At 48.2% G+C, this 72,089-nt stretch overlaps 2 protein-coding genes across 2 annotated transcripts; one reads left to right on the top strand and one right to left on the bottom strand.

The window, feature by feature from the left end:
- Positions 1–6,550: 6,550 nt before the first annotated feature.
- On the bottom strand, positions 6,551–10,016 carry LOC119459282 (uncharacterized protein K02A2.6-like). Its single transcript, XM_037721093.2, has one exon. The coding sequence runs from the start codon at positions 9,641–9,643 to the stop codon at positions 6,551–6,553; it is 3,093 nt and encodes a 1,030-aa protein (XP_037577021.1). The 5' UTR covers positions 9,644–10,016.
- Positions 10,017–34,457: 24,441 nt separating this feature from the next.
- LOC119458593 (uncharacterized) lies at positions 34,458–57,552 on the top strand. The gene is made up of 4 exons (XM_037720434.2): positions 34,458–34,585; positions 34,726–34,956; positions 36,284–36,379; positions 57,130–57,552. Exons 1-4 carry the CDS (start codon positions 34,478–34,480, stop codon positions 57,250–57,252), a joined length of 558 nt encoding a protein of 185 aa, XP_037576362.2. The 5' UTR covers positions 34,458–34,477; the 3' UTR covers positions 57,253–57,552.
- The last annotated feature ends 14,537 nt before the right edge of the window (positions 57,553–72,089 follow it).

Here is a 72,089-nt window from a genome sequence, read left to right as displayed (position 1 = left end):
CAATATTCGGCTGAGAGCTTCGCTGGTACCTTTGACGTATGGGATGGACTCTCGTTTCTGTGGTCGAGGGGGAGTCAACGGTTGGAGGTCTCGTAGTTGGTTTTTTTTCTTTTTTGTTTTCGGGTTGTTTTTCGAATGAATTCCGTTGTATAGCAGTTTCTTTTGAGTTCGTTAAGAACCGTTCTCCTTTCTTTCTTTTGATCTGATCCCAATGTGCAATGAGTTTCGACTCTTTTCAATAAAGAATTTACGACCGATGCCTTGTGGTTTGCCAGATGGTTGGATGCGAAGTGTAGGTAGCGGCCTGTGTGGGTTGGTTTTCGGTAGACTGAGAATTTTAGATTGCCGTTGGTTCGTGCAACTTTTACATCTAGGAATGGTAACGATCCGTTTTGTTCGCGCTCCGACGTGAACTGTATATCCGGGTCTATGGAATTTAAATGGCTCTGCAGGTTTTCGACTTGCGACTCCTTCACGATACAGAAGCAATCATCCATGTACCTGAGGAAAACTTTTGGGTTCGGAGAAAAAGTACTCAGAGCTCTGTCTTCGATATTTTCCATAGTTTGGTTAGCCATGGTGAGGGAAATGGAGGCCCCCCATGGGAGTTCCTTTCACCTGCTTGTAGTAGCTGCCTCGGAAGGTGAAGTAGGTATTTGACAGGCATAGCTCGAGAAGGCGGCAGATCTCGTCTACACTCAAGGGGGTTCTCTCGTCGAGTGTGTCGTCGCGTTCCAGGGCATCCCTTGTTGCGGATATAGCTGACTGAATGGGAACTCTGGTGAACAAAGAGATCACATCAAAAGAGACCAGGAATTCATCATCTTCGAGGCGTACATTTGATATGAGCTTGATGAAGTTTTCGGGGTTGCGCACGTGGGATGCTGTCCTTCCGGTGAGTGGTGATATAATCTGGTGCAAGTATGTGGATAGTGATCGAAGTGGGGAGCAAGAAAAGTCTACGATTAGCCGTAAAGGGATTCCGGGTTTATGCAGTTTTGCCAAGCCGTAAAAGGCTGGTGCGGACCCGTTCCTGCGCATTAATTTTAGATAAAGATTTCAAGAATTGGGGTGGTTTCGGAAAATTTAGACCAGCGTCTTATTTAGTACTGATTGGGTCCTTGTGGTGGGGTCCTTTTTTGATTTTTCGTAGTCATGGCTGTTAAGGAGGGTGGACGCCTTTTCCTCGTAGTCCTGCATGTTCAACACGACGGTTGAGTTGCCCTTGTCCGCTGGTAGAATTGCAATGTCCTTATCTTCTTTCAGTAATCGCAGTAGCCCGTCGCCATGCAGGCAGTGCCGAAGTTTCTTAGTCTGTGTGCCTACTATAGGCGCTTTGTGAAGGTCTCCCACAATGCCACACCTCTGACTCTTGTGACAGAATCTGACGTCCAATTTAAGTGGGAAACATGCCAAGTCAAGGCATTTGAGAAATTAAAGTGACGCCTGCCAGTACACCACCAGTACACGTACACTTCTATAAAATTGCCGGTGCCGAATTTCACACTTACACCAGTTGACAGTTGACAAGAATTTTATGGAAAGGTGCTGAGGAAAAAGATTGGGGGAGCCGAAAGCACCCCAATCAAGTTGGTGGCTCCGCCCATGACGGAACCGGGAGCTGGTGGCTCTCGGCGACGTCGAGGGCCCTCTGGACGGCCTGTCGTTGATGCGTGAAGTCCGCGCTTTGCAGTAGGGCGTCCCACTTGGACTTGTCGTGAACATCAGAGCCCGCGTTGAACGGGCACTACCAGAGCATATGGTCGAAAGAACAGTACTCGTGCCCACATTTGGAGCACGATTGCGGGAAGTTGGAATCTGTCCGATTGAGCGCTCTGGGGGTGAGGTACGATCTCGTCTGTAAGAGCCTGAACGTGACAGACGTGACAAACCATGGAACGGATGGTTTTGATGCGCCTAGAATGGTTTTTGAAGAAGCGTAATATATATCCAGACGCGATGACAGGTTTTCGAAAGGGTAGGGCGTCAATCGACAGCGTTATTGATCTAGTAACGACTGTTGAACATCAGAAACGTCGCCGTCGATTGACGGCTGCTGTCTTTCTGGATATCAAGGGTGCATTTGACAATATTCTACATGATGCAATTTTAAATGCCCTTGAAGAATATGGCATTGGTGGCCGTATGCATCAGTGGATAGCCAGCTATCTTCGAGAGAGAACGATATTTATGACAACTCTAGACGGTCATACAAGGAACCATCCTGTCTACCGTGGGGTGCCTCACGGAGGTGTACTGAGCCCAACCTTATTTAATGTTGTTCTCGTTGGACTCGTCAAAGAACTCATAGGCGGAGTCTCGGTCTCTGTTTACGCAGATGACATCTGTATATGGACCACGAGCTTAACGCGCTTACAAGTACAAACGAAGCTACAGCGTGCAGTGTCAATAACGTCGCAATACCTAAATAGTCAGCTCTCAGCTCTCACCGACTAAGAGGGCAGCCATGGCATTTACGCGGAAGTCAATGGCCTGCTACCCCGTCATGATTGATGGCAAGATTATACCTTCGATAACCCACTATAAGTTTCTCGGAGTCACCATCGACCGTGACTTATCTTGGTCGAAACACATCTCTTCATTGAGAAAAAAGATGGACAGCTTTGCACAAATCATTCGACATTTGTCTGGAAAATCGTGGGGGCCATCCCAATCATCTCTTCTGCAGCTCTACCAGGCACTTTTTGTTGGATACCTCCGCTACAGCGCACCTGTACTTTCTCGGATTAGTTCATCTGCCCTCCGCACACTTGAAGGAACTCAGGCTCGCGCACTAAGAATTTGCCTAGGGGTACCACGACGTACTTCCGCATGGGGCACTATTGCAGAGGCACGCGCATGCCCAGCTTGAGTGTATCTGCAACATGAGCCAATGCGAGTGCATTTAAGGCTATTGACGAGGCATAGGAATCATCCACTGACAAATGTCACAAGTATACGGCCTGACGCCGCCTACTCAGGAGCCGTATTGTCGCAACGGGATCTACTGCCGTCGGACTTCGCACCGCATGGCATACCGGAAGCTCCACTCTGGACGATGGCAAAGCCGACGGTGAAAATCTGAATCCCCGGAATAACGAAAAAGTCGAAAATGCCGCTTGCGGGTCTCAAACATTTCGCGTTATCCTACATTGCTTACAAGTACGGATATACCGAACATGTTTTTGCAGACGGTTCTGTTACACAGACCTCTTCCGCGGCAGCTTACACGGTACCTGCAATGGGGATTACGCAGCGGTTCAAGATAGGACATAAAACATCGTCTACAGCAGCTGAGTTGACCGGCATTCGAGAAGCAGTCCGCTGCATAGTAGAACAAAACCTCGCTAACTAGACTGTGTTCTGCGACTCAAAACCAGCGCTGCAACTCATAAGCAATTATATGAATCCCAGAAGCGCATATAGACCTCTAATCTACGACATCATGGCTCTGCTTACTGAGGCGTCTCAATCCGGACATACCATTGCACTGCCGTGGATTCCCGGCCACTGTGGAATAGCCGGAAATGAGCAGGTTGACGCGGAAGCAAAAATGGCGCACACTGACGGGAAGATTATAAAACTTCCCTTTTGCCGTTATGACATCAACGCCTTGCTACACAACTCCATCAAAACGTCTATGGAGCCACAATGGGACAACCCCGAACATCGACAAGAGCGCCTCTATAGACTTGACGGCGGTTTGCGATTCCGACTTCCACTTAGGATGCTGAGAGGCCAGGAAACACTAATCCATCGATTACGGCTTGGTGTGGCGTACACTCGCAAATACCTTCACAAGATTGGACGAGAACGGGACCCTGATTGTAGCGTCTGTCACATTCCCGAGACAATAGAACGCATACTTTGCGTGTGCCCTCAATATGTGACCGAGCGAAGGACACTAAAACGTTGTGTTGACTGTTTGGACTCCCGCTCCTTTTCGGAAGCCAAGGTTTTAGGCGCATGGAGAAGCGTTGATCATGCCCAGCGCACCATAAGTTCACTTTTGAACTTTATGTGTGAGACGGGCTTAGATGGTCGTCTCTAGGACCTGTGAAGTGTGCAGTGCGCGAAAGGCGTTTGTGCGATGACGTTCCGTGCGGACAACACTACTCCTGCGTGTAGCGTGTGAAAAGTGCACAAGCGCGTATTGGACAACGTGTCTAAATAGTAGCTCATTGTACGATATCATAATCACCTGTCACCTACCTCTTTCTGTATCACCCACTTCCCCTTACCCCAGTGAGGAGTACCAGGCTAGAGACACGCTCTCCTGGCCGGCCTCTCCTCCCTTCTCTTCATTAAAATCTACTCTCTCTCTGCTCTAGTTCGGCCAGAGATCCCCCCGGAGACCAGATTGTAATGTCGTCCGCATAAATTTCAAGGCCCACTTTTGGGTGTTCGGCTAGCCTGTTAGAAAGTTTATGCATGGCGATGTTAAAGAGTAACGGGGGTAGGACCGAGCCCTGAGGAGTTCCGCAGTTGCCCAGTTCATAAGGACCGCCCGAAATCGTACCCAATCGAAGGAGCGCCTTTCTTTTCGACAGGAAAGAAAAAGTGAAGTTAAAGAATCTTCGCCCTAGATAAAGGGAGGAAATCTCTTTCAGGATGTGCTCATGCGCCACCTTGTCGAAAGCATTGGCGAGGTCGAGTGCAAGGATGCCTTTAAAGTCACGCGGTGCGTTGTCGAATATGGTTCTTTTTAGAAGGATCATTGTGTCCTGTGTTCAAAGTCCTCTTCTAAATCCGATTTAATTGTGTCTGAAGAGTTCGTTGTTCTCTATGTGTTCTGTGATTCGATTATACATAGCATGATCAGCCACTTTGCAAATGCATGATGTTAGAGAGATGGGACGCAGGTTATCCATATGCGGGGGTTTCCCCGGTTTGGGGATAAGCACCATCTTGGCTGTACGCCATTCCAGAGGGACCTGCCCCGAACTCCATACTTCGTTTGTCTCTGTCGTTATGATTTCTATAGCCTTGTCGTCTAGGTTTCGGAGGAGTTTGTTGGTAACTCCTTCTGGTCCAGGGGCGGACCTTCCGTTTAGGTTGAAGAGAACGTGTCTTATTTCTGATACAGTGAACGGTTCGTCTAGGTCTGGCCTGTCTAGCCCCGTGTATCCTGCTCCCACCTTTCCGCCTTGCGAATCTGCTTATTTAATGGGGAGATAGGTGCGAGCCAGTATGTTGACAGTTTCTGCTTCCGTGAGGCCCATGGTGATCTGCTTATGAATGAGTATATCGACAGCAAGATTGAGAGTGCTCTTGGAGTGTTTATCGTTGAGGAGGCTTTTAAGTAAGTTCCACTCACTGCCCCTTCTCATGCGACCGTCCATTTCATTGCTCGCCTCGTCCCACTGCTGTCGGGCCAGCTGCCTGGAGTACGACTCTATTTCCTGGTTGACTGACGTCAGCTTAGCAAGAAGTCGGCGATTTAGCTTCTGCGTTTTCCACCTCTCCGCGAGGGCGTGTTTAGCCTCCAGGAGGTGCGCTAACCGCGAGTCCATTTTGGGGACTTCGAGCTGCGTTGTGAGTTCGTTTAAAGATTCACTTGAAGGGGCCGTTTCGCCTTGAATTTCTCTGAAAAGATCCCACTCAACGTATTCGTATCTGACTGGTGGTTTGGGTTTGACCTGCACCGCGATTTCGAGAATGTAGTGGTTGCTACCCAAGCCCTCCTGGAGATTATCCCACGTACCTTCGATACCGCGGAGGAACGCGAGGTCTGGTGTGGTGTCGCGACTGTTTCAATTACCCCTTCTGGTGGGAAACCTAGGATCTGTGATGAATGTGAGGCTAGAACCGGCTGCACAACCGGCTAAGTTTGTGCCTTTCTTACTGTTAAAGCCGTATCCCCACTCTGTGTTTGAGGCATTGAAGTCACCCGCAATCAGAAGGGGCGCGTTTCTGGCTATCCTGATTGCGATGCTGAATAAGGTGTTAAAATCTCTTTTCCAGGCCGCCGGAGAACTGTAAATGTTAAGAATGAAGGCATTTGCTTTGCTCGTTTTACTGGGCACGATCTCGACCAGCTGGGCTTCGAGTACGACCTTATATTTCGGGACGTCATGCTCCACGAAGGAGACGCTCTTCCTAATTAGCATGGCTATACCTGTTCCCTTTTCGCTTCTGTAGGTGATAGTGCGGTATCCCGATATAGAGATATCTTTCTCTCCGAGTGTTTCTTGTAATAGAATGACTTGTGGCTTCTCCGCCACCGATCTGACGAGTTGACCTAATGGATCCTTGCGCCTCTGGAAACTGGCGCAGTTCCACTGCCAAATTTTGACGTTGCTGCTAGTTGTATTCGCCATCTTGCTTACTGTAGATTTTTTAGAATCCTTTAGTGCCTCAGTCGGGGTTTGGAGTACCTAATGAAGGTTCTGTTCGCACTACTTCTCTACTTTTTGTTGTAGCAGGTGACAGAGTGACGGAGACGGCCCAAGTGCAAACACACGACAACCTTTATTTCAGAGAACGAAATATATATATATATATATATATATATAGGCTACTTGCCTATGACGTAACATAAAAGAACGAATCATGTTTGACACGTGTTAGCCGAGCACTTCATATCACTTCTCCCTCTCTTAAAACTGCAGCCTTTGCACGGGTCTTCGTTGTCGGGTAGACCTCCGTAAGACCGGTGGACTTGGGGAACAGGGAGCCTGCTGGGCTGGAAGGGATGTTGGAGGTGTTGTCGAAGAACAGGCACGGCGCCAGTTGGTTCTGGAGTAGCCGGACTGGACCGGCCTTCTCGCGTTGACGTCGGCCGATTCTTGTTGTCCGGGCTGGGTTGAAGTGTGTCGGGAGCCTCCGCTTTTGGGGCCACGGGCGACACAGGCGCCCGACGGAAAATTTGGTCCAAATGACGCCTGGCTAGACCATCTGGAGTGTCGACCGTTACCAGCCGTGAACCCTCAGTGCTTTTGACGATGCCTGGCCGCCAACGTCTCCCTTGGCCAAAGTTGCGCACCCAGACCTGGTCCCCGGGCTGGAATCTGGGAGGCTGCGAGTAACTTGGAGGTAGAGAAGGGACACAAGCATCCAAGCGTGAACGAATTTGGTAGTTCAGTAGCATTTCTGATGGAGACTTGCCGCACGGTAGTGGGGTACGTCGATAGCCTAGCAGCACTCGTGCTAGTTTTGTTTCGAGATCGTTCACCATAGAGTGCTTGAGAAGGCCATCCTTTATTGTGCGGACCGCGCGCTCTGCGAGACCATTAGATTGTGGGTGGTACGGCGCACTGTGTAGATGAGTTATGTTGTTGGCAGTCATGAACTGGGAAAACTGCTGGCTTGCAAACTGAGGCCCGTTATCTGATACAACTGTTTGCGGCAAGCCAAAACGAGCGAACAATTCGCGAAGCCGCGCGATTGTGACTTCTGTGGTCGCCGACCTGACGGAAGGTACCTCGATCCACTTGGTATGGGAGTCGACGACCATCAACAGCATGCGCCCCTCTATTGGTCCGGCATAGTCAATGTGAAGCCGTGCCCACTTGGTCCCCGTTTCTGGCCAACAGATAGGAGCCTGGCGATGAGGCATTGGCTGCGCTTGTACACAAGAGATGCACGAACGTGCAAGGCTTTCAATCTCACCATCCAACCCAGGCCACCAGAATAGCGTACGAGCCAGTCTTTTCATCGCACATGCACCCTGGTGGGACCGATGTAGCTCAGCGAGCATGGAGACTCGAGCTTTGCGGGGTACGACGATGCGATGACCCCAGTAGAGCAGGCCTTCTGCGCTTGACAGCTCCAGTCTTCTGCAAAAATAAGGTTGAAGGTGATTGCGACACGGTGACATGCGTTTAGGCCATCCATTAAGTACAAAGTGCTGCACAACGCTGAGGTCTTCATCTGCGTTCGTCAGCGCCCGTATGGCACCCGCTGGCACGCACGAGCTGTCAAGGTTCTCTGAAGACAGCACATATTCTGGTAAGGTGCCCGATTTGCAAGCATCTGGTATCGGCACAGGCAAACGGCTGAGTGCGTCCGTGTTGGCATTTTCCTTGCCGGCCCTGTACTCGATGCGGTACTGATATTGGCTTAGAAACAGAGCCCATCTCTGAATACGTGCCGACGCCATTGGGGGCACAGGTCGATCTTCTCGTAGAAGTCCCACTAGTGGTTGGTGGTCCGTGACCAATACAAATTCGCGGCCCAACAGGTAGTCTCGAAACTTTGTTACTCCGAACACCAGTGCGAGAGCTTCCTTCTCGAGCTGAGAATAATTCTTTTCGGCGTGTGTTAGCGTGCGTGAACGGAAGGCAATGGGCTTATCCAGTTTACCAATTCGGTGCGAAATTACGGCACCTAGACCCGAAGATGACGCATCACATTCCAAGCGCACAGGTTGGTTGGGATCGAAATACGTCAGAACTGGCGAACTCAGGAGTGTTTGTTTAGCCTTGAGATATGAATTTTCCTGGGACGTTCCCCACTGCCATTTATGCTCTTTTTCAAGCAGAAGATACAGCGGGGCCAACATCGTTGACATCTGTGGCAAGAACCGATGATAATAAGTCAACAGACCCAAAAACGAGCGCAGTTCGCTCACATTCGTAGGCCGTGGCGAGTCGCGTATTGCTGCTAGGTTCTTCTCAAGCGGATGCAAGCCGTCTTTGTCGATGCGATGGCCCAGGTAGACGATGGAGTCTTTGCAAAAATGGCATTTTTCGGCTTTCAGCTTGATACCATTCTCTTGAAGCCTGCGCAAAACGTCCCGGAGCACTGAGCCATTACCATCTTCACGTTCCGCTATCAAGACATCGTCCAAATACACTTGCACGGCTGGAAGGCCGGCCAGAACCGTTTCCATGCGCCGCTGAAAAATCGCGGGAGCCGAAGCAACTCCAAACGGAAGACGGTTATAACAGAACAAACCCTTGTGAGTGTTTATCACTGCCAACTTTCTCGCCTCCTCATCCAAAGGAAGTTGGTTATATGCATCCTTAAGGTCCAGTGTTGTGAAAGACGATCCCCCACGTAGTGACGCAAAAATGTCTTCAATGTTCGGTAAAGGGTACTGCTCAGTTATGCAGGCAGCATTGATTGTGGTTTTGAAATCGCCGCAGATGCGAAGGGACCCGTCTTTCTTCAGAACTGGTACGATTGGTGCCACCCACTCAGAATGTGCTATGGGCGATAATATGCCTTGTTCCACTAAACGGTCCAGCTCCGTTTCCACTTTTTCACGAAGAGCATAAGGGATTGACCGCGCCTTATGGAACTTCGGTTGGGCGTCTTCTCTAATGTGGAATTTCACAGGTGGCCCCTGAATGTTTCCAAGCCCTGGCTCAAAAAGGGCAGAAAACTCGGTCCTGAGGCTGTCGGGATCTGCTGACGTCGACTGAACCGTAGCGAGAAAACCGGACGACAGAAGCGAAAACGCTTGAATTAAGTCCCTTCCGCAAAGGCTGGGGCCCGAACAACCTACAACAATCAGTGTGGCAGGTACAGCCTTCCCCGCAAAATGGGCTTGAAGGTGCAGTTCACCGACAATGGGTAGCTTGCCCAAGTAACAGCTGAGCGTGTGTTTGCATTTCGATAAGCGTGGCCAACTCAGACGGTGCTTTAGATACAGCTCCTGCGGAATGATAGAAAACGGTGATCCCGTGTCAATAATCATGTTCAAGGGCACTCCACCCCAGCGGATAACTCTGCGGAACGCCTGGAGCGAACATTTCTTTTCTCGTGATTCCTGCAATGTGAAGACTGTTGAAATATCGCTTTCCTCAGTTTCGGATACCGCGCTCTCATAATGAACTGCGGCGTTAGCGCTGCCATCGCGCCTACGACCAGCCCGGAGCCCCGATTGGGAGCGGCATTTCCTTGCGAAATGACCAGTTTTCCGACAGCGAAAACACTGCTCTCTTTTATGCGGACAGTCGCTTGCTTCGTGATCGTAGTTTCCGCAGCGTGCGCAATCAGTATGGATTTGCTTATCTTTGGTGAAAGATTGATATCGGCGTGATTTTCTCGCTACACTGCACACCGCTGCCTCATTATCAGGTATGGTCATGGCGCTTACTTCGAGTGCGGCTGTCTCTGCCGCTGTGGCAATCATTTCGGCTTGGGCAAGTGTGAGCACAGTTCTTTCAAGCAGCGTCTGTTTCACCGCACGATTTCTGATGCCACAAACAATGCGGTCCCGTAACATGCGGTCAAGGCTGGTGCCGAAGTTACACTTATCTGCAAGCTTGCGTAGCTCAACAACACAGTCCCGGACAGATTCGTTTGCGGCCTGGTCTCTTGCAAAGAACTTGTAACTTGCGGCAACCTCATTACACTTCGGCGCATAATGGTCATTTAGGAAGGTAAGTGCTTCCTTGTAACTCAGGTCATTTACTTTCCAGGGGGCGCTGTGTCCAGCCAGAATGCCTACAGTCTTCGTTGACAGTGTCGAAACCAAGTGCGCCTTTTTCTTATCATCTGTCTTAATATCATTCGCTTCAAAGAATGCTTCCAATCGAGTCAAGTAAATATCTCACTTATCTTGATTTTCGTCGAAAGTTGGGTTACCGAGGTTCGTAGCCAGGGCCATGACCGCCGACGCTCTGTAGACTCGATTACTTCAAGTAACCAGCAGGACTCCCAGCGCTTCCGAGACGCCTCTGTTGGTGGCGGGGGCTCCGCGGGGTGGTCACGCTCGTCGCCACTGTTGTAGCGGGTGACAGAGTGACGGAGACGGCCCAAGTGCAAACGCACGACAACCTTTATTTCAGAGAACAAAATATATATATATATAGGCTACTTGCCTATGACGTAACATAAAGGAACCAATCATGTTTGACACGTGTTAGCCGAGCACTTCATATCACTTTTAGGCTGAGCACTAGCTCTTTCTAGTAACGTTACCCTCGACTCTATGGCGGAAAGCATTTCCATCATCCTATCCAGGGTCTTTTCCCATTTACCCTCATTTTTGGCGGGGGGGGGGGGGGGCCAAGGCGGTGGATGGGGTCTCACAATCCTCCGTCATCTCGTCCTCCTCCTCTGTGTCGCTTAACGGATCTGGGTTGGGTGCCTTACGTTTTGGCTGCCCGGCTAATGGCCCAGGGTTGTTGGTGCTAGCCTCGTCGCGGTTTGTGACTTGTCCTCTAATGCTATTTAAAGCTTCTTCAAGTTCTGCGAGCTTGCGTATAAGCTGCCTGTTTTCTGCCTCGAGCGATTGGATACGGGGATCGACCCTATGTTCTGGCTGTGCCTCACCTTTTGTTCCTTTGTTTGATGTGTTTTTCTGACACCACTGACACCAGCAGCGTAGGCCTCGGCGCTGTCCTAGTCCAGCGGAACCAAGGACTAGAAGAAGTCATATCTTATGCTAGCTGGTCGCTGTCGAAAGCGGAATCTACTTATTCAACAACGGAGAAGGAATGTGTTGCCTTATTTAGGCTGCTACGAAATTTCACCCTTATGCATATGGCAGGCAGTTCGAAGTTCTAAGCGACCATCACGCAACCTCTTAGTTAACCAATTAAAAGGACGCTTCAGGACGCCTAGCTCGATGGACCTTCCGACTGCAATAATTCCAAATCCCCGTAATACAAGTCCGGATGAAGACACTCTTATGCCAACTGCGTCTTCCGCGTGAGACGACCAGGATGACGACTATTTCCTAGGGGCAATATGTGCTGTCCGCTTCGCCAAACAGCAGCGAGCAGACCTTGAGCTAAAAATTCCTGTGTTCTGGGAAGGAAAGACTGACTTTGTCCCAAGGGTATTTAAGCGCCATTTGCGTTCGTTTTCGTTACAAGGGGTCATCATCGTAAAGAAAAAAAAATTCTCGCAGTTGCACCCGAAAGGCGACGCAACAATTGCGATATCAAATTAGTAGAGAGCTATTAAGAGTAAGGGTAGTAGTTTCATCAGCTGCATAAACTTGGACATGCAGCAGCACCAGCAACGCGCAGAACTGTTGTCGACGCCGTCGGCGTTTCGCCCGCGTTCGCACCGAACGCGCGCGGCGTTGGTGACTATTTCCGGTGCATCTGGGGGCGGCTCGGAGGTTTTCGACGAGATCAGAATGGGACAGGGACACTCGTTGAGCTGCGTCGGAAATCTTTTCCACATTCTCGCCTTGCAACGTTTTATATAAATGATGATAAGTGGTTCTTGAGGGAAAGGGAAAGGTTGGCGCTATCTTCTGCAGCCCTTGAGGGAGCACGGCTCAGCGCCAGTAATAAATACGCATTTGGTGCCGCAGCCCTCCCTCTCTCCCTCCCGTCCCCCCGCGGCCTGTCGCGCGACGGAAAAAGTCGCGTTTGCTCTCTATATGTGGCGATTGTAAAGGAGGAAGGAGACTCTTAATTCTGCAGCCCTTCAGGGAGCACAGCGCAGAACGCGCGTTTGCTCTCCGACGTGCGTTCGCTCGTCGTGAAAGCGCGCGTCCCTCGTGCCCTTTCACTCGTACATACAGCGTCCGGAGCGCGGCGACGACTTCATCGCCGTTGACGTCTTACGGAACCTCATGGCGACGGCGACGGCAAAAATCCGCTTTGGGGTGTCATATAATTGCTATCCCAATAAACCGTCTTGCTAGTAGGCGCCAACTACCTATAGTATTGACACGTATACATGTTTGTCTTTCACCGGTGGCCACTTTCCACCGACTAACAAATGTTAAACTTTATCGCTCGGCGCAGGACGCGCCTGTATCGGAAGTTTCTAGAACGTTATCAATGATTCTTTCCATTGCCTGTTTTCACCGACGCTTCTGTTATCTGATTGCATGACTGACGCGAATTGTCTAGAACTTTCTGGAAGACACGCGGGCATCAGGAATTAATCTAGAACCTTCGATGACTCAGGTATAAAAGCCGACGCGTTTCGCCGCTGATGAGATTTTCGACGATCGCCGACTGTGTTCGCCGCTATCGTTGTGCTTTGAGTGTACCTTGCGTTTGTGGGCACAGGTTCGCCCAATAAACAACCAGTTTCGCCGTACACAGTTTTACGACTGTTTTCTTCAGCGTCACTACTACGTGACATCTGGTGGAGGTGCTAGTGCGTTCCTGCAGCGAACGCCCCCGCAAAGCCGCGATCCAAGCCCGAAACCGGAGGACAACGCCAACGTCACCAAGGACCAGCGAGCTAGCCGTAGGCAGCAAGGACTTCTGCCGGAGTACGGACTTCTTCCCGAGAAGACCACAGCGATCAAGGCCAAGTCAACGACCTCAATGGCAGCCCCAGCGTCCCCCATCCTGCTGCAACAACCTCGGGAGCCCCCGACCTTCCGTGGATCATCGGCTGAAGACCCTGAAACCTGGCTGGAGACACGAGCGGACCGCGACGTTCAACAAATGGAGCGACGACGACAAGCTACGCCATGTCTATTTTTCGTTGGATGACGCTGCTCGGACCTGGTTTGAGAACAGAGAGACCACCCTGGCTACGTGGGACCTCTTTCGTGAAAACTTCGTGAGGACCTTCACGAGTGTCGTACGAAAGGAGAGGGCAGAGGTTCTCTTAGAAACCAGAGTGCAATTGCCGAACGAGAACATCGCGATCTTCACGGAGGAGATGACTCGTCTCTTCCGCCACGCCGACCCCGACATGTCTGAAGAAAAGAAAGTTCGGTTCTTGATGCGGGGTGTCAAAGACCAACTATTCGCCGGATTGATGCGCAACCCGCCCAAGACTGTCGCCGAATTTCTTTCCGAGGCTACAACGATCGAGAAGACGCTTGAAATGCGCGTCAGGCAATACAACCGCCGTGCCCTGACCAACTACGCCGACGCTCAAGCGCTAGGCGCCGACGACCTGCGCGAGACCATCAGAGCGGTCGTTCGCGAGGAGCTGCATAAGCTCTTTCCCAGGTCGCAGCCTCACGTGGCATCTATCGCCGACGTCGTCAAAGACGAAGTTCAGCGCTCACTTGGAGTTCCCGATGTGCAGCCACAATCGCCGCAACCCCAGCCGGAAGCGCTGACCTACGCCGCCGTCGCCCGTCGTCAAGGCCCCCCTCCGCGCTCGCACCAGGGCCCCGTAACGCCGCAGTTCCGTCGTCCACCGCCGCCGCCGCCAGCACGCCCGCCCGTCGCCCAGCGCAGCTACCAGAGGAAGACGGACATTTGGCGCGCCCCAGACCCCCGCCCGCTCTGCTATCACTGCGGGGAAGCCGGCCATGTCTACCGCCGATGCCCATACCGCGAGATGGGCCTACGAGGGTTCCCCGTCAACGCGCCGCGTCCCGATCGAGGTGAACTACCGCGCGACATCGCCGACTACCTCGCTGGAGCCCAGTGGCAACCACGACGATCCTCACGCTCGCCGTCACCAGGCCGCTACATCTCGCCGCATCGCCGTCAGTACAACGGTCCCACCCGGGGCCGATCTCCCAGCCCTTACCCGGGAAACTAAAGGCAGCAACCGATGGAGGTGCGGTTGCTGTACGACGCAATGCCGAAGATCCTCCGATGCCGCCGACGACGACGATTCACGATTCATCACGACGAGATATCAGCACGCCGCCTAGCAACAGCCTTGACAACACTTCGCCGCCGAAAGAAGACCTTCCGACGCGACGTAGCAGCAGCAGAGCAAGCCGACGCAGCCGTGATCCGACGCCACGAATTAACCGCAACGCCAGACGCCGGTCTACCGATCTAGACGTGCTCATCGATGGCCATAACGTCACCGCTCTCGTCGACACTGGAGCCGACTATTCCGTCTTCAGTGGCCCGTTCGCCGCCAAGTTGAAGAAGGTGAAAACAGCCTGGCAAGGACCCGATATCCGTACAGCGGGAGGCCACCTAATAACGCCGACCGGAATCTGCACAGCGCGAGTCACGGTAAACAACCGCACTTACCCGGCGAGCTTCGTAATCCTGCAGCACTGCTCCAGGGATGTCATCCTAGGCATGGACTTTCTAAATCAACACGGTGCAGTCATCGACTTAAGGTCCAGGTCGATAACGCTTTCAACGCACAACGCGATACCACCGGATACAAGCATAAGTTACCATGCCTTGAATGTGCTTGAAGAACAAGTCACCGTTCCGCCTCGCTCCAGCGTAATGATTTCCGTCGGTACCGTAGTGCCTGCAGACATGGAGGGCGTCATCGAGGGCGATCATCACTTACTGCTCGACCGTGAAATTTGCGTCGCTAGAGGCATAGCTGAGCTACGTGCAGGGAAAGCAAGGGTGATGCTCACGAACTTCAGCCCCGAATACAAGCACATTAACAAAGGCACCACGGTCGCCTACATCGACGAAATAGTACAAGCCAGCAGTGCGGTCGCCTTCACGGATTCCAGTGCACCTGCAACGACGACTATAGTACCTGAACCAACATTCGACGTCAATAAGAACCTTCCCAGGCACAAGAAAGAACAACTAAAGGCTCTGCTCCTGCAATACGAGGACTGCTTCTCGTCGTCGTCAAAAGTTCGACAAACCCCTGTCGTCACGCACCGCATCATAACCGACGAAAATGTCCGGCCACTCCGTCAGAGCCCGTACCGAGTTTCGGCGCGCGAACGCGGGGCCATAAGGCAACAAGTGGACGAAATGCTACGCGACGACATCATCCAGCCGTCCAAGAGTCCGTGGGCGTCCCCCGTGGTGATAGTGAAGAAGAAGGATGGAACCCTACGTTTCTGCGTCGATTATCGTCGCCTCAACAAAATCACGAAGAAGGACGTATACCCCCTCCCACGGATTGACGACGCCTTGGATCGACTCTACAACGGAAATTATTTTTCGTCGATGGACCTCAAAACCGGCTACTGGCAAATCGAAGTCGACGAGAGGGACCGGGAGAAGACTGCGTTTATAACACCAGACGGACTGTTCGAGTTCAAGGTCATGCCGTTTGGTCTTTGCTCGGCACCTCCCACTTTCCAACGTGTCATGGATACAGTACTGGCAGGCTTGAAGTGGCAGACTTGCCTCGTCTATTTGGACGACGTCGTTGTGTTTGCCTCAAGCTTCGAGGAACACCTCCGGCACCTTGAAACAGTTCTTCAAGCAATAAAGAACTCCGGACTCACGTTGAAGCCAGAAAAGTGCCGCTTCGCATATGAGGAGCTCTTGTTTTTGGGCCACGTCATCAACAAGTCTGGAGTGCGCCCCGACCCTCAGAAAACTGCGGCCATCTCCAACTTTCCTCCACCCGCTGACAAGAAGGCAGTGCGTAGATTTCTTGGACTGTGCGCCTATTACAGGCGCTTCGCCAAGAATTTTTCACGGATCGCTGAGCCACTGACGTATCTCACGAAGGCCGACGTCGAGTTCAAGTGGGAGACGCCGCAAGTCGAAGCATTTGAAGAACTGAAGCGACGCCTGCAATCGCCGCCAATACTTGCGCATTTCGACGAAAATGCCGATACCGAAGTCCACACCGACGCAAGCAGCGTAGGACTCGGCGCCGTGCTTGTGCAGAGGACTGACGGACTAGAAAGGGTTGTAAGTTACGCTAGCCGGTCGCTATCGAAGGCGGAAGCAAATTATTCCACAACAGAAAAGGAGTGCCTCGCCATCATCTGGGCAACATCAAAGTTTCGCCCCTACCTCTATGGCAGGCCCTTTAAAGTTGTAAGCGACCACCACGCCTTGTGTTGGCTAGCTAACTTGAAGGATCCTTCAGGTCGCCTCGCACGATGGAGCCTGAGACTTCAAGCATTCGACATCACCGTCGTTTACAAATCCGGGCGAAAGCACGCTGACGCCGATTGTTTGTCTCGCGCCCCCGTCGAACCGCCGCCACAAGACGACCAGGATGACGACACTTTCTTGGGACCCATCAGTGCCGACGAATTCGCCGAACAACAGCGAGCCGACCCGGAACTAAGGAGCCTTGTAGACTACCTAGAAGGCAAGACCGTCATTGTGCCGAAGGCGTTCAGGCGACGATTGGCGTCGTTCTTCTTGCAAAACGACATTCTCCTAAAGAAGAACTTCTCGCCTCTCCGAGCCAACTACCTCCTCGTGGTACCCTCAGCATTGCGTCCAGAGGTGCTGCAAGCTCTCCATGACGACCCAACGGCTGGACATCTCGGTTTTTCCCGCACTCTCGCGAGGATACAAGAGAAATACTACTGGCCTCGCCTCTCTGCTGACGTCGCCCATTACGTAAGGACATGCCGAGACTGTCAGCGACGCAAAACACCGCCGACAAGGCCAGCCGGGCTTCTACAGCTGATCGAGCCACCTCGCCGACCGTTCCAGCAGATCGGGATGGACTTACTGGGGCCTTTTCCGACGTCGACGTCTGGGAATAAATGGATCATCGTAGCTACGGACTACCTCACCCGCTACGCCGAAACAAAAGCCTTGCCCAAAGGCAGTGCCGACGAGGTAGCCCGATTCTTCGTTGAGAACATCCTCCTGCGTCACGGTGCCCCGGAAGTCCTCATCACCGACAGAGGTACGGCCTTCACGGCTGAACTAACTCAAGCCATCCTGCGATACAGCCAGACAAGCCATCGCCGCACCACCGGCTACCACCCGCAGACGAATGGCCTCACCGAGCGCCTAAATAAGACCATCGCCGACATGCTGGCAATGTACGTCGACGTCGAACACAAGACGTGGGATGCCATCCTTCCGTACGTGACCTTCGCATACAACACGGCCGTGCAAGAAACGACGCACATGGCGCCGTTCAACCTGGTCTACGGAAGGAACCCGGCAACGACGCTTGACGCCATGCTACCAGACGTCGCTGACGAAGAAAATCTCGACGTTGCCACCTATTTGCAGCGTGCCGAAGAAGGTCGACAGCTCGCCCGCCTGCGCATCAAGAACCAGCAGAGAACCGACAGCCGACACTACAATCTTCGACGACGCTACGTCGAGTACCAGCCCGGAGACCGTGTTTGGGTCTGGACTCCGATACGCCGACGAGGACTTAGCGAGAAACTCTTACGTCGCTATTTCGGACCATATAAGATCATCCGACGTATTGGCGCACTGGACTATGAGGTCGTGCCAGACGGCATTTCGCAATCACAGCGGCGCCGCGCACGACCCGAAGTCATCCATGTGGTGCGTCTTAAGCCTTTCTACGACCGCTGACGAACTTAGGTACTTTGTTACTTTATTTTTTTTTCTTTATTACGCGTGGTTTTGTTTACGCTTTCACATTTGTTTGTAGCATCGGGACGATGCTTTTTAAGGGGAGGGTATTGACACGTATACATGTTTGTCTTTCACCGGTGGCCACTTTCCACCGACTAACAAATGTTAAACTTTATCGCTCGGCGCAGGACGCGCCTGTATCGGAAGTTTCTAGAACGTTATCGATGATTCTTTCCATTGCCTGTTTTCACCGACGCTTCTGTTATCTGATTGCATGACTGACGCGAATTGTCTAGAACTTTCTGGAAGACACGCGGGCATCAGGAATTAATCTAGAACCTTCGATGACTCAGGTATAAAAGCCGACGCGTTTCGCCGCTGATGAGATTTTCGACGATCGCCGACTGTGTTCGCCGCTATCGTTGTGCTTTGAGTGTACCTTGCGTTTGTGGGCACAGGTTCGCCCAATAAACAACCAGTTTCGCCGTACACAGTTTTATGACTGTTTTCTTCAGCGTCACTACTACGTGACAGTATATAGTTGTGCCTTCAGCACCGCGGTCAGAAGTTCTCCACGCCCTTCATGATGACTAAATGACAGCGTCTCTCGTGTTTTCCCATTCGATCGCGAGGATTTAGAAGTATTACTGGTCACGCTTCAACGCCGACGTCGACAATTACCTCAAGACATGCCGAGACGGCTAGCGACGCAAACTCCAAAAATATCGCCAGCGGGATTGCTACAGCCAACGACACATTTCGCCGAAACGAAACCCCTGCCGAAAGGTAATGCGGAGGAAGTAGCGAAATTCTTCACCACGCAACCACGCAATCTTCACCACGCAACCAATGTAGAGGGGTGCTCACTTCTTAGTATTTTGTTATGGAATCATCAAAGCAGCTGTCATACATGCATACGTATTATAGAAGAACAAATACGCAACGATTCTTCATATTCAGAAATTGCGCTTCCTTATCATTATTATTGTGGTAATGGCCATATCTCGTATGTGTGTATTGTTCAATAACATGCATACACCCATAGATGTTGATTTGAGAGAGAGAGAGACAGACGAAAGACGAAAGGCAGGGAGGTTAACCAGATGGGAAGATCTGGTTTGCTGCCCTACGCTGGGGAGAGAGGGGAGGGGGAGTTAAAGTGACAGCAAAGCTCGAGGTTGCTCTTGGCTGACGAGACGAAGTGCAGCGCGAAGAGCTGCAAGATTAAGAAAGAAGCACAGACACAATCACAATTGGTCACAGGTGACACAGCAGAGTAGCACTTGCAGCAGTATAAACACCTGTCCAGCCTTCAGCCGCTTGTCCAAGTCTGTTGCAATTAAAAACTGCAACAGTGCCCTCGTCACCCTGCGCTGCGATGGCTTGTGATGTCGGCATTTTAAAATAAGTTCCTGTGTTAGAGGTCTTCAATCAAAACGCGCTATCACGTGTACGAGAGATCGCCTCTCTAAATTGTAGTGAGGACAGTCCCAGAGAAGGTACTGAAGAGTCACCTCGCTACCACAGTCATCACACGAGGCGTCTTCGGCCCATTCGATTCGAAATGCATCAGACTTAGTAAAGGTCACTCCAAGCGATATTAGAAAAAGTAGGGTAGCTTCTCGACGGCCGAGTCCAGCTGGGATGCAAAGGCGTAGGGTGGAGTCAAGTTGTGCAGCCGGTTGCTTTGAAAACTTCCTGCGTTCCACCGGAAGAAAGTGATATCACGGGTGAGCATTCGAAGTTTTCGAGCGGCATCAGTCCTTGATAACGGTATTGGTTCCTCTTCGTCACCTTGAAGAGCCGACCCAGCAGCATTATCGGCCTGTTCATTTCCTATGACGCCGCAGTGACTTGGAAGCCACTGAAATGTCACGTGGTATCCTATCTCAGTCAAGGTATGAATTACTTTTCTAATCTCGAATACCAGTTGTTCGTGTGGTCCGCATCGCAGAGCTGATAGCAAAGACTGCAGTACTACCTTCGAGTCACTGAATATTGACCATCTTCGAGGTTGCTCTTGGCTGACGAGACGAAGTGCAGCGCGAAGAGCTGCAAGTTCCGCAGCCGTCGATGTCGTTGGGTGACACGTCTTGAAACTGATGGTGGTGGCTTTAGCTGGGATAACCACGGCTCCATAGGAACACTGGAGAGTTGCCGATCCATCAGTATAAATATATACGTGCTCGGCATACCATTCGTCCAAAAGGAGCAGAGTGAGTTGTTTAAGAGCTGGTGGTTACAGCTCCCATTTCTTTCTGATTGCTGGCACCGCGAGGTGCAGTGCAGGTCGATCCAAACACCACGGAGGAATCGATGGCTTAGTTGCGGGAGAGAAGCCTGATGGAAGGCGAGTGTAATAATCCGAAATCGTAGTGCAAAATGATGCCTGCGGCCTTTCTGACGGTAGTGTTGCCAGATGATGGGAACGGGCTCAGGCAAAGTACCTAATGGGCCCCACTCTCAACACTTCCACCGCAATGTGCGTTTGTATGGGTTAGTCCCGGGCAATTGCAATAGTCGCCACTGTCGATGTGCAATTCGGCAAGCCAAGACAAACCCTAAGAGCCCGCGCTTGAATAGCCTGTAGAGCACGAAGGTTTGTCTGGCAAATGTTGGTCGGTACGGACAAACTGTCTCTCAAGAAACCTAGGAAAAGAGCTCTCTACAGTTCCAACATTCCATGTACTGACATTCCCTAAGTCTTTCCCCCCGGAAACTTGAAAAGCTGGGAGATTGCTGTCAAACGCTGTTTCAAATAGGTCACGTGCGGGCTCCATAAGAGATCTCTATGATTGATTATGGCAAGAAATATGTGAGTCTTCTCATAAGAAATGATCTGGTCATTTATAGAGATGGCGTAGGGTGTGATTGGTTTGCGGGTGAATGCCACCAGTGCATATTTGTCTGACGAGATTTCAAGACCTTGGTTGCGGAGGTATATAGCGGTCAGTGTAGGAGCTTCTTGAAGTATCGCACGTATCTGAGGGCGTGCCACACCTGAAGTCCATATACCTATGTCATCTGCGTACATTGATATCTTGATCGCTGCTGGCAGATATTCAACGAGACCAATGAGCGTGAGGTTGAATAGGGTGGGGCTTTGTACTCCGCCTTGAGAGAAGCCTCGGTAGGTGTAGTGTCGTACGGTTTGACCATCGCCGTATACACAAAGAACGATCTCATCATAAAAAAGGTAATGAGTAATCCATTGAAAAACTCGACCACCTAAGCCAACCATCTCAAGAGCATCCAGGATAGCCTCGTGAGATACGTTATCGTATGGCCCCTTAACATCCAAGATAAAGCTGCAGATAAACTTTTGCATGACTTTTGATGTTGGACATACGGAGCGAGATCAACCCTATCTATTGATGAGCGATCTCGACTAAAACCAGCCATGCAATTTGGGAACATGTAGTGTTCCAGGTACCGCTCCAAGCGGTCAAGGATCATATTTTTCATTATATTTCCCATACAGCTGGCCAGCGCTATTGGGCGGTATGAGGTGAGTTCAACTGGGGACTTGCCTTGCTTCAGGAGAGGAACCAAGCGGCTTGTCTTCCATTCTTCGGGAACCATGCCGTCTTGCCAGGATACGTTGTAGAGATCTAAGAGTTCTCTCCTGCACACTCACTCAGGTTTTTCCAGGCGCCGTAGGATATTCCATCTGGTCCCGGGGATGCAGAATGCTTGCATAGAGCAAAAGCCTAGAATGTTTTTGCAAATGCGTGCAAATTTTAGATATGTAGATGATTTTATTGTGTTCCTGGATTGCTCTTTTGAGCAGCTACAAAAAAGTGTGATGACATCGTGTCGGCTATGCGTAATTGTCTTTCTCCCCTTGTTGTGACTGTCCAAATACCTCCTAACGGTACCATTAGGTTCCTAGACGTGAAAATTGTGTTCACCGATCACCGCACATGTTGGTGTTATGCACCCAGAGCTAAAAAAGCGCTTTTAGCATTTCATTCTAACCATTCTAAATTGGTAAAACGTAGTATTACTAAGATGTGTTTTAAAAACACACTTGATAAGTAAGTCTTGCTGCCATTTAGTGTCACCCAGCTTCAAGGAACAAGTTTCAAGGCATTTAAAGTCCGGTTACCCAACTGATATGTTGGTGTCAGTCGCAGATGGTGTCCTTCGACGTAAGAAAGCCGGTGTTGGTTCTTCCAACGCGGATGTTACGCCTCCTTTTCAGAAGCGTAATGCAGCTGTCATCCCTTATATCCACCAAGTGTCGCACAATCTGAAGAAACTAGCTGCCCGGGACAATGTACAAGTTGTTTTCTCAGTACCTAGCAAGCTGGGTAGACTGTGTAGGATTACTGAACCGACTGAGAAAATAAAGAAAAGCTGCAAAAAGCAGCACAGAAATAGGTTCATTGAGTGAAAATTGGGTGTGGTTTATCGCATTCCGTTGAAGTGCGGCCGATGTTACGTTGGGCAAACGGGACGATGCGCGAATGAACGGCTCGAGAAGCATAATTACCAAGTTAACAAAACGCCTTCAGATGGTTTTCTAGCTATTCATTGCCATACTTGTGGGTGTCTACCTCTCTTTGATAAAACGCAGATAGTTGGAAGTAGCAAGTGTGAACTAACCCGTCTAATAATCGAGATTGAGCAGTTAGACTATAATGGTGATTCGTGTGTCAGTAAGACTTCCCTAGCGTTGACTGACAAGGAACTTACTTTTTTGCGCATGAACAATTGAATGTTCATTGCTGTTTTTACGCTCTGTCTTGTCACCTTCCTCCCCGCGAGCAATGTGGGTGACGTGGTCGATGACGGGCTTCCATGGCACTATATTGTTCGGCATTGTTGTAAGTAGCACCTGTGTGTTCGTACGTCTCCTTCTTTGTCCTCGTCCTTACTAAGCGCTGAAATACTGCCTGCACTTTAGGACCGTAGCCCGGCAAGTGTCCTCCGCGTGAGGCTCAGCACATCGGGGACGCAGTAACGAGTTTGGACAGACCCCATTGACATGTCCAAGCCTAAAGCACTGGTTTGAATTGAAGAGGCTTTTCTACGAATGGACGAAAAGGGTGTCGGAAGTGTCCGAATTTGACGTGCGATGATATGCAATCAAGGAGTGCAAGAGGCATACGTGAATATCTTAGCAAATATCTACAAGGTTCTTCACAAGAAAAGTAGAAAGTTGCCTATCACGAAAGGGGTCAGGCAAGGAGACACAATCTCTCCAATGCTATTCACTGCGTGCTTAGAAAAAGCATTCAAGCTCTTAGACTGGGAAGGCTTAGGAGTGAGGATCGACGGCGAATATCTCAGCAACCTTCGATTTGCAGATGACATTGTCCTATTCAGCAACAATGGAGACTAATTACAACAAATGATTGAGGGCCTTAATCGAGAAATTGTAAGAATTGGGTTGAAGAGGATTATGCAGAAGACAAAGATAATGTTCAATAGCCTGGCAAGGGAACAAGAATTCAGGATCACCAGTCAGCCTCTAGAGTCTGTGAAGGAGTACGTTTATCTAGGTCAATTACTCACAGGGGACCCTGATCATGAGAAAGAAATTTACAGAAGAATAAAATTGGGTTGGAGTGCATACGGCAGGCACTGCCAAATCCTGACTGGGAGCTTACCACTGTCGTTGAAGACAAAAGTGTACAATTATTGCATACTACCGGTGCTTACATATGGGGCAGAAACTTGTAGGTTAACAAAGAAGCTCGAGAAGAAGTTAAGGACCACACAAAGAGCGATGCAACGAAAAATCTTAGAAGTAATGTTAAGAGACAGGAAGAGAGCGGTGTGGATTAGAGAGTAAACGGGGATAGTCGATATTCTAGTTAACATTTGGCGGAAGAAATGGAGCTGGGCAGGCCATATAATGCGTAGGATGGATAACCGGTGGACCATTAGGGTTACAGAATGGATACCAAGAGAAGGGAAGCGCAGTCGAGGACGGCAGAAAACCAGGTGGGATGATGAAGTTAGGAAATTCGCAGGCGCAAGTTGGAATACGCTAGTGCAAGACAGGGGTAATTGGAGATCGCAGGGAGATGCCTTCGTCCTGCAGTGGACATAAATATAGGCCGATGATGATGATGATATGCAATCGCCTTTGAAAATCAGTTTGACGCAGCGCAAAGTTCCAAGGCGGCTCACATGCGTGATCACAACACCCTCACTTGCTGGTTTGACGAGGACGGGCAAGTCCGCGTTGGGAATGGCGACATCGATGTCATAGATTACACCTGCTGTAGATGTATCGTCCATCGGGATATAGGAACGCACTTTGATGCGTCCTAGCGCCGAGATTTGCTGCAGTTTTCCGAGTGCACTACCATTGTAAACATCGATTGTGAGGACATTCTTGCGCGTATTTATCCGAATGTCCTTAATTTAATTCGGCACGACTCCTTCCAAGAAAAAAGATAGTTCTTGCCTGTACAGAAATCAGAGCTTGCTTGAGGGTTCCTCGGGCACGAACACAATGGCATGAGGCCAGCGTTCAGGACTTGACTTAGAGTCGCCGTGCTCGCTTGCGTTGATGAATTTGCGTTGACAGTCCTAGTTTTGAACCTCTTTCTCCGGACAGAGACGAAGCTATCATCCGATGAGTCATCACCCGACACGGAGTATAGCTCAGTGTCCTCGGTGTTGATGAGCATGCTTTCTCTCTTCCTCGTGAAGGACGGCCGTGATGACCTCTTGCCAGGAGGGCCTCTTGAAGGCTCAGCGTCCATGGTCACAAGACAGGGACCCGAGGCACCAGGAAAGTCCGGAGATTTCACCAGAAACCAGAGAACACCGAACGTCCTACGAACAAGACACTTCGTCCAGTTGATTTGACATTTCGAATATAAAATATTTGCAAATAAGTCCTTCTACGTCGTTTGTGTTTTCTTTTGTGTGCTTTCTATTTGTGCTCAAAAACTCCGCATTAAAGAATGACGTACCAACCAACCCATATTCAATTTTTTTTGAGCATCGTAAGCTTCAGAAAGGACACAAATTAAGAGAAAAATGGCAGAAAGCGACGAAGGAAAAGCACTACAAGGTCCTGCACGCATGCGGACAGCGCCACATTTTCAAAGGTGTTCGCACAAAGTGATCGCCCCGATAAACCAAATTAGGGCTTTCATCATCAACATTATGTTCAACCTATTTGTATGTCAACTGCAGGACGAACGCCTCCCCGAGCCATCTAGAATTACCCCAGTCTAGCACTAGCTGAGTTGAACTCGCAGCTGAAAATATCTAATTTCATCCTTTCACCTAATTTTCTGCTATCCTCGACTACACTACCCGTCTTTTGACACCCACTCAGTAGCTCTCATGGTCCACCGGTTATCTGCCCTACGCGTTACATGACCTGCCTAGCTATGCTTTTTTCTCTTAATGTCAACTAGAATATCGGATATCCTCGTTTGCTCCCTAATCCACACTGTTGTTTTTTTCCCGTCTTTTAACTTTACGCCTAACATGTTTCGCTTGATCGTGTTTCGCGTGGTACTTAACTTCTTTTTCAGCTTTGAAAAATCGATATGCCCCGTAACTCCCACGTGCAGTAATCCCATATGAAACAAAAAACCCGTTTTCCCATATGTCATATGATGGTATCGGATATATTAGTTATGGGAAATACGTTATTTTTTTCAATAGCGTAACCTCCGACTTTCTGACCCTATGTTATCACCGGTGCCTCAAGTATAAGATGGTAAGGCCGCAATTTCATCGTAATGAATCAAAAGATAGACGCATGTGATCACCAGTGAGTTGTTACAGGGTGATTGTCAGAACAATTTAATGAAAAGGCGACAACATTGTGCCGCCTCTGGCTCAGTGTGACATTTACAAAGGCATACTTGTTCCGCATTAGAATGGGGGATACGCCTACGTGGGAATCTTGTGAAACTATAGAAACAACTGAACACACCTTATGTCTCTGTCCCCAGTACGACGCCGAGCGCGAAGCTCTCCGGGCAGCATTGAACCGACTGGACTCTAGACTATTTTCCTAAATGAAGATCCTTGAGCCATGACCGTACGCGTCGTTGGCACAGAAAGCGACGAAAGAATTGTTGTATTACCTCAAGTTGAGAAGTCTTGGCGAACGTGTGTAGACTTGGTGCGAACTTTCATATGTGAGTGTCACTGTGCTCTATCTCCTCTCTCTCTCTCTTGTAATCCCTATACACCCTTCCCCCAGTGCAGGCGAGCAAACCGGACGTGCGTCTGGTTAACCCGTGCCTTTCTTTTCTTCTATTTATCGCTTTCCCTCAATGTATTCCACTGCCGAAAAGTTGGAGGCGGCACTATACACGTACAGCCCCAGCACGCACAATAAGTCACTGTGTAGGTTAAGCTCATAAATCAACCGACAAGTTTTTAACTCCGCCTTTTTTGTTTTGCACGTGTTCTAATTTGGGCGTTGTAACAGACCGGACTATCTGCTGTCTGCATTCGTCCTCGGCGATATCGCCTTGTCCTCCTCTCCCCCCCTTCCGTCTGCTTTACTTTACTCCTGGCTTTCGTTCGCCCTTCCCCGCTGGGAACACGGCTACTTAACCGCGGCAAATAAACGGCCGGGGGTCTTTTCGTCTTGGCAAGGCCCAGCCAAATGTTGATCGTCGTTTCGTCTGTCAGTCAAACGTTACATGGTGTCAGAAGTGGGGTGTGACGTACTAGATGGACGTCGTAAAGCCCCCGGAACCGCTGCACCTGTCCGGCAACATCAGGAAAAACTGGCTGGTGTTCAAGCAGAAGCTGCACTGTTCATCACCGCTACGGAACCGGAGAAGCCCCGCCCATCGGCCGTAAAAGCAGCGATTCTTCTGAGCACCGCGGGGGACGAGGCGCTCGATGTCTACAACAACTTCTCGTTTGCCGCAGGTGAGAACCGAGAAGATTATGACACGTTAGTGCGGAAGTTTGAAGAATACTGTGTCGACCAGGGTAATGAAGTCTACGAAAGGCACATTTTTCGACAGCGAACACAGGAAGAGGCCGAGCCTTTTGAGCGGTTCCTACGGGACTTAAAAAAGCAGGCAAAGCTGTGCAACTTCGGTCACTTGAAGAATCTATGATCAGGGATCAAGTGGTTTTTGGCACAAATAATGCAAAACTTCAAGAAAAGTTGCTAAGTGACAAAGACTTAAACTTGCAGAAAGCAGAAGAAATTTGCAAAGCCGCTGAGCTTTCTGCCCTTCAGAGCGCAGCATGGTCAAAGGAAAGTCTGCACGTTGACTTCACAAATCGCACAAACCGCACGAAGTTTGCGAATGCAACTCGTTGTCGAAATTGTAACAAGGTACATGCCCCCGAGCGGTGCCCGGCATATGGGAAAACTTGTTATGCATGCAAGAAACGAAATCACTTCGCCGCATGCTGCAACAATGCTCGCAGGATAAACGAGGTGCACAAATTGGAAGAAGGCGACGAAAACTTTGACATCTTGGGCATCAGCATTTGCGGCGTCACCGGAGCCATAGGAGCGGATTGGGTGGTTCGCGGCAAAATAGCCGGTCTGGAGATACAATTCAAAGTAGATACCGGGTCTCAGGCAAATTTGCTGCCCCTATCCCTGTTCAACCGAATTGCCAACGCAAGCACTCCGCGTAAGAGCGCGGCCGTCCTCACAGCATACAACGGCAGCGCAATCAAGCACGTTGGCGTGGCAACCGAAGATCTCGAGATAAGCGAAACGCAGCATTCCGTCTCGTTCTTTATCGTGAAAAAGGGGCGCCAAGCTATCCTTGGCTTAAAGGCATGCCAACAGTTTGGTCGGATACCGGTGACTGCGGACGCTGTGAATGTAGGCTATACGCGAACGGAGTTCCAGCTTGCCTTTCCTGACCTCTTCAGCGGCACCGGCTGCGTCAAACGACCCTACAAAATGGTGCTACGAGAGGATGCCGTTCCAGTCGTCCAACCTGCCCGCAGAATACCCATAGCATTGAAATGACGCCTGCGACAAGAACTCCAAAGAATGGAAAAGGCCTCAATCATCGTCAAGGTGGATGAACCAACCGATTGGGTAAGCCCCCTGGTTGTTGTGCACAAGAAGGATGGTACGCTTCGCATTTGCATGGACCCGAGAGCAGTGAACAGGAGCATTAAGCGGGAGCACTATCCTATGCCTTCACGAGAGGACATAGAGAGCGAACTGGCAGGAGCAAAATACTTCTCCCGGCTCGACACCAATGCCTGCTTTCATCAGATTCCTTTAGACGAGGCCACGTCACGAATATGCACTTTTGCGACACCATTTGGGCGGTACCGTTTTTTACGTCTTCCTTACGGAATTTCATCGGCGAGCGAGGTGTTCCAAAAGACGTTAACAGCGATGTTCGAAGGGCTGCCGGGAGTGCGCGTCTACGTAGACGACGTTTTAATATGGGGCGACTCTAAGGAAGAACACGACGAACGCGTCACTGCTGTGCTGAGACGGGCACAGGAGGAAGGGCTAACATTTAATCCAGCTAAGTGTGTGTTCTGTACCACACAGGTTGCATTCCTTGGCGATGTTATAGGACGAGACGGAATTCGTCCTAGTCCCGATTTAATCGAAAGCGTCCGTGCCATGCCAGCTCCAAAAGATAAACAGGGTGTGCGTAGACTGCTTGGTGTCGTGAACTACTTTCGAAAATACCTGCCAGCATTGAGCGACAAAACAGCGTTGCTTCGAAGCCTCGTTAAAGAATCCTCGGTGTTTGAGTGGACAACAGCCCATGAGCACGAATGGGACCAGATCTGCGCAGCGCTTACAAATCCCCTGTTGTTGGCTCTTTTTGATGAAAAAAGGAACACAAAGATAACGGCGGACGCCTCGGGAACGGGTATCGGTGCTGCATTATTGCAAAGACACGGGGATGACTGGCGCCCAGTGACCTACGCGTCAAGGGTGCTGACGCCGAGTGAAGAACAATACGCCCACATAGAAAAGGAAACACTTGCAATCGTTTTCGCTTGTGATAAATTTCATCAGTTCGTATATGGACGAAAGATTACGGTTGAAACTGATCACCGGCCATTAATTGCGATTGCCCAAAAGAACATTGGAGATATGCCACCCAGACTGCAACGGTTTTTCATCCGTCTGATGAAATTTGATTTTGTATTGCAGTTTGTACCTGGGAAGGACCTGTTACTCGCAGACATGCTGTCCCGGGCCGCACTACCAACTGGCGGAAGTGACCAAGTCGAGGACGTGGACGTGCACACAACGCAAGTAGTCTCCAGCATCATAAGCAAAGCGACTATGGTGCGACTACAAAAGGATACCCTTGAAGATCCGCTTCTCAGCCGCACTATGAAACAAATGGAAGATGGCATGGCAATATACGGCGTACTGAAGCCGTATGCAGAAGAGCTATCCGTGGTCAATGGAGTGATTCTCAAGGGTTGCAAAGTGGTTCTGCCTAAATCAATGCGTCCGGAAATTCTTGAGCGTATTCACGAAGGCCACTTGGTTATGAACAAGTGTAAGGCTAGAGCTCGTAGATTGGTTTTCTGGCCGGGAATGAGCAGTGACATTGAACAACGAGCGCGAACTTGTAGCGTATGTCGAAAGTACGCCTACAGCCACCCGAGTGAACCCCTCCTGCTACAGCCAACGCCCGACCGACCGTGGTATCGCGTAGGATTAGACCTATTTACATTCGCTGGAGATCACTACGTTGTTGTGTTTGATGCCCATTCTAACTTTCCAGATGTCGAGAAACTGAGAGGTACCACGGCGGTGGAAGTAATCGACAAGATATCTGCTATCTTCTCTCGATACGGCATTCCTAGTCAAGTTTGCACCGACAACGGGCCTCAATTTGCATCGCGAGAGTTCGCGTTGTTCGTACAACGGTATGACTTCGAGCATATCACGTCAAGTCCCGAGTTCCCACGGTCAAATGGCTTAGCCGAAAAGGGTGTGCAGATCGTGAAGCGTATTCTAAAGAAAACCCACGAGTCCCGGGGTGATGTATGGCTCGGTCTGTTGGCGTATCGATCTTCTCCTCTTGACAGCGGTCAATCACCCGGAGAACTACTGCAAGGTCGCCGCCTGCACGCAACACTTCCTGAATACAATGTCGACGGAGGGATCCCCGTATTGAAACAGCGTCAGTCTTCCCGAGGCAGGCCACTACCACCCTTGGAAGCCGGAAACGTGGTCCGGATCAAACACAGAAGCTGGTCACGCCGAGCGAAAGTGGTAAAAGAGACTGCACCACGATCGTACGTGGTAAAAACAGAAGACCATGGCCTCCTGAGACGCAACCGACAGCACTTGCTGCAAACGGACGAAAACTTCGACGGTGAGGTTAGCGACGTGGGTAACGGTAACCCGCACCCCGACGCGAGGCACCCTGACGCACCCCGACGCGAGACGGAGTGCAGTGATAGACATCGAGGCAACATCACGCAGGGCAACCCATTAGGCAGTCACCAGGCAGAACCAGCTCATCCAGGTGAGGACTCCAACGCCACTTCCCCAGAGACTCCAGGAAGCCCACTGGCTGGACTGCGCAGGTCAGGACGCCAGCGCAGCGAACCGAAGCGCCTTCACTACGGGCCATCCTTCCATCAAGTTAACGAGTGCAAATCAAATCAGTGTTTTGAAAATGTGTGATGAGAAGATGTAACAGACCGGACTATCTGCTGTCTGCATTCGTCCTCGGCGATATCGCCTTGTCCTCCTCTCCCCCCCCTTCCGTCTGCTTCACTTTCCTCCTGGCTTTCGTTCGCCCTTCCCCGCTGGGAACACGGCTACTTTACCGCGGCAAATAAACGGCCGGGGGTCTTTTCGTCTTGGCAAGGCCCAGCCAAATGTTGATCGTCGTTTCGTCTGTCAGTCAAACGTTACAGGCGTAAAATTTACATATATTGTAAGCACTATTAACGTACTTCGTCCTTTTCATTTGTACATAGCCATCATCACCTTCCCTGTTCTTCTACTTCTTCGCGCATGAGCTGGGGCGTTTGCTTTTTGGAATAAAGAGCGCTTGACAGCTCGGTCGGTCTTGGTCTTCTAAAGTGGTGGAGGTACGTCAAGACCCCGACGTCCTCTCGCGTTCCCGTCCTCCCTGGAGCTACGTTCCGGTCGCCGCCTGCGCCCGGTTACCCCTACTACGATGGACACTTCCAACCCCGGCTCTTCCGGCGCCTATAACCCTACCGCCCAAACGACTCCGCCTGCGGTTCCCTCGTGGACTGTGACGTGCCCTCAACGCGATCCCCCTGTTTTTGCGGGACGCCGCGGTGATGACGTCGACGATTGAATCGACAACTACGACCGCGTGAGTTCTTGCAATAAGTGGACCGATACCCAGAAATTGAGGCACGTCGCATTCTACTTGACCGGCGTTGCACAGACGTGGTATTTCAATCATGAATCCGACATCGCGGATTGGTCCACGTTTACCGCCAAGCTGCGGCAAGTCTTCGCTTCCTCGTCTAGCCGTGCAGAAGTCGCCAAGCAGAAGCTGGGCACGCGCCTCCAACTTCCGCAAGAGTCTTACACCTCATACATAGAGGATGTCTTGGCTCTGTGCCGCCGTGCGAACCCTAGCATGACGGAAGCCGAACGCGTGCGACACATATTAAAAGGCATTGGTTCTGTCGCGTTCAACGCCTTAATCGTGCAAAATCTGGCTTCTGTCCAAGACATCACTGCCACGTGTCAGCGCCTGGACGAGATGCAGTCTCTTCGTCTTCAACATGACAGTAGCGATCCTCAGGTTCCCCATTCTTCAGATCTCCGTGCTCTCATCCGCACCATCATCCACGAGGAGCTTCAAATATTAGACCTGAGGCGTTCACCTACTGCCTGTGCCCCAGCAGGAGTTGACAGCGATGACTACACCCACGACGCATCTTGCTCCGGTAGCGCGCCCCTCACCTACCTACGCGGATGTTGCTTCGCTCCCCACCCCTACCGTGACCTCCGTGCCTCCTGACGTTACCTATGACCATTTGGCTTCGATGGGAACCAGAGCACTTGCTGCGGCATCCTACCCTCAGTGGCGTCCACCTCGTCCGGTTTGTTTTTACTGTGGTATACGCGGCCAAATATCTCGCTTCTGCCGCCGTCGCCAGCAGGATGAAAGACGAGGCTATGCTGAGCACGAGAGAGACCGAACTCGCCGACCAGACTCCTACTATCCCGGTTCGTACTCGTTCCCCCAGCAGCGTTCACCGTCTCCTCCAGCTGCTCCCAATCTGCCTCATAGTTCCTGTTCGGCCAGACGTCGTTCTCCTTCGCCCTACATCGCCGCTTCGCCCCACTTCCCATCTTGCCGACCAGCACTCGGAAAACTAACTGTTGCAGTTTTTGGAGGGGAAACTGCTTCCTATCGGTCTTCAATAATTCCTCCTATTCGCCCGGCCAACATGCTTTATGTAACTGTTGAAGGTGTTCCCGCGTCTGCTCTCATCGATACCGGTGCCGCCGTTTCTGTTCTTCGTAGTGATCTGTGTTCACGGCTCCGGAAAGTGAAAACGCCTTATCTTGGACCTATTTTGCGTGGTGCTAATAATGCATTCATACACCCTGACGGACAGTGTACTGCTCGTGTTTTCATCGACGGCATTCGCAACCACATTGAGTTTATCGTGCTTCCAACGTGTATCCATGAACTTATCTTGGGTTGGGACTTCCTACATTCTGCTTCAGCCGTCATTTCATGTAGAGAGGAAGTTGTCCACATCGCGGATACAGCGCTTGCACCTGTTACAGATTCTTCACCTTCATGCGTGAACTTGGCTATTGATGAAGACTACCTCCTGCGTCCTGGTCACTAAGACGTTGTATCCGTAACATCCCGGCAGATCGCCGACGGAGACGCTCTAGTCGCCCCTTCTTCCCGCTGTACTTCTCGTGGAATCCTCATTGCCGCCTGTCTCGTCCGGTTTTCACGTGGCCGCGCCCTTCTGTCTGCCTGCAACACGACCCCAGATCCTGTGATGCTGCCCAAAGGGATGACTGTGGCAACCCTCGCCGACACTCAACCTATCTCTATAGTCACGCTTCGCCCTTCTTCATCGCCAGCACCAACCTCAGCTTTGGATGATTCTTTCCCTCCCCCAGCCGTTCTTGGTTCTGACTTAACGGCCGCGCAGTCCGAAGCCTTACTGGTGGTCTTAGCGAAGCACAAAGCCTGTTTCGATAGCTGTTCCCCTGTGTTGAGCCAAACTTTTGTGGCTTCACACCGCATCGAAACCGATGGTTCCGCTATCATACGACGACGCCCCTATCGTGTCTCGCCGTCCGAACGGAGGGTCATTGAACAACAGGTTGCTGGCATGCTTGCGCGGAAGATAATTAGACCTTCATCTAGTTCCTGGGCTTCTCCCGCGGTTCTGGTAAAGAAAAAGGATGGCTCCGTTCGCTTTTGCGTCGACTATCGAGCGCTCAATAAGATCACACGCAAGGACGTATATCCAATACCTAGAATCGACGACGCTTTGGACACACTGCAAGGGGCGGAATATTTCTCCAGCCTTGATCTTCGATCAGGCTATTGGCAAATTCCGATGAACAAGACTGATAAAGAAAAGACCGCATTCGCTACACCAGACGGACTTTATGAATTTAACGTGATGCCTTTTGGTATTTGTAACGCTCCCGCCACATTTGAGCGCATGATAGATAACGGACTTCGTGGACAAAAATGGAAGACCTGCCTCTGTTATCTGGACGATATTGTCATCTATTCGTCTAACTTCAGCCAACATCTTCATCAATTAGACGAAGTTCTCAAGTGCCTTGCAAATGCTGGTCTCCAGATCAATACAAAAAATGCAAATTTCTGTTAAACGTTCTCTTAACGTTCTGTTAAAGAAAGTGCATGTACGCCTGGAATATGTTACGTGCCTAATGTACAAAGGAAAGCTATCACCTGCTCTATCGATGATCACGGCTGCTGCCTGGCAGTGATTCCCTAATCTCCTCTAACTTCATTCTCAGATATTTTTTGTATGGTAGCACTTGATAGTGCAGTTAGTGATGATAATAAACGATGTCTGGATTAGATCTTATAAATCACCTTCGGTATATGCGCGAGGGCCTTCAAATCAAACATGGCAGCAGTTCTGCTGAAAGCGGCGGAGTGAGTTATGCAGCTTTAAAAAAATGGCATTAAAACTATCTGTTTGTTTGATGGAGCTAAAGTTGGCGGCATTGTGTTAACTTCTGAACAAGTGTTCATGAAACGTGTCATAAACATAGCCATCTATCTAGAATAGCGTGGTCATTAAGGAAACCCAACATTTTTAGGTATATTGTTCAAGCAACATCCTTTCAAAAAGTCTTAATGCTTCTTGTTTCTTTCTTTTTTCTCGCGAAAAGCTCACGATCCTTTTTCTTTTCCACGAAATTTTTATAGATCTTTTAGTTGCAGTTTAGTTATCATACGCGCGTAGATTAAGCTCTTGTGTTTACGACACAAATTAAACGCAGATATTTTATTATGCTCCTGAAGACAGATGGTTGGGCTGGACGCAGGGAACGGTACGAACAAATTATACGCCGCGTATACTTCAGTGGAGCAGTGTCACGCCCGTCGACCTGTTATTATGTGAGTAGATTACCATACTTCAATATTTCAGTAGCACGTCAGTAATTATTTCTCATGATCTTAAAACGTTGCCGCTACAGAGTTGACATTCTCAAGGAAACGAAGCTCATCGCAGCATATTTGTCCATTTTATTTCGCAGAAAACTATCATGATGCTCTGCTCCGTCACACTGCTTGCCTTGACACTAGCGCACAGAGCGACGGCCGCGATGAAGTCGGAGGCCGAACTTTTGGAAAAGAATGGCTGGAAGGAAATGGATGCCAAGGGGAATCCTTTGTATAAAACACTGGCTGAGAAAGCTGCTTTGAACTTTACCAAACATATAGATTTTTACCAGGTGTTGAACGAGGTGACATCCGTGAACAAAAAGGTAGGCTTAAGGAATAGTAATTTCTCGAAAACAAATTAAATATATTGTTGCGCGCGAGGAAGCATAATTGTGAAAATTGTTGCAGCCGAAAACATTGTTCTATTTCTCCTATGGCCCATCAGCATCACATTTAAGCAACAAATATTCAGGTTCATTGCCTTACACTCTCATAATTTCTTTAAAAAATTTATTAAGTGTGAAATTTGCTAGTTTCCACTTATTCTAATATTTTCCGCCTTAGTAGGAGCTACATATCATGGGGTGCCTTTGTGCAAAATATAGGAACGGTTAGAGAAGAGCTTACGCGAGAAAGCACCATTTATCCCCTAAGTTCTGAAATGCCTCAGTCGGCTTGACTTTAACATAACAGTGCCATCTTTTCGGGAGCTGTGAAGACACAATAAACGCCTGTGCTATCTGTGCCATTTCTCGCAGGGAACAACGATCGTGTAATCTGTTGGGATATCTCAAGGCGCACAGGGCATTCCTGAAGAGAGTGGTATAAACATGCACAAAATTTGTATAACATCACGTACGAATAAAATGTCTTCAGAAGAAGCACAATACAACGTATACACAAATGCAGCTGGAAGCATATGGGCATAGGTGGATATATACTGTAGTGTGAATTTTGCAAGTAGAACTTAAAATATACTGACATGATTTATCAACATATGTAGTGGGCAAAATATTCCAATCCTTACTTATCAGAGGTCAAATGAGTGCGAATGTTTACAGCATATACCGTGAAAGTTTATAGCATATACCCGAACTGTCTGGCTGCATAAAATGTTTGTTCGACAAAAAAAGGAGACTTTCCAGCAATAGGAATAATGAAGACTATGCCGTAGATATTGAAACATATTAGATAGATCATGTTCCCACGTGTTTTGTGCGCTGCGTCTGTTTCTGGCCCTTGTCTGTGGAGTTGAAGAATAAATGAAGACGTTATTAGCGCTGTGTGTGATATGGTATTGCAGGATAAATTCAAACAATAGCCATGGTACAAAGAGCCAGTACAATACACTTGCGAAAGTGATGGATACACACTAGCCCAGTTTTGTATTCACGAAAAGTTTCTGGGCAAGAAGCAGCCGTAAAACGCAGAAGTAATGATCACTAATTTCCGCCATATTCTGAACACTTTATTTGACTATCAATTGAAGTTACTTTTTTAATTTAAGTGAACTTGACTTTGATAATTTGAATATGAAAGTAATACGAATGTTCTGTGTATAAGCCTTCAACAGAGACATTGTAAGAAAGAGTAATTTTTCTGTGGATAACAGAAATTCAACCGCTTGCGATTTATTCTGTCGTCCAACAGGCTATGAAGCACAGAATTGAGTTTACTTACTCGCCTACACCATGCAGCGTTAAAGAAGCGTTTGATGCCGCAAAATGCAAACCAGTCACACCCAAGGTAAGTTTATTCTAGCAGCACACGGGCAGTTTCGTTCTCTGGTTACGTCATACGTCCTGAGGAGACACCTGTTGCTTTATAGAAAAACGAAATCGTTAAAAAAAGAACGTCATATAGACCTTATAGGAAGAGATGCTTCTTTTCCTGTACCTTTCTCTTCGCTGTAATAGAAAATGCATACTTTTCTAGATATTTATTGGCCTATTATTGATTTCTAGTACCCTAAAGGTCAAATGACATGACAGAGCGAAGTGAAAAGTACGACATAATGCGTAAAAACGCTTGGTAGTTTCAGCTAATGCGATATTCGCAAAAAAATTTAAAAAAGGCCCACAAGTTCACAAACTCAACAAAAACAGCCATATATATGTCATTGCCATTACATGTGAGCTAGGGCATTAAAGAATGAATGGAGGTGTTGAATAATTGCAACTGATGCGGGTAGGTGATTCTATTCATTTGATGTGGTTGGCAGGCTATAATTATGAAATGGAGCAGGCAGACAAAGTGGACCACCGACTTTGTGACTCTGGTTTATTTTATATATTAAATGTACGATGGGGAAAAGATTATCTGCTTCCGTATAACAGGGTGATAACTCATCTTGGAAAAAGCTTAAACAAGGCTATTTGGGACCGTACGCTTATAGGTTAGATTTAGGCGAGACTTCATTGGAGTTATACCAGCAGCAGTGAGTGGTACAAGTTAGCCTGTCAGAGAGCTCAAACCGAGGAAACACAGGTTAGTTTTGCCCTCAAGAGTGATTTATATAGAGGCAAGTTTACGGATTGAGGCTATTTCAAAAACGTTGCGACGAAGGCATCCAGGCATGGGGTTAGCATCTTTGATCAGGTACTGAATTTGAATAGTGTAAGACGGTTAGATATCATCTGAACACACAGATAATAATCTGGGTACAGTTTATTTAATGAAACATTATTTAAGATAGTAAATACTTTTCATGCCGCAATATGTATCCACATGCAGGCGTATTTCTGCAGAGAAATACCTCCATATACACGTAAAGTCATAAACAAGCAATGCTTATCTGCACAAGTACCATAAATATTTTGTTTCTTGATAGTTGTTATTAGATAAATGGCTTGGCAAGAAGGTCGTTACAGGCCGGGTTCACTATGGAGAGAGCATAAAGGATAGATAATTTAAGCATTGCTGTTGGTGGCCGAATAATATAAAACCGTCAGGCATAAACCAGTTCCGATGGACGAACACACGTAAGGAGAGCGTCAGAATCGAGGAAATATTTAGATGTCAGACGGCGAAGCATTTGCGTATAAAACGGTGAAATAAATTCCACGCGGAATATCACAGTCATTTAACAAACCAAGAAGGACACCAAAGCAAGAACCTGTTTTATAATAAGAGTAACACTATGTACACAGTTTCCCTGTTCAGTATTTTAGTGTTTTTATGCTGCCGTAAAAATGGTGAAATAATGAATCTTCAATTTCGCTTATGGAGTCTGATTGGAAGATTTCAGAATAAAAGGAATTATTTTCGTGTGTTGGTTTAAGGAAAATATTGTTTGCAAGTAAGGTAGTTAATGGGTACGTTCTAGTTTGGAACAGTTGTACGTGAGCGCAGCGCGCGGTGAGGGAAGAGCTGTGTTTTATTAATATCACGACCTTGACGAGGTGGATTCCACATGAACCACTTACTACTACTACTAGGTGGAGGAACTACTTCCCATTTGACGCATAAATAATATATTAGAAATACTTATGTGCTCGAAGGGCGCGAAAAGGTTTGAGATTTGTTAAGATTTAATAAGAGAAGTGGATGGGTGGGTAGAATAACTTTATTGAGAGGTCCTGAGGGCTACGGGGTGGAAGGCCCCATGCTGGGGGCTACTGCCACGCTGGGACCTGGAGTTTTAACTCCCTGGATGCATCCTGGACTCGCTACACGGCCCAGAGCTGTTCTGCCAGCTGCGTGCTGCGTAGTGCTTTTTCTAACCTGGCGGAGTCTTGATTTTTGTTTGCGTGGGTCCGATCATACGCCTAGCGCAAGTGATGTACATCTAAGTGTGCTAAGGGAATTTTCGCAATATTTATTTATTTATTTCAAAGTACCTTACAGGCCCCAAGGGCAGCATTGAGTAAGGGGGTGCGTCGTCGAAAAATGACAGCATAAATCATAAAATCGATATATGAGAGTTAAAAATGTTTACAATAATAATGTGTTCGTAAAGCAGTGTTTCAAATAAAAATGGGAAAGCAATACAACGAATTGACAGGAAAGGAAAAAAAGTACAGTTCATGGTAACGTGAAAAGCGGCTCATCACTCTCGCATAAGAGCAACAAAATTACACACAAAGCGCGAGCACATAAAACGAACGACAAAATTCAAACAACTTGGTAAAAAAGAAATAAATAATAAAAATGCCCAGAGAAAAGGACAGTTCATGGTGGCATACATAACTGCGGGTGTAGTAGTTGTCTGAATTTATCGTTATTCGTGTGCGTGAAAGCGCAGTTGGGAAGCGCATTCCATATCCGAACAGCTCGTGGTAAAGCTGAGAAGTTAAATGCGGTAGTGTTCCCAATAATGGTGAGTGAAGCTGAAATCATTATAAATTCGTCGTGATGTGCATGACGCGCGTTCCAGTGGCAAGTTTGATGGCTTCAGTTGGTGAACAAATCTATGGAGCAAGGACAGGAGTGCTATGTCATGTCGGCTACTTAGTGATTGAAGGGAAAGGCCGAACTTTATTTGAGTTATGCTTCACTGCTGGCTGTAATTGCGCGAAACAAATCAACTAGTTCTGTTTTGAATGGCTTCTAACATGCGTATTAAGTACTCATGGTAGGGAGACCATAAAGGGGACGCGAACTCAAGCTGGGGGCGTACATATGTTAGGAATGCTAATTTAAGGATGTTAGACGGGCCGTTATGTAAGTTGCTACGAATGTACCTAACAGATTTGAAAGCGTCGGCACATATGGTTGTGATGTGAAAGGCTCAGGAAAGGCTTGGTGTAAGATTAACGCCTAGATATATATATGCTAATCCCTGTGGTACTTGATTTGTGTTTATATAATAGGAAAAGCTACGGTTTGAAGTATTTCTCGCGAATGTCATTACTTTGCATTAAAATTAGCTAAGTTTCATTTGCCAACCAGTTGAAGGTCCTTTCGAAGAATGAGATGATCATTAAGGCTGTTAATCGGTCGATATAATATACAATCATCGGCAAAAATACGCATGCAGGATGCGATGTCATAGAGTAGATCATTGTTGTATATGAGAAAAGGCAAGGGTCCTATTACGCTACCCTGCGGTACACGAGAACTGACATATGCAAGGGGTGACGTAAAATTATTAACGACTGTAAATTGCTGAAGATTTGTAAAAAAGTTACGAATCGAAGAGAGGGTCAGATAGTCTAATTTGAGAACGGATAATTTGAAAATTAAGCTGAACGGTCGAAGGCTTTGAAGAAGTCGAGAAAATTTCAATCTGTTTTAAGGCTACAGTCCATGTTAAAATGCAAGTCTGTAGTGAATTCTAGTAATTGTGTCTCAAATGACAAGCCTTTCCTAAACCCATGCTGGTTAACAAAGAAAACAATATTTGATTCCAGATGATGATATATGTGAGATGCAATGATATGTTCAAGCATTTTGCAGCAAATGCTTGTCAATGATATTGGACGATATTTTTCTGGGGAGTACTTCCTGCCACTTTTGTGCAGTGGTACCACTTTTGCAATTTTCCAATCATAGGGAAGCTGGCCTGATGATAACGACGTGCTGAAAATAAGACAAAATTTAACTAGATAGTGTGACTGTTCTCTTCAATATTTTTGGGTAAATATTATCGCCACCTGAAGAACTAGGCACCTTTAGGTTATTTATGAGAGTTGCGATACCATCCTCTATTACATCGATCGATTCCATGTACTGGTAATCTAGATCAGTGAATTGCGGCAAACTTAAGAGAGAGAGAGAGAAACATGGTGGGAAAGGCAGGGAGGTTAACCGGAAAAGATTCTGGTTTGCTGCCCTGCACTGGGGGAAGGGGAAGTGGAAATCAAAGGCTTTAAGAATAGGGAAGAAAAAAAGCAGTCACGAAAAAAAATTCAAGGAATTAAAAAAAAAGAAAAGGAGGAGGATAGAAATGTCTGTGAAAACTATAGTCTGTCAGATAGTCCACTCGATCGCAAAAACTTCAAGAGTGCCTTGACTGACTTGTCGTGTGACGAATGTATAGGCCGGCGTTCCGGGACTGTCTGCTCCGAAAGCGGCCGGTCGTCAAGACGTGCCAGCGCGGTCGCGAATGACTGCCTATGTGCGCTGTATTGGGGACAGTGACAAAGTACGTGCTCGATTGTTTCCTCGTCGCCGCAGTGGTCACACGCAGCACTATCCTCCCATCCAATGCGGAAAGCAAACGACTTTGTAAATGCGACACCAAGCCACAATCGGCAAAGTACAGTTGTTTCGGGTCGGGATAGTCCAGGTGGAGGTCGAAGTCGAACACAGGGGTCTAGTCGATGCAGACGTGTGTGTTGCAAACTAGGTGTGTTCCGCAACGATTGTGTGGCATCGTTTGCAAGCACTTGAAGTTTCGCTGCTGCATCTGTTCTTGCACAGCGGGATTGGTACCTGTGCGCCGTCTTCGTGAGCAGATCGAGCAGCTTCATCAGCATATTCGTTGGCCATTACGCCACAGTGGCTAGGGAGCCACTGAAAGGTGACGTCGTGTCCTTGCTCGACGAGGCAATGAAGGAGCTCTCGGATTTCGAGGACTAGTTGTTCGTAGGGTCCACGGTGTAAGGCGGAAAGCAAACAATGTCTTGGAGTCACTGAAAACCCTCCATTTGTTAGGTGGTTGCTCACGAATTATGCGAAGTGCGCTACGAAGAGCAGCAAGCTCCGCGGCTGTCGATGTCGTCTGGTGTGATGTCTTGAATTTCAAAGTGGAGACTTTCGCAGGAAAAAACACTGATCCTGCAGAACCGTCCATGGTGGTTGAACCATCAGTGTTTAAATGGGTATGATCACTGTATTTTTCGTAGAGCATGATCAGCGAAAGTTGCTTGAGAGCTGGTGATGAGAGTTCGGCTTTCGTTCGAATTCCAGGCACTGTCAGTCGAACTTGGGGCTGAGCCAAGCACCAAGGAGGAAACAAAACTCTCGTTGCAGCTGTGTAACCTGATGGAAGGTATATACGATAAGGCAGTATTGTCTGACAAAAAGAGGCACGTGGTCGGTCTTCTGGCAGTGAGGCTAGATAGTGAGAAGGGGCGCGAGCAAGGTGCCTGACGTGTGCTCTGAGCGCTTCCATAATAATGTGAATCTTGGCTGGGTAGCCATGTGCAATTGCAATGGTTTCTGATGTTGATGTACATCGTGGCAACCCTAGACAGACCCTAAGTGCCTGTGCCTGAGCCCTTTCGGTTGTACGAATGTTAGTTCTACAGGTATTGGTCAACACTGCCAAGCTGTACCTCAGATACCCGAGAAACAGCGTCCTGTAGAGTTGCATCATCGCGTGTAGAAGTATCCCAGGATTTTCATCCAAGAAACTTGAAGAGATGAGGGATGGCTGTCAGGCGCTTCTTTTGGTTGGTGACATGGGGACTTCAACAAAGGTCACGATCGATGATTACCCCTAAGAACCTGTGCGTTCTGACGTAAGGGATATTTTGTCCATTGATGGTTATGGTGTATGGTGTCATTCGTTTCCGGCTCATCATCATCATCATCATCAGCCTATATTTATGTACACTGCAGGACGAAGGCCTCTCCCTGCGATCTCCATTACCCCTGTCTTGCGCTAGCGTATTCCAACCTGCGCCTGCGAATTTCCTAACTTCATCATCCCGCCTGGTCTTCTGCCGTCCTCGACTGCGCTTGCCTTCTCTTGGTATCCATTCTGTAACCCTAATGGTCCACCGGTTATCCACCCTACGCATTACAAGGCCTGCCCAGCTCCATTTCTTCCGCTTAATGTCAACTAGGATATCGTCTACCCCCGTTTGTTCTCTGATCCACACCGCTCTCTTCCTGTCTCTTAACGTTACTCCTAAGATTTTTCGCTCCATCGCTCTTTGTGCGGTCCTTAACTTGTTCTCGAGCTTCTTTGTTAACCTTCAAGTTTCTGCCCCATATGTTAGCACCGATAGAATGCAATGATTGTACACTTTTCTTTTCGACGACAGAGGTAAGCTCCCAGTCAGGATTTGGCAATGCCTGCCGTATGCACTCCAACCCAATTTTATTCTTCTGTAAATTTCTTTCTCATGATCAGGGTCCCCTGTGAGTAATTGACCTAGATAAACATACTCCTTTACAGACTCTGGAGGCTGACTGGCGATCCTGAATTCTTGTTCCCTTGCCAGGCTATTGAACATTATCTTTGTCTTCTGCATATTCATCTTCAACCCAATTCTTACACTTTCTCGATTAAGGTCCTCAATCATTTGTTGTAATTCGTCTCCATTGTTGCTGAATAGGACAATCTCATCTGCAAACCGAAGGTTGCTGGGATATTCGCCGTCGATCCTCACTCCTAAGCCTTCCCAGTCTAAGAGCTTAAATACTTCTTCTAAGCATGCAGGGCATTGGAGGGATTGTGTCTCCTTGCCTGACCCCTTTCTTGATAGGTAACAGATAGGTATGTGTGTGTGGAGCAGAGATAGAACACCCAACTTCAAATCTGAAGGTCGTAAGTTCGAATCCTGCTCCAGTCCCCTACATTTTCAGGCATGGAGTGTTGCCTGACACCGGCAAAAAATATTGCCGAGAGCTAGTGGGGCTATACTAGTCCAGGTGCAACCAAACTAGGCAGGCCCACTAAGCTTCATCAAAGTCACTCCCTCACCAGAACAGGAATTGGCCTCCCTGGTGCAGTATTCGGCCGCTACCTCCCTCATGACTCGTTTCCGGCTAAATGCGATCAATGCGCATTTTTCTGGGGAGATCTTGAGGCCTTGTTCATTAAGGTACGTCGCTATCAACGCCGCAGATTTTTGGAGCCTTGCACGTATTTGAGGACACGTCACACCAGATGCCCAGACGCATATGTCATCCGCATATATTGACAACTTCACCGTATTTGGTAGGCATTCTACGAGGGCAATGAGCACAAGATTGAAGAGTGTTGGGCTCAACACACCACCCTGTGGTACTCCACGGTGTGTATAGTGTTGAGAAGTTGGGCCGTCTTCAGTATTCACAAATAGAGACCGCATATGTAAATAACTGCGTGTCCGACGATAAAGCCTACCGGCGAAGCCAACCATTTCCAGAGCCTCTAATATAGCCTCATGAAGAACATTGTCATATGCTCCTTTGATGTCTAGGAACATGGCGACAGATAATCGCTTACACGTCTTTTGATGTTGAACGTAAGTAACCAAATCGATGACGTTTTCAATGGAACATCGGTGACGTCGAAAGCCAGCCATTGCGTCTGGATAAACTTCATAGCGTTCCAGGTACCATTCAAGTCTGGCGAGGATCATTTGTTCCATCACCTTCCCAATGCAACTAGCCAGCGCGATTGGGCGGTAGGAAGTAATCTCTAGAGGAGACTTGCCAGGTTTGAGGAGTGGTACCAGGCGGCTGGTCTTCCATTCTTGAGGAACGTTTCCATTCTCCCAGGACTCATTGAAGATGCTCAGCAAGGCACTTCGCGCTAGTTCACCGAGGTGGCACAAGGTACGGTAAGAAATACCATCTGGTCCAGGTGACGACGACCGATTACATAGGGCAAGCGCCGCGTCGAGCTCTTGAGGGGTGAACGGCAGATCCATGCATGAGTCCCGTGTGTCCGGAACGTAGTCAAAGGTAAGGGAACTTGATCCCACTGACTGGCCTGTAATCATGGCATATAAATGTTCCGATACGTCGTGGTCTTGTTGGCGTTGAAAAAGTGCTAGTGCCTTGAATGGAAAGCGTTGTTCCGGAACAGAACGTAGGCCTCTCACAGTTCTCCATGTTTGAGACAGTGGCTTGCGGGGGTCAAGCTTGCGGGTCAAGGGACTCACAATATTTTGTTCATCGCTCCGATTCCAGTTTATCTATGCGGCGTTGTATCTTCTTTTGAGTGCGCCGGGCTGTCCTTAGATCGTGAATGCACTTCGTGCGTCGGTATCTTCGTTCGGCGCGACGACGAATAGCACGAAGTCGCTCCAACTCCAGGTCGAATTGCGAGTACTTCGATGAGCACATGAGCGTGCACATAGCGGTCTGCGCCGCTTCTTTAATAGCTTCCTGCAGTCCAGATAAAAGACCTTTCTGACAAGCGTCCTCCAGGTGGTTTTTAAACACAGTCCAATCATTTCTTCGTAGTGTGCTTGGCGGGTGAGTGTTAGACATGCCGTCAATCTTGAGGTAGGTGGGGATGTGATTGCTGCCATGTGTCTCATTGTCCAAAAACCACTTAACGCGCGTGGCAAAGCGGCGTGATACAAAGGTCAAGTCCAGGCAGCTGCTGTACACTGTGCCCCTTAGAAACGTAGGACTAGCGTCATTGAGCAGCAAGAGGTCATGATTGGAGAAAAACGAAGCGAGTCTTCGTCCGGTTGCCTTGACTTTTGAGCTTCCCCAAATGGTGTGATGGGCGTTAAAGTCCCCGGTGATAATCCAAAGAACAGGAGACGCTTTTATTATGTCTTCTAGTCTTTTGGTGTCAAACGGGCTTGATGGAGATAGGTACGCGCGTACAAGTGTAAAGGTGAGCTTTCTATTTTTGACGGTTAAGCAGACATACTGATTGTCGTCATGAGGTTGCACAGGCTGGATGACGTAAATAAGCTCACGGCGAATAAAGACGACTACCTTGCTATTTCCGTTGTTATTTGAGGACGTAATTGACTCGTAGCCGGATAGTCTGATAGGGTGTGTTAAATTTGGTTCGCAGATAACGATTATTGGGAATCGGTTAACACGTACAAACTGGCGAAAATCAGCAATGCGAGATCTTAGACCTCTGGCGTTCCACTGAATAATCGATGCTTCTTTGACCTCCTTACGAAATGACTGGTGGTTGTCAGCCATGGTTCACTCGAGGGTCGCTAGGACTGGGCTCAGCGAGTCCAGCACTTGTAATCCCCTTCGAGCTGATGGAGTTTACATGCTGGTCAGCATTACTCTGTTGACATCAATTATGGACCGCAACATCCGGATGATTTGGTGGTCTACTGTTGGCAGAACATCAACTGAAGGTTGCTTCGATGGAGGCAGCAAGCGTGTAGTCTCTTTGGAAGGCTGAGCGCTCGGGAGCGCTGGCCAGTCTTCTACAAGGGAAGGACTTTCCGTTGGAGGCCTCCTTGTGATCTCGGGTCTGCTTGTACTCGAAGCTGATCTCGTTGGAACAATCTGTGCATGAACTGCACCTTGAGTTGTACGTTTCCGTCGATGACGTCGACGTCGACGCCGGATCTTTTCAGAAGCTTCACTGTGAGATGAGCTGTCCCTAACCATCTGTTTCAGGATAGCAAATTCTTTTTTTATCCGTGGGCTGTTTTGATCCGTTACAGTTGCCACATCTAATGTTGGTTGCGCGGCAGACGTCTGCAGTGTGCGACTCCGCCCACCGAGGGCACACTGGAGATTTTTCACAGGCGCCCTCGACATGTCCCATCTTGAAGCATTTGTGACATTGAAGCGGCTTAGGGACAAACGGCCGAACAACATGTCGGAAGTGACCAACCTTGACATGCGAAGGGATAGAGTCGCCCTTGAAAACTATCTTCACGCAGCGGCCGTTTCCGAGGCGGCATACGTGCGTTATGACTACTCCTTCATACGCCGGTTTAATCAGAATGGGCAGGTAATTGCCAGGTCAATGTCGTAGATTACGCCGGCAGTGCAGGTTTCTTCCATTGGTATAACCGGTCTTACTTTGATGTTTCCCAATTCTGTTATCTGTCGGAGCTTATCCAGCGCATTTCCCCGGGTCGTGTCGACAGCCAAGCGTGTTTCGCGTGTTTATTCGGACCTCCTTAATTTCGTTTGGTGCCATTCCCTCAAGGAAAACGGAGAGAGCTTGCCTGTTTAATCCTGGAAGGCTGATGGAATTATCCACAGGGATGAAAAGGATGGTGTGCGGCCAGCGCTGAGGTTTTTGCATGCAGGGTTGAAGTACTCCCGGGTGATGACGTCTTGATGAGTCTTCTTTTTGCCTTTCGGCTCCTCACCGATACAAAGCTGTCCTCCGATGAGTCGTCGCCTGTGACTGAGTAAATCTCAGTGTCTTCGCTAGTGCTAGACCAAGTACCTCGCTTCCTTGAGGAGCTTGTCAAAGTAGACCTCTGGCCCGGCGGGATTGCAGGATCCGCATCCATGACCACTAGAGCAGGAGCCTCCGGGGAGTCTTCACTGCTGGTGGACCGATTGCCCCTTGTCAATGAAGAGCTCGCCGTGGTAGACTTCCGGCCACACAGGACTGCGGGAGTCTCGGCGTCCATACCGCCGAGGCTGGACGCATAAAGCGCCCCGGAAATCGTGGAAAATTGGACGAAATATAGCTAGCCGAGATATATGCGTTCTAGCAAAGAGCAACTTAGTCGTCGTTATCCCGGCAAACTTAAATGATCTTCTGTAGTGAATATGGACAAAAAAATTCATTAAAACTACTGAGCATTCCTTCTCACTGAGATGATGCTTTGTGTAGCTCAGGCATGTAGCGATGTAGTCTGTTCTGCGTAGGGTGCGTGTTAGTTTGAAGCATTCTGAAGGTGAGGGCTTGGCCTGGTGAGCTTAGTGCGAGGGGCGGTGTATATTCTGCGGTCTAGATAACAGTGCTTTGTGACCGCGTTGTATGTGGAGGGAGAGTCCCGATTCTCGCAGGGATGGTCACGACCAGAATAGGTGGCGTCGTGGAGGGTTAGGTCTCGCGTTCTCCTCTGAGCAATCTCATTGAGATTGGGAGGAGCGTCCTCGATCTCATCGAAGAGTGCGTGAACCAGCAGATGGTGTGATGCTGCAGCGGTGCAGATGTATTGATTATTTGTAATGCTTGTCTTGCAACGATGCCTTTCTGAAAGGCTTTGACGGCTGAGCGTGGATCGCTGTATACGTGGGTGGTGGTGGGGTCTGCGAGTGCGATGGCGACTTGTTGTGCTATCTCGGACTTGTGGGTCTTGACTGTGAGGGCGTTTGTGACTTGACCTTGCCTATTGAACGTGGCGGTAACGAAGGCTTGCCTGGACGGGTACTGTGATGCGTCTACAAAACAAGCTTGGATCTTCCTACGTACTTCGCGCAGGATGAACGATCCGCGCGCCAGCTTTCTGGGTTGATGGTGCGCGGGGTTCATGTTGGGCGGGTGTGGGCGAAACGTGTAGGAGTTGCATGTGTCCGTTGGAACGCTTGCGTATAGATTCACGATTGCTGTGGTGTCATGACCTACTTTGGCAGGGATTTCTCTACCCGATTTCGATTTCTCTACCCGGAGGAGCTCCAACCTAGCAGACGAACATCGCAGGCCCGTGGGAGCGACGTATTACTCGATCGCGTCGATCGCTTGCTGTAGAGTTTTCTCAATTGATCCCAGGCTACCTCCGGGGATACAGAACGTTACGTCATCGGCGTAAATGGTGTATTTGACGTTCGCGATTTGATGCAGTCTCTGGCTTAGGATGTTTAGCGCAAGGTTAATAAGCGTCGGAGAGATGACAGAGCCGTGCGCGGTGCCCTTGCCGCCCAGTTTGTATTTCTGAGACTTGATTTCCCCTAGACGGAGGGTGGCCGTGCTTTCGCTCAGGAACTATTTTGTATAAGCGTAGAGTCTAGTGCCGAGGTCGAGGTTAGAGATCGTGTCGAGTATGTAGTCATGTGATTTACTATGGAAGGCCTTTTCAAGCCTTAGGATTACCCTCGTGTCTCCCGTGTCTGCGTCAATGATCTGATGTTTGAGCGTTATGGCGTTTTGGGTGGGCAGGCCGGGTCTAAAGTCCATTATTGTAGCGGGGTAGATATCTTTTTCTTCGATGTGTTTCGAGCGCCTGTTTAGGATCGCGTGCTCGGCTACCTTGCCGACGCAAGACGTCAACGAGATCGGTCTGGGGTTATTGATGTTGGGCGCCTTGCCTGGTTTTGGGATGAGCACGATGAGGGCCGTTTTTCAGCCTTCGGGTAATGCTCCGCTCCTCTAGATTTTTTTGTTTTCCTCTGTGAAGGTTTCGATTGGGGTGTCGTCTAGGTTTCTAAGTGCCTTGTTAGTTACGCCTTCGGCCCCCGCGCTGACTTGCTGTTTAGGTTCTGAAGCACCGTGCGTACTTCTTGGGTTGACAAGTCCCGATCTAGCTCTGGGTTGGCCTTGCCGCGATATGCTTCGGTGGTCGTGCCTCTAGCATTTTTGGCCACCGGGAGGTACTTGGCGGTGAGATGATCAATCAGGTCATTTCCCGTGGTATTCTTGAGTTCTTCGTGCATGATCATGTTCAGCGTGCTACCCTGGACCGTTTGGGTCCTGCTTCTGTCTAAAATGTGTTTGAGCAGGTGCCACGTCGTCCCGTCGTTGATGCGGCCATCCGTGGCGCCGCACACTTCGTTCCATTGCTGTTTAGACATTTGCGTACAATATTCTTCAATCTGCAGGTTGAGAGAAGAAATTATGTCCCTCAGCCTTCGATTGTGTCTTTCTTCTTTCCATCTCCTGGTGAGCGATTCCTTTGGCTTCGAGCATGTGAGCCAGTCGGCTGTCCATGCTTTGAATGGGGAGGTCTATTTCCTTCGTGGCCGCCCTAATGTCGGCCTTTAGTTGCAACGTCCATTGATTGCGTGTTCCGCGTTCGTGTCTGAACTCGCGGAACTTGTCCCAAACGACGTATGTCATTTTTCCGGGTTGTCTGAATGGGCTCTCAATCGTTCTCTTAACAATGTGATGATCGCTGTCCAGATCCTCTAAGAGGTTGTTCCACTGATAGTTTGGAACGTTGCGGACGAAAGTGAGATCCGGCGTTGTGTCGCGGTTGACCGAGTTACCCGTTCTTGTTGGGTATGCGGCATTCGTAATGAGCGTTAGGTTGAGTTCATCGGCATCGTTTAGTAAGTCCTTGCCCTTCGCCCTGCTTGCAACGTATCCCCGGACCGTTGAAGTCCCCGGCCACGATCATGGGGTTGTCGCCGCCACTGTTTAGTGCGAGTTTCAGTATTTTCCTAAATGTTTGCGCTCTGTGTTTGGGGCTGGTGTACACGTTTAGGATGAATATGCTGTTGGGGTTCTTAGCTCTTGGGAAGACTTCCGTGAGAATGAATCTGCAGTTGCTGCGGTCGTGATTGATGTTGTGTCTCGTGTGGGCTAGCTCGTTGCTGACCAACGTGGCGATACCTCTGCATTTGTGTTGCGGTGTTGTAGCGGTCACGTCATAGCCTGATAGCGAGGGTGCAGCGGTATTCGTCTCTTGTAAGAGAATAACTTGGGGTTTGTCTTTTTTGGCTCGAATGTATTGTTGCAGGGGGTCCATTTTGCGGACGTAGCCCCTACCATTCCATTCCTAAAGGCGAAACAGTTCAGTTTGCGCGGCTGTCTTTTTTGTTGGCGTTGGGTTGCCTTTGTGAGGCTATGTTGTTGCTGTGTCTCTCGAGCGACAACACCCGAGGTTGCTTGGTGAAAGCGGATTGTTTCATCGCTGACGGGTGGTCCGCCATTTCTAGCCAGCTGAGTCTTGCCCCGTGGCTGTTGATGGTCTCCATCATGTGGTTGATTTGTAGCGTTATCCTGTCGTAACCTTCCCTGAGAGTCACTACTGTCGTCGCAAGTATGTCTTGCCCTTCTTTCAGCGACGCGACCGTAGTTAATAGCCCGCCGAGCAGTTCCTTGATTTCGCTGTCCGTGCACTAGGGATGTCTGCTTGTCGCGGATTTTCTCTTATGCGGATTGCGCGTGGATTCCGCGACCGGTACCTCCACTACCATGGGTTCTGATGCGCGAAAATTAGGAGAGAAGGGAGCCTGGGTAGACCGAATACTAGCCTAAGGAATTTCGTGTTGGGGGCGTGTTCGGTGTATACCTCCTTCTGGCTGCGTCACTGGCTGCCGAGAACACAGCTCCTGCAATTGCGGCTCTTGACTTGGTCATAATCTTTCTGCGCTTTGGGGTTATCTCTTTATTCCGGCAGCCGTACTTGCTGCCTGCAGCAGCTGCCTGCAGCAAGCTCGCTGGTCTGTGGTGACTTTGACGTTGTTTCATGCCTTGGGCTTTTCTCTATGTTTTAAGGGGTGCCCAGTACATAACAAAGCACCTCCACTAGACGTCACTTGGTAGTGATGCTGACAAACCCACCAGTGTTATAGCTGTTAGTCTCAAATGTTACTCTTTATTTTGCGAACATGTGCCAACCCTGTAGAAAAATACATGTGCCCCATAATTCCCATATCTAATAATCGAATATGGAACATATAGGATCCCATACAAAAGCCGTTTTTCTCATATGTCATATGAAATGATATAGGAGTTTTGGGGAATATGGTGTTTTTTCAGTATGGCAGAAAATCGAATAGTAATGAAAGGACAACACCGGCGAATGCGATGGTCAGTCATATATTATCTAAAGGCAAAGCGGAGACGCAAGTTCAACTGTATGAGCTATTTATTCATGATCCTCGTACATTCCAGCCCAATCAGTGGTGCTGGCCTACGTTGTAAAAGGAACGGCATTCTTGTGTTGAGCCTGCAATCTGATTAGAAAAGACGGCTCCAGTATTGAATGTGGGACAACATGCAATACATTTAGGATACATACGGACAGGTCTTTCGCTAAGCGTTCAATTTGTAACAGTAGTTACCCGGTGAATGCATTCACCGAAAAAGAGATAAACAGTGTACGCCTGTTTCAGGTACTAAAATCATCAAGGAATATGACAAGTATTTTAATTCAATTATATCTTATTTTCAACATCAGAAGACAATGATGTTGTGGGTGGTGAACAAAATATCTCGAAAATGCGCTTGAAAGCGTTCTCAAGTAGACCATCTTCTTTCACATACGAGTGCTTCGGGTGCTTTCTTAGAAACGACTTCTCTTCTGAGACTATGCAGAGAACTAATACATTTTGCATTTGGAAAGCGAAAAAAATTTAATAGTACTTTAGTAATCACATTTTAGGTTTTTTAACGAAATGTTGCGCGAAAACTTTCTTGCTATGGACACAAACGGATATCCCAGAATTTGTTTGCCTGCAGTGCAGTTATAATTTTTTTCTTTAAAGCTCATGTGTGAATTTTTAGAAGTAATGTGTAAACAACGATGGGCCAGGCAACATAAGGGCTGTAAAATATATATATTCTAAGTAGATAACGCATCTTTTAACCAAAACGAACTCGCAGACTGAAGAGTTAGACGTTTTTGTTGTGTCATCAAAAAAGTTAAGAAATTATCGAGCAAACGCGCACTGATATCACTGTAGGCAGATGTAATCAGACATGGAGCCGTGGAAAATTTTGATGCGGAAGCATCAAATTGTTCATTGAGCAATAAAGCCGGTAGCAGCGAAATGGCACCTAAATTCCCATTGACTGCGATGCCACGTCACGAGCGTGCCTCGACATAGCAGAGCGGGCGAAATAGAACACCTGCTGCTGCGCTGGCGCAGCACGTGTTGCATGAGGGGAGACGGTGTCGCCGCGACAATATCTCACCAGGGCGCCTCTCGTGCTCGCCGGCCAGCTGGCGCGCAGTCCCTATCTCTCTCCTCTCTCACCTCCGCTGGGCAGGCGCACGCTGCTGCGTGCACATGCCGGCCCTGGTGGCCGCTGCTGCTTCCTCGCTCTCTGGTTGCGCAGTACGTTGTTGGCATGCAGCGTTCGCAGCGCTGACTGCTGCTGCTTGCCGGCTCGGGCAGCACGTACCATTATGGTACATTACTCCAAGCGCAAAACACGAAGAATCGCTCAGAGGCGTTCAATTGGACAATAATGCTTTCGCATTTCCAACTCATAAGAAGTGCTTAGGTGTCTTCGGTTATCTTATTAAAAAGAACAGGCGACGGGTGTTTACGCGGACACCTGTTGCGCGATCTCACAACGCGGGGGATAATTAAAAGGAAATGAATATAGACAAGAACCCATACTCTAGATAAATGTGATGTTCACGAAAAGGTGATGTTCTAGCCAAAGAAAAGTTGCGTGTGGTTCGTGCATTCCGTACCGCCGCCTTTTGCTCTAAATAGAAGGCTTGAATATTGCAGTACAAGGCCGCTTTAGTCGACGTCTAGCAGCACTGGGGACGTATTCTGAACATATCCAATTGGCCAGCGGCGCGCGCTGATTGGCTTTTTTAGCAAACTTTGATGAGCTGATGGTCTGGTTGAGCACGATGTCATTCAATTTTGCTCACCCAGGCAATCAGCGCGCGCCTGACGGCGATATTGTCGCCGAGACGATACTACTGCCGACGTGTATCGTTTCGAAATACGGCCCTTGGACACTGCAAGCTAATAAACTATTTCGAAAGATCATCTGCAAATCGGCATCGCCTATTTGAATTTCCTCATCCTTTCGATTTCTGCCGACCGTGTTTGAATAATATATTCTTTCTAAAGTTATAATGCTTAGTGGTGTCGACTAATTGGCATCGGTTGACAACTACGTTTGTTCTGATTAGAATAAACACAACATTAATTCTAGAGCAAGGCGAAGCAGGTCTAATTCTACTTAGAACGCGAAATTACCTTTTCGACGCAACCAAATTGGTACCTTTGCATCACAATCCTGAAATGAGGTGTCTAATATACTGGATGTTTTTTGCTAATGCGGAACGATTATCATGCCGGTATACGGAAAACTGTTACTTGTATGCCCCAGTCGTATGCGCAACTACGCTACATGGCTAGAGGGATGTTAGCAACAGGTAATGTTTTAGCTATAACCCTGCAAATTACCTAACCTGGTAGGCATTTAGTTCTGTCTGCTTAGTAATTTAGCTAGACCTAACGCTACATTCTAAAAATGTATACTTGAAATGGGGTAAAATGTACGATGGCGTTCGAGTCAACAGTTTTCCCGAAGGTGTTCCAGCAGTTCAGAACAACGTCAACTGCAACAAGTTTGTAATGTTAGTACAACTTTCAGACAGGTATCTAGAAATCGGCGCTGTTGAAATCGCTAATGTAGAATTGACATTCTATGTTCCTCGCTTTTTTTTTAATTTACAGCATGTTACTTTAGGGCAAATATTAACACGTTCACAAAAGCTTCAATTTTTCATTAAATAACCTTAAATTTTGTTGTCCTATTGTGGCGTCTAGCCACGAAGCCCAGGAGCGGTAATCGGCAGGGCACAAAACAGGCATTCCATGAGTGCCTCGCGTTAGAGAAAAGACCGGCTTAGGGAATCGTGCCACCAGAATATCTACAGATGTATAAGAAAACGGCATAATTTTTCGCCGGCAGCCACAAAGTGCGGTGAAGAAGTTAGGGCATCACTTTATTATGAGTGCTATTGGGTGATGCGAGCAAACGGTTAATGCCAATATTTTGCCTGATATATGACGTTATTATAATTTACTTAAACCAAGTGTACTCATTTGCGGAGTCGTTAATGATTTAGTGACAGAATACTGCACCAGGGAGGCCAATTCCTGTTCTGGTGAGGCAGTAACATTGTTGAAGCTTAGTGGGCCTTCCTAATTTGGTTGCACCTTGACTAGTATAGCCCAACTAGCTCTCGGCGATGTTTTATGCCTCCAACAATTTGCCCATGCCCCTCAGTTTCCAGCGCCTGCGGAGCACCTGACTAAAGTGTTGGTCAGACCTGCTACGCCGCAGAGGGTGCTAAGAATATCTGGGCCGGAAAGGCCGCCAATGGAAACTGAAGCTGGTAACGTTGAACACGCGCACCTTATCGACTGAGGTTAGCTTAGCATGGCTATTTGAAGAATTATCAGGTACTGCCCGGGATATTATTGGCCTTAGTGAGGTGAGACGAACTGGTGAGGCTTATACAGTGCTGACTAATGGCCACGTCCTCTGCTCCAGATAAGAGAGAATTCAGGGTAGGATTTCTTGTCCATAAGGAGATAGCGGGCAACTCTGATGAATTCTGCAGCATTAATGAGGGGGTAGCAGTCGTCGCAATAAAGCTTAATAGGAGGTATAGAATGAAGGTTGTACAAGCCTACGCCCCAACCTCCTGTCACGATGATGAAGAAAAAGAAAAGTTTTATAAATATGTTGAATTAGCAATGAGAAATGTGCAAACTCAGTATACTGTAGTCATGGGCGACTTCAATGTAAAAGTGGGGGAAAAGCAGGCTGGCGAGCAAGCAATTGGCAACTACGGCATCGATTCTAGGAACACTAGAGAGGTGTTGGTAGAATTCGCGAAAAGGAATAGGCTCCGAATAATGAATGCCTTCTCCAGGAAGCCCAGAAACACGAAATGGACCTAGAAAAGGCCAAATGGAAAAACAAGAAATGAAGTAGATTTCATAGTCTCTACCGATCCCAGCATAGTGCAGGATGTAGAAGTGTTAGGTAAGGTAAAGTGCAGTGACCATAAGTTAGTGAGGTCTAGGATTTCTCTCAATTTGAAGAGAGAAAGAATAAAGATAGTCGTAAAGAAACAGGCCAACCTAGACGCCATAAGCGTAAAACCGCACCAATTCAGGCTGGTGCTCGTAAACAAATATGCAGCTCTACAACACGAAGATAAAGACAACATAGAGATAATAGATGAAACCGTAACTAGGTTGATCTCAGAAGCAGCAATTGAAGTGGGAGGTAAGGCACCATGACAAGCTCTCCCATTTAACAAAGGACCTAATAAAGAAACGGTAAAACATGAAAATGTTAAACTCGAGAGATCAGATAGAATTCGCTGAAATGTCGAAACTGATCAACTAGAAGAAAGTAAGGGATATCCGAAATTATAATGTGGAAAAGATTGAGGAAGCAGTAAAATATGGACGCAGCATCAAACTAGTGAGAAGAAAACTTGGCACAATACAAGACAACATGTACGTATTGAAAGATAATCAGGGTAATATCATCAGCAATTTTGATGACATAGTAAAAGCAGCGGGAGAATTCTATACTGACCTATACAGTTCCCAGAGCCGCCAAGCTACTTTCATTCGAAGAAGGCATGAGCAGGATTGAGACGTTCCTTCTATAACTAGCGATGAAGTTAGAAGTGCTTTCAAGAACATGAGCAGTGGTAAAGTTGCCGGAGAAGATGCAGTAACAGTAGGTTTAATCAAAGATGGAAGAGGTATCATGCTTGAAATGCTTGCGGCCATTTATACACAATGCCTCACGACTTCAAGTGTACCATAAAGCTGGAAGAACGGCAACATTATACTCATCCACAAAAAGGGAGGCGTTAAAGAATTGAACAATTATAGACCCATTAGCTTGCTTTCAGTATTGTATAAGATATTCACCGAGATAATTTCGAATAGAATCAGGGCAACACTTGAATTCAGCCAATCAAGAGAACAGGCTGGCTTCAGGAACGAATATTCTACGATGGATCGTATCCATGTCATCAATCAGGTAATCGACAAATCTGCGGAGTACAATCGACCTCTCTATATGGCTTTCATAGATTATGAAAAGGCATTTGATTCAGTCGAGATACCTGCAGTCATAGAGGCATTGCGAAATCAAGGAGTATAGGAGGCATACGTGAATATCTTAGCAAACATCTACAAGGATTCCACAGCTACACTGGTTCTCCACAAGAAAAATAGAAAGATGCCTATCAAGAAAGGGCTTAGGGAAGGAGACACAATCTCTCCAATGCTATTCACTGTATGCTTAGAAGAAGGATCCACGCTCTTGGACTGGGAAGGCTTAGGAGTGAGGATCAACGGCAAATATCTCAGCGACCTTCGGTTTGCAGATGACATTGTCCTATTCAGCAAGAATGGGGACGAATTACAACAAATGATTCAGTAAGTGTAGGTGTGGGGTTGAAGATTATTATGCAGAAGACAAAAATAGTGTTCAATAGCCCAGAAAGAGAACAAGAGTTCAGGATCGCCAGTCAGCCACTAGAATCTGTAAACGAGTACGACTATCTAGGTCAATTACGCACAGGAGACCCTGATTATGAGAAAGAAGTTTAGAAAGAATAAAATTGGGCTATAGGGCATACGGCAGGCATTACGAAATCCTGACTGGGAGATTACCACTTTCGTTGGCAAGAAAAGTGTACAAACATTGCATTCTACCGGTGCTAACATATGGGGCAGAAACTTGGAGGTTAACAAAGAAGCTCAAGAACAAGTTAAGGACCGCACAGAGAGCGATGGAACAAAAAATATTAGGCCTAACGTTAAGAGACAGGAAGAGAGCAGTGTGGATCAGAGAGCAAACAAAGATAGCTGATATTCTAGTTGACATTAGGAGGGGGAAAATGGAGCTGGGCACGCAATGTAATGCTTAGGATGGATAACCGGTGGACCATTAGAGTTACAGAATGGATACCAAGAGAAGGAAAGTGCAGTCGAGAACGATAGAGAACTAGGTAGAGTGATGAAGTTAGAAAATCTACAGGTGCAAGTTGGAATGAGCTAGCGCAAGACATGAATAATTGGAGATCGCAGAAAGAGGCCTTCGCCCTGCAGTGGACCTAAAAATAGGCTGATGATGATGATGATCATGATGACTCATCTGCGAATAAGCCATGCCCATGGCCATTTAGCTAATTGTTGTAAATAAACATATGTCAAACTATAAGCCAATAGTTCGTACTTGCCGATATACTGTAGTTCGTGTGGATGCCATTCGCAATGTTAATCTATTTCTTCCATTTTCTCTTTCTCAGGCTTCCGGCGAATGCACTTCAATGTTCACAGCGAAGGACAACAAACCAGAAAATGCTGTGCTCGATTGGGTGCACTGCAATGATTTCATGGCGCCAAAGCGCCGTCGCTATCCTGACAACTGAGAAAATTGAACATTCCTAGGTAGTGCATTCAACGGCTATGCGCAAAGCCCACATAAGCAGTGTCTCGCGCCTTGAAAGTGCGGTAAACATGACGTATTCGTTTTCTTTTTCAGGATAGTATGAGCATGTTAGGCAAATAAATACTAGCGAAATCACTGTGTAATGTCGTCAAATTTGGATCACAACCAAATCACCTAATTGCAGTAAAAAAAGTATTTAGTGTTTGACGGTCAGAGACCAATTGTGAGAACGCGGTAACCAGAATAAATCGCATTTGCACTATACATGTTTGAATTGTGACTGAAAATAAGTACATAATGTTCGATATAACACAATCGATCTAGAATTTTTCTTAACCAATTGCAACTGCGGTGCTGGGGGTTTATAACACGTATAGACTGACGTGCGAGAAATACTGGTAATATATGCTGGTGAGTTCAACAGCTCGCCACGAATTATTAAACGGATGGTGAATTGTTGGCGAAGACCGTGTAACGGTGGCAATGTGAGCAGGAAAATCTGCTCTTTTCATAAGCGTGCGGTTGATGATGATGATGATCAATGGATTTTATTGGCGCAAGGGCCAGATATGGCCAAAGAGCGCCAAACAAAAGATAATAAATGAATTCACAGTGGTAGTATGTGGCAACTGTAAGGTTTGTGAATCGAAATGTGAATGGTACATGTAACTTGGCTGTAGAGAGGCCTAAAATTAGTCGCTGTAAACTGCGTAAAATGTAAAGGAATTAAAATAGTGAGAATGACTAATACCGTATGCTATGACCACAAAGGTTCTGTTACCCGGGGGTGATGTACTAAAAGCGTGAGTAACAGTAGCACTCGTACCTCAGTCGTGTGCCATTGAAAGCAAGGGTTGGGAGGCACGTGCTTTACAAAAGTGCTATCGCAGCAGCCGCCTCTAGTGGGAGGATGTGCTACGATACCTTGGACTGATAACATGCAATGTGCTTACATCTCGTAAAAACGCTAAAACTAACTTATTGTCAAAAAGTGGTTCCATGCCAATAAACATTGCGGGGTGGAGGGGAATGTGTCGTCTGTATGCCAGGGCAAAGTACTTCTTTCTTTGAACTTCTATTCCCCTACACTCTTACAAGACGTGGAGGACCGTAAGCGTCTCGCCACATTTACTACAGACAGGAGGATCGTCACCGGCCAATAGGTAGGAGTGAGTGCCATAGGTTTGGCCTATCCTAAGACGGCAGAATCTAACTTCGACTTGCCGTATTTTCCTCATTGGTGGCCAGTTTCCAACGTTTGGCCTAATGACATGAAGTTTATTTAGTGTTTCTGTGTCCCATGTACGTTGCGAATGGCCCCTCAGTTTCTTGCACAGGAAGGACTTTAGGTCCATGACAGGAACAGCTATGGAAGAATTACCTTGTTTTGTATCTACTCTCGTCGCCATGCTATCAGCAAGCGTACTACCCTCGATGCCTCTGGGGCCAGGTACCCAGCATATTATTACATGTTGATGAGATGAAAAGAAATCGCAGAGGATTGAATAAAGTTCAGTGAAAACAGGATTTCTGTTTCTTCGTAGAGAAATTAGGGTTTTGACGACGCTTAACGAATCTGTAAATATTATACCCTTTTGTAGTTTTATTTCCTTGATGTGACGTGCAGCCGACAAGAGTGCAAAGGCCTCTGCCGTAAAGGTACTTGTTTCCGGGTGCAGGCAGCCTGATTCCGAAAAGGACGGACCAATTGCAGCATAAGAAACGCCGGCATGCGACTTTGAAGCATCAGTGTAAAATTCTGGGCATGAGTGTTTTGACTGAAGTTCTAGGAAGTGTGACTTTATATGTATTTCCGGGGCGTTCTTTGTTACTCCTACAAAAGTAGTGTAACAATCTATCAGCTACCACAGCCACGGTGGTACTACCTTGGCTGAAGCCCATTAAAGGGTTTTCCAGGGGTGGGACAGCCATTGCTTCGCTGAGGTTCCTAACGCGCAGTGGTAAAGGTTCTCTCACTGTTGGATGATTGCGGAAAAGCGTGGCACAAGTGATATTGTTTACGATTTCATTGCACGGGTGTTCAGTGTGAGAGTGTGCTTTCAGGAAATACATGAAACTGGTCAACGACCTTTGCAGCTCGAGTGACCACTCATTGGATTCTACATAGAGGCTAGAGCACTGCACGGGCCGATTTTTGCAGCCCGGGCCCGGTCCGGGCCCGTTTTTACATTGGGCGGCCCACCCGAGCCCGATCAAAACTTTTATGGCGAGACCCGGGCCTGGCCCGGGCCCGGAAATAATCTACGGTACCCGCCCGGCCCGGCCCGCCACCCCTTTACCTTAAGCCCGAGCCCGGCCCCAGCCCGACTCGAAACCGGCCCGAACCCGGCCCGAGACCGAAAAATACATGTTTTCAGAGTTGAGTAGCCCGAGAATAACTCGCAGAAAGCCCGAGCCCGGCCCGGGCCCGCGTCAAAAAAACCCGAGCCCGGCCCGGGCCCGGGTCAAAAAGCACACGCCGTGCCCGAGCCCGTGAAAAAACTCCTCTACCCGGCCCGGCCTGGCGCACGGGCCGGGCCGGGCCCGGGCTTTCGGGTAAGCCTGTGCAGTGCTCTAATAGAGACTTGGTACCGGGCTAGTTCTGAAAGCTCCCGTGGCCAGGCGTATGCCTAAATGATGTACAGGATCCGGAATTTTTAAGGCGCTCGGTGCATCAGATTGATACACCACAGACCCTTAGTCTAAACGCGATCGTACAAGACTTTTGTAGATATTTAATAAACATCTTCTGTCACTGCCCTAATTGCTGTGTGAGAGAATTTTCAGTATGTTCATTGCTTTAAGGCATTTGGCCTTGAGGTATCTGATGTGGGGGATAAAGCTCAATTTTGAATCAAGTATGACGCCTAGGAATTTATGTTCTTTATTCACGGGAATCTGCTGCCCTTGCAGTTCGATAGTGGGATCAGGGTGCAGTCCTCTCTTTCTTGAAAAAAAGGACACAGGAGCTTTTATGTAGATTGACCTTGAAAACCTTTTCGTCTGCCCATTTGGAAACTTTCTTAAAACCAAGCTGTACTTGCTTCTCGCAGACTGCAAGGCTACAGGATTTAAAACCTATCTGTACGTCGTCTACATAAACTGAATAGAAAATGGCTGGAGGTAGCGAATAAGGAAGCGTGTTCACATTCACAATTAAAAGTGTACGGCTGACGACGTCTCCCTGGGGAAACCCCGTTTCCTGCGTAAATGAACGCGAGAGTGCGTTGCCTATTTTTACGCGGAAAGCCCGTTTCGAGAGGTAACTCTCAATAATGTTCAGCATGTTCCCTCTGATACCTATTTGTGACAGGTGTCGGAGGATTCCATAGCGCCACGTGGTGTCATAAGCCTTTTCCATGTAGAGAAATATCGATAAAAAGACCTGTTTATGGACAAAGGCATGGCAAATATTAGCCTCGACACGCACCAGGTGGTCAGTTCTTGACCGGCCTTCTCTGAATCCGCATTCGTACGGATCAAGCATTTTGTTTGATTCGAGGTAATGCAGAAGGCGACGATTGATCATTTTTTCAAACAACTTGTAGAGGCAACTTGTTAGCGCTATCGGGCGATAGCTTGTTACTGAGGCGGGATCTTTACCATGTTTCAACACAGGTATGACAATAGCTTCTTTCCATGAAGATGGAAGATGCCCAGCTGTCCAGAGAAGAAGAGTGCGAGTAGTGTAATTTGTGTGTCTCTGCGAAGGTGTTTGATCATCTCGTACATAACTCTATCGGGACCCGGAGCAGAGTTATGACATGCATTTAGGGAAGCTTTCAGATCAGAAATGCAGAAAGGCAGGCTGAAAGGTTCCCTTGAGTTAGATTTACGATTGAGTGGCTTCCGTTCCTCCGTTTGTTTGTATTTTAGAAAAGGCAGCGAATAGTGCATGGAGCTAGAAACGCACTCAAAATGCTCACCAAGAGCGTCGGCTTGGTCCATCACAGTACTTCCTTCTTCATTTACCAAGGGCAACTGATGAATTTGCGCACCCTTCAGCCTTCTCAGTCCGTCCCAAACTTTAGCCTCTTGTCTGTGTGAATTAATGCCGGAGAGAAACCTCTCCCAGCTTGTCCTCCTAGCTTGCCTTCGCGTCCTCCTTTCCTGTGATTTAATTTGTTTGAATGCAATAAGGTTTTCTGCATTAGGATATCGACGGAGAATGCCCCATGCTTTATTTTGTTCCTTGCGTGCCTTTATACAGTCATCATTCCAACAAGGGACTCGTCTTTTGTATGAGTTACCATTTGTCTGTGGGATGCATTTTTTGCTGCGTTGAGTATAAAAGCGGTAAAATATCTTACTGCGTCGTCTATGCTAAATTCGGTAATAAAATCTTGTGGTAAATGACTTGCTTCTTTAAAATGCTCCCAGTCAGCAGATGCTAATTGCCATCGCCGAATAGGAGGAAGGTTGTCATGCTGTGCTACTAAATTAAAGGTTACCGTGAAGTGATCGCTTCCAAGAGGATTTTTAATGACATTCATTCCAAATCAGGCAGAAGAGGCGCAGACCCAATTGCTAGATCTATCGATGAGTAGGAGTTATGTTGGAAGTTGTAATAGGTGGGCTCCTTATTAAACAGGCATGCATCAGAGGTCAATAGAAAATTTTCAATCAGTCGTCCCCTCGTGTCACAACGGGAGCTTCCCCACATCGTGTTGTGAGCGTTAAAATCTCCCACGAGAATGTAAGGCTCTTGAAGCTGGTCAATGAGGTTACAAAAGTCTGTTTTTTCGAGATGGTGATTGGGGGTTATACAAATGGAACACACAGTTACCAGTCGGTTAAAGAGATGGCCCCAACTGATACCGCCTCAAGGGCCGTCTGAAGGGCCACCTATAGACAATCCACCGACTTCTCAGCAACTATTGCTACACCACTGGACGACGCTAAAGCGTCGTCTCGGTCATTACGATAGACGGTATACTGAGGAAGAAAATTTGTGTGTATGGGTTTCAGATGTGTCTCCGGAACACACAGCAACTTTGGGTTATGTTTGTGTAGGAGTTCTGTAATGTCGTCGAGGTTAGGAAGAAGTCCTCTAACATTCCACTGTAATATTTGTGTCTCCATGATGACAAAAGTGTTTGTGCTGTGTGTTTAGGAGACTCAGATTAGCTCACGGGGCCTTTTCCAGGCGCCGTGACGCGAGTTTTGTCTTTTTTGGAGCGGTCGAGTGAATCACGCCACTCCTTAGGCGCCGGTTGCGCCATCTGAGTAGGTGTTATGTCCATCGCCCCTTGTGAGACTCCATCGCCCCTTGTTATGTCCATCGCCCCTTGTGAGGCGCTGGAAACGCGCCCTCGAGAGCGCTGTGTTGGACGTGAAGGCCTCGACACATCGGACGAGACCTTTGGGGCCACCAACCTGGAGGTTGATGGGCCCCCTTTAGCGGACCGCGAAGCAGCGTGAGCTGCTTTCGCCAAGGGGGCTGGTGGCACAGCCCCAGCCACACTGTTTGTGGACCGGGCCGATGCCGGAGACTGCTGCGACGCTGCCCCCTTCTGCATCGCCTTGGGCATTGCCCCCTTGCGGTATGAAAAACAGAAACACGCTTTCGTGCTTCTTGGAACGATATGTTTTCATTGATTTTCAATGTAAATACTTCTTTTTTGTTTTTTCCAGGTTTCACAGGATCGGGAATATGCGGGGTGGTCACCTTCAGAGTTCACACAGTGGGGTAGTCCTGAACAGTTTTCGGAAGTGTGGTTTTTGTCACCACATTTTGCACAGGTGAGATGACCTCGGCAGCTTTGCGAGCCGTGGCCGTACTTCTGACCCTTAAAACATCGACGAGGGTTAGGAATGTAAGGTCTTACACGGATTTTGGTATGGCCTGTCTCGAGGGTTTCTGGTAGCACACTAGAGGCAAATGTAATGATCAGATGTTTTGTTGGAATTTCGTTATTGTCTCGCCTGATTTTTATCCTCTTTACGTCAATGACATTTTGGTCTTGCCAGCCTTCTTACAGTTCTGTTTTAGTAAGTTCTAACAGGTCGGAATCTGAGATCGCGCCTGGGACTGCGTTGAGGGAACGATGTGGTGTCACTGTTATTGGCATGTCTGCAAAGGTTGTCGGATTTGCGAGTTTTTTATGCTGCAGCTTGTCACGCACCTCAAGGAGGAGGTCGCCGCTTGCCATTTTGCTAGCTTTATAGCCTGGTCCAATGATGTCCGTCAGGGATTTAGATACAAGGAAAGGTGATATAACTCTCACTGGCTTTTCAAGTTTGTCACTGGATAATGTGAAATCGTGGAAAGGATTCTTTGCGCGGAGTGAAAAAGTTCAAGGTGACATCGGTGCGTACGCGCTTTGCAGCGCTACGATCGGTTAAAAGCGGGAATGATGCTCTATGCATGCTGCATGTAGTTCCTTCGGCAGCAATGGCAGCCACCCACCACGGAGCCCAACAAGGGTACGCTACAAGTTTGACAAAGCAATGACTTCCATACGCCAGCCGTGCATCGCTGCTATAACCCAATGCGTCATACTCAAGGTTGGATATACCGCACCGGGTTAACCCAAGCCACCTGAGAGAAAAATTGGGAAGAAAGGGGATGACTGGACAGAAAGGTAAGTTGATAGGAAAGCAAAAGATTCAGGAAAGGGACAGCAAAGGGCCACCACCAATTTCCCCCAGGTGGGTCAGTCCGGGGCTGCCGTCTACGTGAAGCCAAAGCCAAAGGGGTGTGTTGCCTCCGGCGGGGGCGGGGGGGGGGGGCTTAAAGGTCCGAACACTCAGCGTTGGCTCAACCTCCAGGATTCCCCTTTTCCCGGACACGGCTAAGCCGCGCACAGCTACACGCGGGAGGGTCCAACCATCGTGTGCGCGGGTACGTGGTGTGGCCACACACCAAACGCCTCCTTACGCAGACGTCCCTGCGGGGAAGCGTGCGGTTGCTATATATATATATATATATATATATATATATAGTAAACTCGTGTTATTGTATTTTTTCTTCTTCTTTACTCCATTCTCTGGTTCTTTGAATTAAATATATATATATATATATATATATATATATATATATATTTATATCTATAGTTATACATATGAACATGCATTTCGTGACGGTTCTATAACACATATAATATAACACATATAATATGGCATCTTTACGAAGGGATATGCATATTTCCGCAGCGTTAATTCGAAATTATATTGATGTTTCTTACTTAATCTTGTCAATAAATCTTTCATTTATTTTATATTTTATTTCATTTTTTCACACACTCGCAGAATTTGTATAAAATACGACTGCCTACAAACACAAAGAAAACCACGTGTGCAAAGAATGCAATGGATTGCAGTTCGTTGAACTCGGAGGTTAGTGGAGGTCACAGTGCAGGAGTCCTTTAGGCCAGGTGAGGCTGTATTGACCGTCTTTGTGGTCAAATACGCTCCTGGCAGCAGAGACCATTCGCATCCCTTTTGTTAATATGTTTCCACAATGCCACTGTATGTACGCGCAGCTTTGTACCCCTTTATAGCACCACTGTACATGCGCGTCGCTTTTGATGTACCTTGACATGAGTCATTAGATGCGTCGACACTCACGACGCCACTAAATCCTGTCAGTGACGCCCGCATGCTTTTTCTTAATACGTTTTCAATAATCCCACTCCATGCACGCCTAACTTTTGTACCCCTGTATAACACCACTCTACATGTCCATCGTTTTGATGACTTTGACATGAGTCATTGTACGTGTTGACATCCATGACGACACGAAATTGGTGCACGCCTGTGGTCATGGGCTGCTCACGATTTACGAGCTTGTTTTCATGCACAGCCTTGCTGTATTCACTTTTTTTAATTATTCCACTTTGTGCACGCGCAAGTTTCCATTTACGTGTTCGTTGTATTCCTTTTTACTTTGTATTTTTTGCACTTTGTATTTTTTCTTGTCTCTTTTCACCCTTACGGCAAAAAGGTATAAATTGAGCCAGGGGCGGATCCAGGTTTTTTCTGAGGGGGGTGTCAGCTTCTGTCAATTGTGATGATGGTGATGATGATGATTTATCGAAATTCACCGTTTCTGCTCACGATAAACCAGCGTTTTTTACGGCTAGAGCAACACCCGTAGCCCACCGTGTGGTGGTTCAGTCAGTTCAGGAGTTGCGCTGCTGAGCACGAGATCGCGGGATCGAATCCCAGCCGTGGCGACCGCATTTCAATGGAGGCGAAATGCAAAAACGCCTGTGTGCTTGCGTTGTAGTGCACGTTAAAGAAACCCAGGTGCACATGGTCTAAATTAATCCGGAGCCTTCCACTATGGCGTGCCTCATAATCATAACTGGTTTTGGCACGTGAAATCCCAGAAAGAGGAAGAAGACCTGTAGCGAAGCCAGGTATCGGTTTCTCCGACCTTACAGGAAAAGGACGTTACCCAATACAGCCATGTGCTTGGTGGCTGTGCCTGATAATACAGCGTGTTCAAAACTAAGCTTTATGGTTTTTGTAAAATTAGGCACTCGGAGGCACGCGAAGACCACCTGTACAAATAAGTTATGTGGCCAGGGGGGCACAAAGTGAGATGATAATTATCGCAGTGAGCAGCCCAATTAACTAAATTTGAACAATTATTTTTTGTCGACTGCAGTAAGTGGGTATTTTTGTACTGCAAACATAGAGGCAGTCGTGTTTCTACACAGTATCAGTCGGAAGAATTATTCTAGCGTGTCCGTGCTCCGAGATATCCGACTCCAAATTTCAGTTGTCGTACTGCGCAGAGTTATCGAGTCGATGCGAGAGCGGTTTAGGCTTTGTGTTGCTGTGGAAGGGAGGCATTTTGAACATTTTTAGGGCATTGACATCTTGATGGGTGAAGGATTGTCATGATATTTGTGCATGACAACATTGTGCATGACAACACCAAACTTGAAGCGGCAGTATGAAATATTCGTTAGCATAGCTAAAAAGGTTGCTGCTGTTGATGGTGCAGTTGTTGCTCTTGATTTCAATAAAACTTACAATACTTGGAAATCAGCAGTCACTTTATTTGCATAGCCCAGGCAAGGACCATGTCCGGTCGTCTAGTCACCATTACACACGCGCACTGCCCTCCGGCTTCTCCGCTCGCGCCATTATCTCGGCATGGCAGCTGCTGCCATCTTTACAGGCTGCGCGGCCGCGTGTTACGACAGCGGTTACGAGTTCTTCGATTTTTTTTTCATTTCACCAGCCGTGAGGGGAAGGGGGACAGTTATTATCTCTACCAATGCCTCCGCCCCATTGTCAGATTCAACGCCACACGCAACAGCCACGTCACATCAGGGAAGAGCTTTGCGCCGATCCTCACTCTCTTGCAAGTTGCATGCGTAATCATGCGAACGACAAATAAAATTTGGAGTTGGATATCTCGGAGCACAGACATGCTAGAATAATTCTTCCAAGTGAAACTGTGTAGAAACACGACTGGCACTAAGTTTTGAATACAAACATACACACTTACTGCATTCAATAAAAAGTTAATTATTCAATTTTAGTTAATTCGGCTGCTAACAACGATAATTATCATCTCACTTTGTGTCCCCCTGGCCACATAACTTATTTGCGCAGATGGTCTTCACGTGCTTCCCCGTGCCTAATTTTAAGAAAACCATAAAGCTTAATTTTGAACACCCGGTATGCCTAGCCTCTATTGTATATCTTAAAATAAAATTTGGGATGATCTGTTGCAGGTTCGTTAGAAATGCGTAAGCACGCGTCCGTTTTTGGAGTTCTGTTGGGACACCTTGATTTCCTTAAGAAGATTCTTTGTGTTCGGCTGAGACACCTTCGTTTGCTTTGGAGGACGCCCCGCTCCAACGCGGCAACCACTACGCTGGGTGTTTACGATATGCGAATCATTGCGTATGAAGACTCACGACGCCACCTACAAAAAGAACGATGTGGCGTGTTAGCCGAGAGCGCGAGCCAGCGTCTTCATGTTTTGTTTCCCACTCGACGTCATCCTTTCACACAAGGCGCGCATCTGCTCCCGTTTCTCTAACCACGCGACGCCATCCTAGGCCCGCGCGCTGGCGTTGGCCGCGGACGTCACGCTCCACCACTTCGCAGACGCGGCTCGAGGCTTCGCCGCGCTCCGCGAGAACGCCCACTCAGATAAACGGATCCGGCGGGTTTGAGCCTCCTATGCTTAATGTACGAGCATAAAACTGCGAATTTACAATGAAGAACTTATAGCGTACGAACGGTACTGTGCTCGTGCTGGATATTGTCAACGTGTAACTGTGATCACAATGAATGCTACAGTTAAAAAAAAAGTTGCCTATGCGTACTTCTTAGTTAAGCTGTTGTTATTATTTATATATAAACACTTCAGCGAGATCTTTCATTAAGCAGGTTGGTCGCGGAACCGATGACAGCCAACGGATGACACCCCGAGGGTGAACTAAGTTAATCAGGCGCGAAGGCGCTCGCGCGCACATCGGCTTGCTTGGCAAAAGGGACGTCCCCTTTGTTCATTCGACGCCACCGACGGAGCGAGTACGGCACGGCTGGCGCCAGGAGGTCCAAGGTGTTCATGAGAAAAAACAACTAGGGCAACTTCGCGACACCACACCCCTACGGAATACAACTAAGCTTGTGAGCGAGCTAGCTTTACTTCTGCATGGCTGCTACCACTGGTACTCACGAAAAATACATTTGAAGAATGCTGGTGGCCATATTTTTTTGCGACAGGGCCATCCCCCTGTCAGCGAGGGAGCGATGCAGAAATCTGAGGGGGAGGGGGGGTCAGGACATCCGGACATCCCCCCTGGATCCGCGCCTGAAGAGCTCTGTATGCTTGTACACGAACTCTTGATGAAGGCCGGACCCCAGCCGAAACGTCAGTAAAACCTTGGTAAGTTTTTCCTACGTGCTTCTATTTTTTGAACTACTTCTGTGCCGGCTCCTGTTACTCTTTACTTCACTGATATATATATATATATATATATATATATATATATATATTGTAAAGATGAAGTGAACTTGGCCGCGGGCGCTCGCAAGGTGGGCGCTGGGAGTGAAGACGAGGAAGAGTATACAACAGCTGGCCCGGGAACGGGTGCTGTCTCTGTGTCTCCTAATTCCGTTACAATGGCGCAGCCGACGACAACCCATCCTTAAGGCGCTCCAGCCTTACGAACCTTACTGCGGAGGCCTTGCGTCCTCCTGCATCTCGCCGCCCTGGGTCCTTCCCGCGAGGGAATGCCGTCAACGCTTCCCTTGTCATGAATGCTGCACCTGGGACTACCTCAACCTCCGATCCGCCAAGGCATGACGTCCACGCTGCCTTATACATGGATCGTTGCCGTCGTAGGTTCCTCCTGCGGCTCGGGAACGCCGGCCACGCTTCCCATGGCCTGGATCACTGCCCCATGACGTCATCGCCACCTCAGCCAGCTAGGGATGCGGTTCACGCTCCCCTGGCCATGCTTCCGGCTGCAGTACCGCGGCCGCTATTGGTCCTGATTCAACGGATGCCGTTCACGCTTCTCGGCCACTGGTCAGGCTGACCCGGGTACTGCGGCCGCGTCCGCCACATCAGGGTGCGCGGATTCCACCTCTGGCTCAGCGGGCGGCTCAACCGGCAGCTTGACCAACGTCATGCTAGGCAACATACTGCTGTCACAGCAGCTGGACTACATCGTTTCAGCCACCTTCCGGTGGCTGAATATTCTTGTAAAATCTCTGTTAGAAACGTACTGAAGCTTTTTTTTTAATTGCCTTTGAAATTTGAAGCAGATGACATATGACGAAATGACGCCCGAGAGGAAGTGTCTTCCCCGTATTGACAAGTGAATAAATGTGCACTTTCAATTCTAACTATCAAATTCCGTGGCTGAATCACAATCGTCGAGAGTCTAACTACACGGCGGCAAATATATGTGAATGAAACTCAATCGTAGTTCATTAGAAAGAGCATACTTTTCTAATACAATATTTCTAAACATAAATTGCAAAACCATACTATCTGCTATGCTGCTGCTAGTATGTTTTCAGTTGGAGGTTGTTCAATATATCGCTTTTATTTGTCCTGGACCTAGAATGGTAAAAAACGTCTAAAATTGTACTGATAGAGTGTTGTGAGCTGAAGTTGCCCTGGTATGTTCCTTCATACTTTATAAAAAATATGCAAGAGCCGCGCTAGCCTTTCAAGTTACTCTGTGAATACGAACATTGAACCACGCTTGAATGAATCCTTACGAATGAGCACTTCCGACACGCCCATTCATTGCAAGGCTTCTAAAACGTGAAGACGAAGCTGCAGCGTACGATGTAAATGTGTGGGGCAGGTGCGTTTTATCCCGATGCCTTCTGGAAACGTGCTTGTTGGAGTCGTCGTCTGGAGTTTTTCGTAAATGTATATTCGTAGTGCGGCTTCTAGTTTCCCTGTTGCCTTTGCGAGGTTATCGTTCCTCTGCAATCGCACTGAGTTGAGGTTTCTAGGCGTAGTTATCTGCAAAAGACATGTACGTAGATTTTTCTTACTTTTACTGCTTATACAGAATCACTGAAGGATGGCAATTATTTCGCTGGATACGACAAGCATTCGATTCTATGCATATTTAAAATTTTACATATATACTCTTTTTGATACTTACCAGGCGTCTCTTGTTTAATTTCATAATTTCAACAACTCTATTTACATGCTTGTTACAATAATTTGTCAATGAAATCTATGCAAACGCTTAAACACACACAGGTGTTTCAGTTGTTCGTTTCCGTCTACTTGTATCCATGTCTGCACGCACTTTTGTAACACGAATTCTTAAGCTGGTACATACATACATACATGCATACATAGGTATGTACATAGATAAATATATACAAACCTTTATACGTATATACATACTTCTTAATTTAAGCAGCTCAAAACGTATTACACATTTCGTGCCACCATCAGCACAAGTCGCTTGTGGGCGGGTGACGGCAAAAGTGGTGTGCCGACTAGGTCCTTACTGTGAGTTGTCATTCATGAAAATAATTCAATTATATGCATATTGTTAGGTGGGGGAATACACAGACGAAAGAGGCTATTTACAGGCTATTTACACTGAAGCCAGACCGCCAGGCCGACACTCGCTCGCGCCAAGAGCACAGACACACTTCATCGTCGTTCTCGCGGCGGCTCGTCTCTTCAACATCTTGCGATGCTATCGTAATACTACCCCCCGGCGGCAAAAGCGCCGTCACGGTACTGTTAAATATTCAAGGCGTGTGGAGAGTGGTATATGGCTGGACAATATCACTGGTTGTCACTGCGGAGGACGTAGTGGGCGTGGCTAGAACGATTCGATAGGTGACATCAGTCACTTGCAATGACAGAGCACGCGATATGCGCCTGTGTAACCGGAAAGCAGTTTTTCACAAAGGCCAACTTTACGCGATCGTGACCAAAGCAACACTAGGGTGTAGGCCACAAAATGGACATCACGATGACAGAGGTTGTAGCGTTGCTTGTGTTTGTCTTGAGACACTTGCAGACGAGCGCGCGCAAGTTGGCGAGCATGGTCAGCACGGGCGATTGCACCACGGGCATAATCGCTAGTTGAAGCTGTGGTGGACGGAAGCACAGTGTCTATTGGTAGTGCCGATTCTCGGCCATACAATAGGTAAAACGGGGAAAGCCAGCATATTCGAGGCGGGAAGAGTTGTATGCAAAGGTAATGTAAAGTAGAGCCCGGCCCCAGTCATGGTGGTCGGCTGAAACGTATTTCGATAGCATGTCCGTAATGGTGCGGTTCAAACGCTCATTGAGGCCGTTCGTTTGAGGGTGGTAGGAGGTGGTGAATATATGCTGTATTGAGCAGGCACGCATGATGTCGTCAATGACTTTTGCCAAAAAACGTATGGCCATGGTCTGCTAACAGTTCCCGCGGAGCACCACGCATCAAAGCGATATCACGTAGGAGGAAGTCCGCAACATCAGTTGCGCAACTGGTCGGAAGAGCGCGGGTTACGGCATAGTGGGTCGCGTAGTTCGCCACGACTGCAACCCACTTGTTTCCTAATGAACATTCCGGAAATCAGCCGAGAAGGTGGAAATCGGAAAACTAGGCTATTGACTTTGGCGGCAGGTGAATAAAGCCGGTGGGGCGTAATCGGCAGTGCGCCAGAAGGTTCTGCGAGAATCGGCAACTCAATGCCAAGGGTACTGGCAGAGCAGTCAATACGAGAAAATCGAGGCGGACAAATCGGTAGTGGGGGCAATGAGCAATCACGGTGAAGAGGACTGGAGTGTGGCGGCCGGCGATGCTGACACGTGCCGTACACATGCCAACGATAGGCACAGTACCAGCATCCGCAACGCGGATAATGAGTGCCGACGCTGGGGTGAGGAACTTTTTCAGTCGTCGTCGAAAGGCAGCACTCATAATAGAACGATGTGCTCCTGTATAGATGAGTGCATTGACGGGATAGCCGTCAACGTCAAGAAGGTTTTGGTTCGTAGGTAATGTGAGCAGAGTATTTGAGGGCAGGGTCGACAACGCAGCTTCGCCTACAGAAGCTGCAGTGCCTAGTTTTGCAAAGGCTGGATCCGGGTTGGGCGATAGGCGGCGAAGAGAAGCGACGGGGTTGGGGCGAACGAGACGGATGGCGTCGAGGTGAGCGCGAGCGGCTGTAGCGAAGGTTCGGAGCAGGGCTATCAGCGGCAGTGGGTTCATGGCGGGTGGCCTGGGGAACGGAAGGTCCAAAGGTGCGGCAATAAGCGGCGGCCCATGTCCGAGGAAGTGGTGGCCATCGGTTGGCGCAGTGACGAGCGAGGTGGCCGATGCGGCAGCAGTGGAAGCAGATCGGCTTGTCATCAGGGGT

Source organism: Dermacentor silvarum, chromosome 7 (genome assembly GCF_013339745.2).
Source record: "Dermacentor silvarum isolate Dsil-2018 chromosome 7, BIME_Dsil_1.4, whole genome shotgun sequence".
NCBI lineage: Eukaryota > Metazoa > Arthropoda > Arachnida > Ixodida > Ixodidae > Dermacentor > Dermacentor silvarum.
Note: the sequence above shows the minus strand (reverse complement) of the source record. Positions and strands in the feature narration are given on the sequence as shown.

Coding starts and splice junctions, on each gene's coding strand:
- LOC119459282 (XM_037721093.2), bottom strand. CDS start 9,643: ATGATTATTGACACGGGATCACCGTTTTCTATCATTCCGCAGGAGCTG.
- LOC119458593 (XM_037720434.2), top strand. CDS start 34,478: ATGCTCCTGAAGACAGATGGTTGGGCTGGACGCAGGGAACGGTACGAA. Junction 34,586..34,725: donor GCCCGTCGACCTGTTATTAT/GTGAGTAGATTA, acceptor TTTATTTCGCAG/AAAACTATCATGATGCTCTG. Junction 36,380..57,129: donor GCAAACCAGTCACACCCAAG/GTAAGTTTATTC, acceptor TCTCTTTCTCAG/GCTTCCGGCGAATGCACTTC.